We start from the raw sequence: 66,650 nt of genomic DNA, 5'->3' as shown, positions 1-66,650 counted from the left end.
GGAACTTTTATAACTAGTTCATTCTCATCAGTACTCACCAGGGAAGAGTCTGCTATTTCTGGTGCTTTGTCAGCACACAGCACAAGAGTTGCGTTAACAGTCAGTGTCCTTTTATGTTCACATTATATAAATATTATACCACATATTATATATGTTATATAATATACAACATATCTTTATAACACATTTAATATATATGCTATATGATACAATAATATATAATATATAATGTACAATATAATATACAATTATAATGTATAATGTATATAATAGACTGTATGTCATGTATACATTATTATATAACTATATATACATACTAAATATACAATGTGTTTTATATAATTATTATATATTTGTATATCTTATATAATATCATATGTAATAACTCTAATATATATAATATATAATTACACATAATTGTATACATTTATTACATGCAATATATATAAATATATTACATATATTTATATATAATGTGTATATTATAATATATACTATTTAATATAATTTAATATAACATAATTTATGCATTATATATTATATTTTTTATTTATATATGATAATCCTTTGAACTCATACTTCTCCTGCCTCAGCCTCTTGAGTTCTGGGATTCTAAGTGTGTGGCACCATACTTAAATTAGTAGATACTATATCAATGAAAGTCAATGATTGCTAGAAAGTCAAATTGCAAGACATGCATGATATATTTTTTAAAAAAATACGGTGCTTTCATGAATCTGAACATAGTTACATGTTTTGATTGTATGCAGCTAATTCTTAGGTATTTTTGAGAATTAAATTAGAACATAAATTAAATGGATAGCATACATGAACTTTAACACATTGCATGGTGCATCATAAGATCCTATCAACAACAACTAAACCAACTACTCGAATCTCCAGGCACTAAGATAACTCCACTAATATATTTTTTCCTAGCTTTTTACCCCAGCAAAGTAGCCTTTCTTTAGGTCCTTAGCTACTCCAACCCTCAGAGACACAGGTGCCCTGCCACCTGGGACCATCCTGTACCTACGTCCTGTCTCCATCTCCTCAGGGACCTCCCACATCATCAGTTCTTCCCTGGCCTTCCCTCCATCTTTGACATCTCTCCTGTGAAAGCTGTAAGCTGGGTTTCCAGCTGTGCCAGCTGTGTCTTTATTACCTTATGACCAGTTTTCTTTAGGGAGAGGTGCCCGGGTCTAGAGATAATGGGACACTTTGGATGGATGTGGGATAGGCTTAGCCTATCACTTAGCTATCACTTAGCAAATGAGAGGGGGTTCAACCCAAACAAGAGAACACAAGCCAAGGTCCTAAAGAGAACGCTGCGAAGTGAAGTCTGAGCTTACAACTGAGAGGCAGGCCAAGGGCACTGGGCCCCACGCAATTGGGATCCTAGTGGGCAAAAGCCCAGAGCTAAGAGAGAGGAACTGAGGTGCAAACAGGTACAAATCAGAGACATTTTCCCCAAACACCAAGATGCTGTCCACAGCTGTCATCCTAGATGCTGACCTTGGGGTATGTATTTGGGTCAAGGACATGTCAGGGACAAGTGCGAGACACTGCTCTCTTCAAGTTTCTGGAAAGCCTTCTGTGGTGGTTTGAAAGAAAATGGTTCCCATAGGCCCACAGGGGCGGCACCATCAGGAGTTGTGGCCTTGTTGGAGTAGGTGTGGTGGTGTTGGAGGAAGTGTGTCACTGGAGGCGGGCTTTGAAGTCTCAGATGCCCATGCTAGGCCCAATGTGTCCCACCTGCTCTTCCTGCTGCCTGCCAATGCAGTTGTAAAACCCTCAGCTACCCTTCCAGCACCATGTCTGCCTGCGTACCACCATGCCATTCCCACCATGATGATAATGGACTGAACCTCTGAACTGTCAGCCAGCCCCAATGAAAAGTTTTCCTTCAGAGGAGTTGCCTTGGTCACGGTGTCTCTTCACAGCAGTGAAACCCTCACTAAGGCACCTTCTCTATTTTCTGTCATATCAGGGACAGCTAACTTTGATCCACCACGATCCTGTCAGTGAGGGGAAAGGGGTGAGAACCTCAGCATTGTCGGGGTTCTGCTCTACCAAACTGAAGATGCACCCCATTAATGTCTCCAGAGCTGTACTGCTAGCTCCGGTCAAATCTGCCCACTGTGGTGATCTCTCTGTGATTTCCTCTGCGGCTTTCAGAGCTTTTCCTCTGTTGTTTCTGAATGATCTCCCTCAGGTTCTGGCTTCCTACGCAGAGGACTCCGGCTCCAAGAGGAAGACAGCTTTGAAGGTTTTTTTTGTGTTTGTTGTTCTTTTTTTCCTAGAAGAATTGAGTTTAAATTGCTCACGTAGACATCCATTTGGATAGGAGGATACGGTGGCTGATAAAGGCCACACCCTGGGGTTGAAAAACTGGTGGAAGGGACCGGGATCTCTCATGACAGGAAGATCTGTATCGAGTCCTCAACAACCTATTCCCTGTCCATGTCTGCTTTTCTTCTTCTTCTTCTTCTTCTTCTTCTTCTTCTTCTTCTTCTTCTTCTTCTTCTTCTTCTTCTTCTTCTTCTCCTTCTCCTTCTCCTTCTCCTTCTCCTTCTCCTTCTCCTTCTCCTTCTCCTTCTCCTTCTCCTTCTCCTTCTCCTTCTCCTCGTCCTTCTCCTTCTCCTCCTCCTCCTCCTCTTTCTCTTTCTCCTTCTTCTCCTTCTTCTTTTTGAGATAGGGTTTCCCAACGTAACTAATCCTGATTGTCCTGAACTCACTTAGTAGACCAGGCTAGCCTTGAACTCACAGAGATCCTCTTGTCTCTGTCCCCCCCCCCCCCGCAAGTGCTGGGATTAAACTGTGCACCACCACAGCCAGCTACATATCTGATTTTCAAAAGCATCTTATGTACATTTTCTTTACATACACACATGCATATATATGCTCCCCAATCTAACTAATACAAATTCCATTATTTACAGGGTAAATAAAACTAGGCAGGCCCATGATTCCCCCCCACCCCACCCCACCCTACCCCATTTCTTCCAATACAACTGCCCTTGACACTCAACTTACATTTTATTTCAGCCACTTGGAAATGGCACGGTGCTCTGAGTACGACATCTGAATGTGCTTCTTGGTTTTCAGGTAGCAGACATACTCACCCTACTTCTGCAAAGACTTCCGCTCAGACCAGATAAGTTTTAGGAACTGGGCTGACAAACAGGCATGGTGGAGCACCCCCATAATCCCAGAACTCTGGAAATAGATGCGGGAAATTTCTGTAAAGTTCAAGGCCAGCCTGATTTAGCCCTACCCTATCTCAACCAAGTGGACAAAAAAGAAAAAAAACCCAAAAAACAAAAAACGGATCCCAAATAATCTGCACAGATCCCCCAAATAAAAGGAAGTAATTTTTCAAAAGTTCCACTAGAGGGCGCCAAACTGAAAGAAACCATGGAGCCTAGTGGCAAAACCGCTTAGGAGCTTGCCTTGGTTTATTAAGAAAAAAATCTGTCATAATTGAGTCCATTCCACAGTTTTGTTTTCAGAGCTGGAGATCAAATCCAAGTCGTTGCTCATGCCATCCACGGGCTCTACCCCAAAGCTACATCGACAGGCCTTGCCTTTTTGAAACAGGGTCTCACTATGCTGCTTAAACCGGCCTTGAACTCACTGTTTCCCATGCTGATTCATAACTCAAGATCTTTCTGCCTCGGCCTCCTGAGTGCTGGGATTGTGGACTGGGCCACTGAGCCCAGGCACATTTTTTTAATTATTAAAGTGCCAGAAGCATTTCCTTGCTTTGTAGGTATCCTTTTGAGTCTGTCACGGAAGGTGCCCTTGGATAACCGGTTACACTCTTAAAGTCCTATGGTCAAAGGGAAGGCGTCGAAGACCACCGCAGCTTCTGGTGGGACCTTAGCAGTATTAAACAGGATTACTGCCTAATTGCTTCTTTTAAAATCACTGAGAGTCCTGCTAAATGACTTAGATTGCCTCATTAAGAAATCACTGCTGAACTTACAAAGACCTCATTAAACTGGGTGCGGCGGTACACGCTTGCAATGCCAACATTTGGGAAGCCGAGACAGGGGGGAATTGCTACAAGTTCTGACCAGCCTGGGCTGCAGAATGAGGCCCGGTCTACAGTGAGCCTTCTTACTACAGTTCCTTCACCAAGAAACCCATGTGTGGATTCATGACCATATTAGTAAGGATTGAGTCCTTCCTGGTGCATTGCCAAAAGTCACCCTGCAGCCGAGTGAGGGAGGTGGATTTGGTAACATTGTCCTACGGATGCAAGAGGCTGAGTAGCTACACAAATAGCTCACCTGGTACCTTAAACCTCTCACTTTCTTTCTTTCTTTCTTTCTTTCTTTCTTTCTTTCTTTCTTTCTTTCTTTCTTTTTTATTATACATAAGTACACTGTAGCTGACATCAGACGCTCTAGAAGAAGGCATCAGATCTCATTACAGATGGTTGTGAGCCACCGTGTGGTTGCTGGGATTTGAACTCAGGACCTCTGGAAGAGCAGTCAGTGCTCTTAACCGCTGAGCCATCTCACCAGCCCTCTTACCTTAAACTTCTTAACGAGGACACCAAATGCCATTTTCTGTACTCCTCATCCCTGCCTGGAACAGATGTCTTCACGGACACTCTGGATCTCAGGTTCCTGTGGCAAAGGATGTACGTAAGGATGTGTTGAAAACTGTTAGATGCGTTTTCTAGTGGCGTGGCTGTTTCGAACTGTTTGCCAAAACACACTTATCCTTTTTGACCTGGTCTGGTGGACGAAGGCTTTGTTTTGTTTTTATTTTCTCATTCTGTGGTCCAGGCTGGTCTGAACTAGTGGCAAAATTCACCTGTCTCAGCTTCCCTGATGTTGGAATTACAAGCCCACCACACCCAGTTTAATGAGGCCTTTGTGAGTTCAGGGGTGATTTCTTAGCGAGGCAATCTAAGTCATTTAGCAGGACTCTCAGTGATTTTAAAAGAAGCAATTATGTTCAGCAGTAATCCTGTTTAAGACATAAACAAAAGAACTCAGGGATTAGTAAGTGTTACAGAATGAATGCTCTTTTGCTCTTTGAATCATGCTCATTTTATTTTAGGGATCATCAGAAGGATGTATATGTATTTTTTAAAATTTATCCTACTCTTATATATTCCACCCCAACCACCATTTCCCCTGCCCCAACACCTCCCTTTGTTGTTGTTTGTTTGACCGATGGTTTGTTTTCAAGACCAACTTGCTTGTCTTGGGGCTTGCTCTGTAGACCAGGCTGGCCTCAAACTCAGGGACCCACCTGCTCATACCTCCTGAGTGCTGAGGCTAAAGGCACGCGCCACCATCGCCATCCAGCCAGTTAGTAAGTATGGTTAGCCCCAAGGCTTAGTGGGTAACATCTGAGTCTTCCCATGAGTTCATGTAGGAAGAACACTTGGTTTTGTTGTTGTTGTTGTTGTTGTTTTGTAATTTTTTCTTCTTTGTGCACGTTTCTGTGCATGGTGGTGGGGCATGTGCCTCCACGTGTGTGTGGAGATCAAAGGACAACTTTGTGGAATCAGATCTGTCCTTGAACCCGGGGAACCCAGCCAGCACCACCTTGCAGGGCTGCAAGTGTCTTTACCCGCTGAGCCACCTCTCACCCCAGAGCAACTGTTTCTAGGGACCAGCTGAGAGCTTTCAGCAGACATCTTCCTCACATGCCTTTCAAGCATGCCCAGGACCGCGTCAGATGTTCTGTTGAAGATGCTGCTGACCATGAGGAGTGACACCATTTGCTATCTCCAGTGACGAAGGGACATACCTTGAGTCACTTTCCTGGCCAACAGATGCAGAAGGAAACCTCCAATGACTTCAGTAAGGTCATAAAATGTGTGTGAACCATTCAGCTGTCCCTTCAATAGTTTGTGATCTAATTTCTTTACTGGTAAAACTCCTTGTCTCAAATGTCAGAAAGCATGTGCAATGACACACACTTTATTGTGTTTATAATCATGGGGTTTGAATTGTATGTTCATGTCTGTTTTCTCATTTAGGAAACAGCGTGAAAGGGATTCTGTCCAGTAATTTCTCCTCCCACTAGTGGTTATAAAAGGACAGCTGCCAAGCACGAAGCCACCTGCATGGCAAGAATTGGGCATCGTGTCAGCTTTTGCAGAGGGGAAAACAGGATGTTTTTTCACATTTCCAGCTTGGCGAATAGCTCTGCATCCACCCATAAGCGTTTTCCCATTTACAGAGGTTTATTTATTTGTCTGTCTGTCTATTTATTTATTTATTTATTTATTTATTTATCTAGACCATAGTCAGTTCTCTGACTCACCCAGACAAGAAAGAAGTCCCCATGGCACAGTGTGGGGCGCAACAGAGAGCTCTGTGTTCTCTCCGCCCTCCCGCTCTCTCTGTTTCCTCCAGCACACAAAGATGAATACGGGATGACACTTGTGTCTGGGCTGGTGAACAGCGTCTTCAGAAGCTATGGTGTAGGTTTAGATGAACTGCGTGGGCTTCTCTCAGTTCACATAGTCCAGCCAAAGAATCGGTGTCTTCACTGTGCCTTCTGGCTCTCCCAGCTGTGCTTCTTGGGAGTTATTAAGTGTCACAAGAACTCACTGATCTCAGACTGCCACACTGAGCAACAGCTGGCCTCAGGGGTTTGGGTCACGTTTCAGACAAACGAAAATGAAGCAAGCATTCAAAATGAAGCAAGCATTCGGCTTACCAGGTGTAGTTCCCCCACCTCCCCTCTGCCCCCCGCAAGTTCACGAGAGGAGAGCATGCTGTTGCCATTCTTTGAAAGTGTAGAACAAGGCCGTCCAGGAAAACATGAGCTGCAAGCTCACAGCATCTGTATTAAGAGAAAAAGAAAGAAAGCCATCCGTTGTTCTACAACATAATTTAACTCAATATCATTTCAATGCATGATCAACATGAATTTTCTCCTCCTCCTCTTCCTCCTTCTCTTCCTCCTCTCCCTCCTCCCCGTCTTCCTTCTCTTGTTGCATATGAAATAAAAGCCAGATCTTGGGACATGGGTTCACAGTGTATGTAGCTAATCATAAGACAAGCAGAGTCCAGTGGCAGGGCAGGAGGCAGAATTCCAGATTCCAGGTCCCTTTGACTCATACCTCTTGTTCCTCCTGCCCCTCTATCCAGGCGTTTGCTAGCCTTAGCTGGTGGAGGTCTGTCTGTGGTTTAAAGCTACTTCAATAGCAGGACGTTAGAGACCACCACAGTTCTACAATATCTAGACCTCAGATACCTGGCTTGGCTCAAGTTAATGTTAAGTTCAGAATTACCCCAGGCCCAGCCCAAACCAGGCATGGTGACACCTGTCTGTAAGCCCGGCCCTGAGACTTGGGGGCAAGAGGAGATGAGATCAAGTTCCTCCTTTGCTGGATAGTGGGTTTGAAGCCAGTCTGGGATGTCTGAGACGCTCCACTTCCTAATATTCTCAGCTCAAACTCCTTGGGCTCTCCCTGTAATTAATCCAAAAGCCTTACACCAAAACATACACTGGTGACAAGTGACAAACTTGTACAGGAGTGAAGACAAAGTGTAAAAAGAATGATAGGGCCTCTATGCAGTCAGTTTTCATGAACCTCAAGCCAAAGAAGGCTTCTTTTGTACTGCAATCAGGAAGAGGGTGGATAATGTAGAAGAATATCGTGGGCAGGCACGGGGGCACGTCCCTCTAATGCCAGCTGGACAGGCAGAGGCAGGAAGAGTTGAAATTTGAAGTCGCCCTGAGCTACACAGTGAGTTAGAAACATGTCTGCACTACAGAGTGAGATCTTGTCTCGATAAACAAACACCCAAACAAACAATGGACACACCAGGTTGTGTTTCTGAGCCCCAGAGCAATCCCTTCTTGCTCTCTCCTCAGCTGAATGCTGTTTCTGGGTAGCAAGTCTGGGAGTGTACAGGGGTGCTAAATGAGATGTACCCACTTACAGGGAAGCCATCGCCTCCCTCATTCCATACGGAAATGAGGCAGCTAGACTCTGAAGGTATTATCATCTAGCCCTAGGGCTCCCTCACTATTTTCTGCAATCCTACTTATTAGAACACCATTGAAGTGTACTATGGAGTCTACCCTAGTGCGTGACCATACTCTTTGGGAGACAGAATTTCATTTGCCTCTGCTCCGCTCGTTTTCCTAAACTGTTTAAATCTTTAGTGATCTGGCCCATTCCAGGAACAAAGCAACTGAGACTTTCATCAGAGCTTCATCTGTCAGCTTAGCTTCCTCCCAGAGGACACAATGAACTCCATTCTCGCTGTGTGAAAGGTGTTAGTATGGGATGGCTAGCCCTGCCCAGAGAGGACAGGGTCTGCTTCTCTGAGGGACTACTATGAGGGTGGGGGCTGGGGCTTGGGCTGGCCCCTCTCGGGGACACTTCCTGGGCGCCTTCTACTCTGTGACTTAAAGTTCTGAGGAGGGAGATAGTTTTCACAGTCAGACGGTTGTCTCCTAAATCCAGCCTTCTACCCTGCTATAAATGGGCATTGGCTTTGAGAAAACTGAGCAGACAATTATGTGAAATTGTAAGAAATACACACACACACACACACACACATACACACACACAGGAGACCAGATAAGGAACTGATGGGGTGTAATGAGTAGCCTGGTTGGCATGAGGGGTAGAAACGATGCTGAGGACGGGAGAGATGATTACCTGTCCAACACTGAGATCACTGAAAAGAAAGATAGCTCAGCATCTAAGAGAGGGCTTTCAGCTCTGAGCTCACAAGGGCATACTCTGTTTCCAGAGGACTGGAGTTTGGTTCCCAACACCAGGTCAGGTGGCTATCCCCACTGTAACTCTAGCTCCAGGGAATCCGGCACTGTCTTCTGACCTGGGAGGGTGGCCTCTCTTCTTCACAGTGGACGCTAAGAGCGGAACTCTTTCCAGTATCGGTAGCAGGTAGACAGAGCGTCCAAGGCCAACAGGATCTACAAAGCTCCTGAAAAAGAAGAAGGAGACTCTGAAGGGTGTTCCTGGGTTTGGATTCCTGCTGCAGCACTTGGTCTTGCATAGCCTAGCATAACCTAGCTGCTTGGTCTTGCATAACCTAGGATCTCTGTGCCTCGGTTTCTTCATCTACAGAATGAGGATAATAAGAGCACCGAGCCCACAGAGCTACTTGGAGAATTAACTGAGACAGCACATTTACCTGACAAGCAGTATTTAGCAATCCACATTTCCTGTTTCTTGATCCTAAAACCCTACCTCCACCACTTGTCAAAATAGCTTACTGCTCGTGATGCATTGGCTCCTCAGTCATTCTCACTGAGCTCAGGCCACGTTTCATCCAAGGCAGCTGGGATGATGGGCGTGGGTCCCGGAACTGATGAACAAAAATGGACAGAGAAGGATGGGACAGTGACAGGAGTCTAGAGGAGTGGGTAGCCCCACAAAAGGGAGGAGCACAGATGAGGAGGAGGGTGCTGGAGGCTCGGCAGGCATTGACCCACATGTCCAGAGTTCTGAGGAGAAATGCCACAGTACCCGGAAAGCCAGAGCACCTACTTATGCGACATAGATACACACACAGACACACATGCACACACACACACACACGTACACAGACAAGCACACACATACATTCACACACATGCACACACAGACACACATGCACACACACACAGATATATACATACACAACACAGACACATACATACATACACAGATAAACACGCACACACAGACATACACACACAGACACATGCACAGACACACATGCACAGATGCACACAGACACAGACACACACACACACACACACACACACACACACACGACCAGGCAGCAGGAGTTCAACCACTCTTGTTCTCACTGGCTAAAAGAGAATGAGAGAGATCACCAGAGTCGCTGTGGGCAGCATCGGTGGTAGCTCAGGCAGCCAGCCTTCTGCCATCTCTCTCTGCCAAGAGAGAACAGGCACAGAAGAGCAACTCACAAGCCACAGCCCATTGCTTGGCTTCCCAAGGAACTTCTGAGGACAAGGCTCTGGTCACAGACTTCGTCTACACATATTCAGAATGGAGCTTTCCCAGAGAGGGGCTGACCCAGGGCCCTGTGGACAGATGAGACAACAGAACCCCTCTGGAGGCAATTATGTCCAGTTTGTCACGGTTTTGTTCCTGGTAATTCTGAGGCAGGCAGGTCTCAGGATGAGTTCCAAGACAGCCAGATCTACATAGTGAGACTGTTTCAAGCACCCTTAGGTAGGTTGTCTGTTTATTTAACGCCCATAAAGACAAAATCTGTCTCCTCAAATGTGGTTTGTTGTCATTCAGAAGCCCTTACAGCGAATGCTCAGAATTAACATTAAATATGTAAAGTCAGAAGTTCCATCTCCTATTTGGTGGTGTTGTCCTCACAAACACCACAGAACCAAACCAAAACTCATCTCTTTAAGGCTAGAGAGGAGGCTCAGTAGTAAAGACACTTGTTATGGGAGCCTGGTCACCTGAGCTTCATCCCCAGACCACGTACAAAGGTGGGAGAGAGCTGACCCCACAGACCTGTATCTTAACTTACACACACACACACACGCACACGCACACGCACACGCACACGCACACGCACACGCACACATACACACACACACACACACACGCACACACACACACACACACACACACACACACATACACACACACACACACACATACACACACGCACCATAGCATGTACACCCATACATACATACACCCCACTTTCTCTCTTTCACTGATGTTTTTTTGAGACAGGGTTTCTCTGTGTAGCCCTGGCTGTCTGGAACTTGCTCTGTAGACCAGGCTGGCCTCAAACTTACAGAGATCTATCTGCCTCTGTTTTCTGAGTGGTGGAATTTAAAACCTGGCTTAAATAATAGTATTTAACACCGTGAACATTTTTATTACTCCAACATTGTAGCTGTTGGAATACTTAGAATTTAAATGATTTACAATAATATATGCTATAGTAGCGAAAAAATACCTGGGATTTTTTCTTTTCTCTTCTTTCTTTCTTTCTTTTTAGGTTTATTTATTTATTTTATGTATATGAGTACACTGTAGCTGAACAGATGGTTGTGAGCCTTCATGTGTTTGTTGGGAATTGAATTTTTAGAACCTCTGCTCACTCCAGTCAATCAATTCTGCTCGCTTCAGCCCAAAGATTTATTAATGATTATATATAAGTACATTGTAGCTGTCAGAAGAGGGCATCAGATCTCATTACGGGTGGTTGTGAGCTACCGTGTGGTTGCTGGGATTTGAACTCAGGACCTTTGGAAGAGCAGTCAGTGTTCTTACCCACTGAGCCATCTTGCCAGCCCTTTTCTCTTCTTTCTTTTTGTGTGTTCATTTGTGTTTTTTGCTTTTGAAACAGAGATTCACTATGTAGATCTGGCTGTCTTGGAACTCATCCTGAGACCAGGCTGGCCTCAAACTCACAGAGACCTGCCTGCCTCTGCCTCCAGAGTTATGGGATTAAAGGCATGAACCATCACACCTGACCCGTGGTTTCTTTTCTTTAACAGTATTTTTTAAACTTTGTACATATGTGTGTGCATGCACAGGCTCATGTGGGTACCCACAGATGTCAGAAAAGAGCTGAATCCCCTGAACCTGGAGTCACAAGAGGTTGAAAACCATATGTCACCAAAGCTAGAAACCCAACTCTGGCTCTCTTAGCCACTGAGCCAGCTCTCCAGCCCTGCCAGACTTGGGTTTCAATTCATGCCTTTCTACACGATCTGTCCGATCTTGGGGAAGACACTGGCTCCCCTCCCCTTCCATCTCCTCATCTGTAAGCAGGGTAACAGCAATCCCCCACGGGGTTGTGGGTGCACAGCGGGTTAGTGAACATAACCGCCTTTTAACCGCTGTAAGAGGTCTGCAGTACTTGGGTTTCTGTTGCACAGCCTTTTGTGACATAATTTTGGCTTACTTCTGTCTCCACTCTTTTAGTAGCAGGTCTGAGATTTGCCTCCAATGGCTCTGTTTCCGGTGCCAATAGAGGTTCAAATGTGTCAGTGTGGCTCGCTTTCTAGGATGAGGTCAAAGAGAACTGGCTCCTGGGACAAGGGTCCTGCATGATGATTGGCCCAAGAGTAAGAAGGCACGCAGACCCACCCTGCCTTGCTTGCTTTGACCTCTGCTTCTGGCATATGTTCTCACTTGATTGGTCAGTGCAAGTCGTTAGACCAAACCCAAACCAGTGGGGCAGGATCGTGCATTCCTGCCAAAATGGAGAGGGAAGTAATTGGCTATTTGCTGAATAGAACACAACCCCTGATTTTTAACAAAAAGATTTATTATGTATATATGAGTACGCCTGTGTGCCAGAAAAGGGCCTCAGATCCCATTACAGGTGGTTGTGAGGTACCACGGGTTGATGGGATTGAACCTAGAACTTCTGGAAGAGCAGCCAGGGCTCTTAACCACTGAGTCATCTCTCCAGCTCCACAACCCCAGATTTTAATTTGTTGGGGTCCAGGAGTCACCTCGTAAACCACATGAACACTGATCTCAGTCAGACAGGGATGGCTTACTGAGCATACAACCCAGGTCTGTTGGGGACCAGAGCTATGGTCCAGATTCGGGAACTGAACCATGACCCCGAGTTAAGGTCCTGTTTCACCAATCAGAATTTAGGGATGGGGGATTTCCTTAGGAACATGTCTTAGTTGTACACTTATCCTGTTTCCATTGGTTGGGCTATTCAACCTTGGCAAGGGGACTTGCCTTGTCTAATATTCATGTGCTAACTTGTCTACTAGGATGGGACTTGTCTATCATTCATGTCTTAACTTGCCGACCAGGATGTCAGTCACCCACATACATGTCTCTTTCTGCCACGTAGAAAGTGGGATGGGATCCCCGGGTGGGATGCCCAGGGAGGTCTCGGGAACTTAAACTTTATTAGACCACTACTCAAAATGGAAGTCTTATTCCAAGTAGTTTCTTATACTGGTGCAGGTGTCTCTTATGTTAGGATCCACCCGGGGGCAGATTATAAAGACAAATGCCACAAAAGCTCATACACAGGTGTAGGAAGTGCGTCTGGTGGTTGATTCTGGCCCACGCTTGTTGTGGGCAACTATACAAAGCAGTTCTACTGACTGCTATGGTGACTGGTTTTCAGAATATAACAGAATATGTGACCAATCTTAGCATTAGAAAGTTTCCTAGTAACAGCAGAAACATATGAGAAAGGTTCCATATAATGGCAGGCTGGCCAGATAACAGTTACGTAGACCTTAACATTCCATGTAGGCCTTAATATTTTACCTAGATCCTAACAATTCTCATCAGTTTCTGAACCATATGCCAACGGATTAGGGACATTTAAAAAAAAATCTGTGTCAGGTCAATTAAGAATACAAGGACGTATTTTGTAATTTAGAAAGGCTTATAGATACAGAGGGGGGTATTTTTCTGTTTTATCTCACGACAGTTATTCGAGACTATGGGTTCTGTATTTGTACACACAGCTTTCAATGCCTAGACTCAGCTCCTCCTCCATCCCCCCCTCTCTAAGGCAGGCCTCACTGTTTTCCCTCAAGCGGCCCTCCTGCTTCAGCCTCTGAGTAGCTAGAACTCATGAGCCGTGCTTGAACCGACCATAAAATCATGATTCTCCAAAAGAAATACAAGCCAGGCAGGGCAACTCACACCGTGAGTCAAGAGACTGAGGCAGGAGGATCACTACAAACTCAAGGCCACCTCAGATGAATTACATGGTGAGTCTCAAGCCAGCTTTGGCTACAGACTGAGACCTTCTCAAAAAATAAGAGAATAAAAAAGACATACATGGGGGCTGCAGAGATGGCTCAGCAGTTAAGGGCACTGACTGTTCTTCCAGAGGTCCTGAGTTCAATTCCCAGCAACTACACGGTGGCTCACAACCATCTGTAATGGGATCTGATACCCTCTTCTGGTGTGTCTGAAGACAGCTACAGTGTACTCATCTACATAAAATATTAATAAAATCTTTTTAAAAAGACATACAATGTTATTTATTGGGCCTGCTATGTTACTTTGTATGCCTTTCTTTTTTTTTTAAACAAGATTTATTTATTTATTATATGGAAGTACATTGTAGCTGTCTTCAGACACTCCAGAAGAGGGAGTCAGATCTCCTTATGGATGGTTGTGAGCCACCATGTGGTTGCTGGGATTTGAACTCTGGACCTTCGGAAGAGCAGTCGGGTGCTCTTACCCACTGAGCCATCTCACCAGCCCTTGTATGTCTTTCTAATGCATACATTTGTTTGTGTCTTATTTTATTCTAAGCCATGTTCTTTGTAACTATTTCTTAAATGTTCACTGGGAGCCAACACAGAAATAAAGCAGGCACAATGTATTACAGACACTCACGTGCTCAGGTTCTGTCCGAACCTCCAACAGGCCCCGACTGCCTAGTTTTCTTTGGGGGAGGTAAAAGGGAAGGAAGAAATCTCTCTATCTACAGCTCTTACTTCTAGAAAAGGAAATGGTCCCATCTTAGAGAAGAAAGAAGAAATATTGAAACGTCACTGCGTATCCTGTCCTATCGATGTCACAGCTGAGCACAGAGAAGATTGCCCATGGAAGATGCTCAGGTCCACAGAAGCCTGGAGCGGTCTTTGAGCCTGTGTACCTAGGGAGCCCCTCTGAGGTCTGCGTTATGATGCCAACCTGCTGAAGGGCAGGGATGAAGTGAGCTCAGTGTGAGAAGTAACTGGGATGCTGCAGATAGGCGGGAAAAGCTAGCAATGTGCTTTTCACTCCTAACGTGTGAAATTTGGTTTATTGTTTTTATTCCTAAAAAAAGAAAGGAAGGAAGAAAGAGAGAGAGAGAGGGAGAGAGAGGGAGAGAGAGAGAGAGAGAGAGGGAGAGAGAGAGAGAGAGAGAGAGAATGAACGAACGAAAGCAAGCACTGAAGGTGCTGGAGAGATGGCTCAGCAGTTAAGAGCACTCGTTGCTCTTGCAGAAGACCTGGGCTCCGTTCCAAGCACCTACATGGTGGTTTGTGACTGCCTGGAACTCTAGTTCCAGGGATCCAATGTCATCTTCTGAACTCCATAGGCACTCAACCATGTGCACATTGGTAGGTACATACATACATACATACATACAGGCAGTCAAAACATTTATACTTAGAAAAATAATTTTATTAAACTTTCTAAATAAATTTTAACTTTTATAGACCCTTTTTACTTAATAGACAACGACTGTTATCTAGTCAGAAAGGAATTCTGACTCTATTATCTTAGAAGTAATTTAATCATTAGCTTTGCTGCAGCCTTTAAATTATGTGGTTAATAACCAGTCTATTTAAGAAAATGCAATTACCTCAGCCTCTTCGGGCCGCTGCACCCCATTTGGATTGCATTCTTGCTCTCCCCTCCCTTAGGATTAAGAGCAGACAATCAAGAACCCGGCCACCCTCTACTCACGTGCTCCTTCAGTAACTCTTCAGTGCTCTCACCGACCGTCATATTAAAGGCGTAGAAGGTGCCCCCTAAGCAACTGCTGACTATTTGTTATTATTACGAATCTTATTAGACCTGCAGTGCTGTTTTCATAATTTCCATTTTACACTTTACTCGATAGTTTGAGATGAAACAGTGAAGACGTCGGATCTCCCCACCACAGTGTGAAGGGTGCCTTTCGTCACTGTCTTTTTTTTTTTTTTAGATTTATTTATATGAGTACACTACAGCTGTCGATGGTTGTGAGCCACCATGTGGTTTCTGGGAATTGAACTCAGGACCTCTGGAAGAGCAGTCAGTGCTCTTAACCACTGAGCCATCTCGCCAGCCCTCGACACTGTCTTAATGGAACAAAGCACTGTCTTTGTAATTTTCTATGAGAATTATGCTTCCTCTCATAAAAGCAAAACAGAATCAAGCCTTGACGCTCATGAACTCCCGTTGGACCTCCGTGTTTTCCTTACTGTCAAAGGCCCACCCTTTCCATCCACACCTGCCTGCAACTACAGGGATTCACCAGCATCCTGTGTGCTGCACATGTAAATGGTGAGGGTGTCGGAACTGGAACCAAGGGGGTTCAGAGAGGCCATGAGGTGGCTGCAGGCCAAGCCACAGCTGCCCAGGTCTCAAAGACTGTGACTAAGGCATGCACTCCACTATTTGATTTCTTTCTTTTCCTTCCTTCCTTCCTTCCTTCTTTCCTTCCTTCCTTCCTTCCTTTCTTCACCAGTTTTTGTTTTGTTTTGAAAATGTGTTTATTACATACACAGCATTCTGCTTGCATGCATGCCTGCAGGCCAGAAAGAGGACACCAGATATCATTATAGATGGCTATGAACCCGCTGTGGTTGCTGGGAATTGAACTCAGGACCTCTAGAAGAGCAGCCTGTGCTCTGAACCGCTAAACCATCTCTTCAGCCCTGCTATTTGGTTTCAGAACACAGTGCTATCTTTTCCTCAAAATAAAGTCAAAATGCTTCATTTAGAAACAGTTATCAACAAAGTGCTATCTCTCCTCCTATCTAACAAGCTAAGTTGGGTCTCCACTGGATGCCACTGGATGCCAAAAGCAAATGGTAAAAGAAATGGAGAAGAAAAGGGGATATTGATTCGTTGTGACCCCGTTGTGACATGCCCAGCTCTGTCTCAGGAGGGTGCTGCTGTGACTTTCAGGTTAAGTAGGGAAAGAGTTGGAGCAGGGAGGAAGAGCCATGGTTAACCAGTCTTGGCCAAACCCTGGTATTTGAGTTCTATCTCAGGCTGGCTCTGTGTGGCTCCAGGGAACCCTTATCACTTAAACAGGCAATTTGGTACCCATCCTGAGACCACTGCTCCCTTCTTTAGGCATGCAGCATGTTTCTTCCATGAACCAACAGGTCTTGCTGAAGGGGCCGGTCTTATCATGGGTTAATCTGCCTGTGAGGCTCCACTATTCCTGGAACCCAAATCGACTGCAGGAATGCTGCCATTTGGTGGCCTGGAACAAGATGTTGTAAAAGCCGGCTCCATAATTATGATGTCCTTGCAAGTCCTGAAAATACCTGGATTCTTCTTATCTTGTGTCTCTATCCTTGAAGGTGCAGATTCCTGGCTTTCGGCGCTCATTCCTCCTTAAATGACTGCCATGCCTATGGGCAGAGCCTAGGAGCAACCTGACCCAGTTTCAAGGTAGGGCAGCAGACAGAAAATGAAGACAGAGAAAACAAGCTGTCTTGTGCTTTAAATTACTCACGGGTCATCTGTAGACGGAAGTGAAAGAGCCTTCACTCAAAAAGGATTTAAAGAAAGTGGAGTAACCCTTTACCAATAAGTCATGAGAAATCTTTACAGAGTTTTAATACGGCATCCAGAAAGCCCCCCAGCTCCGTCCTCCCTTATGCTTTCTTTATTACTATCGTCCTAAGAATGCTTTCTTCTGGGGAAATGAAGGAGTGTTGAGACAGGGTGTGGCTATGTATATCTGGCAGGCCAGGAAGATCTGGGGAGCACAGTTAAGTGTGTGCTGACCTTGAACTTGAACAAGCTACAGCCAACTCTCCTGCCTGTGCCTCTTCCAGATCGAATCACAGGCCAGTGCCTAGCCAAGCATGCTTCCTGTAAGACATTATTTCTGCTTAGGAGTTTTCTGCCTATTATCTACTTGTGCATTAATGAAGTGATAAATGACCCCGATTATATAAAGTCTCTTTGAACACTATAACGCTTATACATCACCTAGCTTCCTTTCCCCAGAGTGCTTCAATTAAACACACTGTAGGCGCGCCCTGTTGCCTAACTCGTCCATCATGGCGGGACTGACAGCTGTAACATGCTTCTCCAGTTTCAGAACTCACTCTACTACCAGATCTTGGTTCCCACCCAGCGTTTAGGAGCTTCTATAATCCCAAGGCAAATATCCCCAGATTCCAAAATGGAGGAGGGACATACAGCATTTCCTCTGTGATTAAAACCGGCCTTCTGTGAGCAGATTCCTCACTTGCCTTAGTTTTGAGAGCGCTCATCAATGACACATCGGTTCTCATTGCCAGCAGTTAATTATTCGTATTATGTTCTAGGAAGTTCTGATGAACTGCCCGATCCTTGAGCGATGGTGTTCAGGACTGTTGAAGCATACAGTCAGCCATGGCAGATGGTTGGAGCACGGAAGCAGGAGGTAGAAAGATGGAGGGTGGACTCTGATAAAGGAGGGGTTCAGACAGCAGCCAGAAGAGCTCCTGCTTGATGCTGTCAACAGGGAGAAACTAAACGATTCTGAGTAAGGAAACTCCAGAGAATGAGTTAGAATAAATCTCTGGAGCTGTACGGCTCTGGTTAGAAAGATCCTGGGCAAGCAGGACGGCCAATTCAAGCATTGCTAGGATGGTTTAGTTGGGAGGCAGGGGTCCAGGGCTTCACCAGCAACATCAAAGTATGAGCATTTTGAAAGCAAACCAGACAGGACTTGGTGACTCCGTTGATATGGAGATCACAGGGAGGTTATTCAGTGATGACGTCATGGTTTGAGCACGTCTGATGGAGCGGCAGTACCACCGGCAATGTGGAAGTCAGAGCTGGACTTCATGTTCGGAAGATGCTGAATCTGGCTTCAGGGATGCTGGATTTGAGCCCCAAAGTTAAAGGGATACATTGAAGATAAATAGTCAGGGCACAAGCAAGCAGACGGGATTATAAATAGTGCACCCAAAGTGAGCAACCCTCATCTGAAAATCCAAATTCTGAAATTCTTTGAAACTTTTAACCTGACATGATGTCATAAATGGACAATTTCATACTTGACCTCACGTGATGAGTCTCAGTCAACAGAGCAGTCTGAAAATGTACAAAAACTACCTCGAGCCACTCGAGGTATGAGTGAAACGCAAATGAATTGGTATTCCAACGTGGGTCTCATCCTCAAGACAGCATTATGTATGTGTAAATATTCAAAATCCAAAACAACTGAAAACCCTTCAGGTAAGGGCCACCCCAGCAGTATAGAAGTTTCAAATATGTCCAATGCACCCCGAATTCAACAGCCTTCTCTATAACCAGCATCTAGCAGCAGGGAGGAGCCCTTCTTGGCTGATCTCTTTTATCTATATTTTATACCCCAAGAATTCTAAGGTAGGTTTGAGATATGGAAATAGGAATTGGAAAACATGAACCGCAGAAAATAGAGATTTGCAAAGACCTCTGAGAACCAAGATCAAGATCAGGATAGTAGTTAATTTATGCTAATTGAAAAAAATTGGCGAAGCTCTATAATTGGAACCTAATTATCCGCAAGCAATTTTACCAAGTTTTTTTTTCCCTGAGATGCAAAGAGAAAAATAAAGATAGGTGAACCTTTTGTAAACTCAAAATTCATTTTAAAGGTCACTCTGGTCTCACGTCCTCTTTGTGATCTGGTCCAATAATACCACAAATCCTGCGTATTATAAAATAACTCCTGGCACCAGCAGCCGAACCAGAGAAGTGTGTTTACTTTACTAACTACCTTTGGCTGGTTTCCGCACTGTGGACCTTGGGCCTCCGGGGTCATTGTGAGCAAGGCAGGGAGACGACAAAGAGTCCTATCTCTGTGGAGTCAGTTTACTTCAAGCTGCCAGGAAAGTCACCTGGAGTGACTTGTCCCCTCAAGCCCCACACCCACGTTAACAGAGGGAATTCTGTGTTGTCTGCGGAAAAGAGAAATGGGGTCTAAGAGGCGCTAATATGAATCCCAGAGCAGAGCATATCCCAGTAGCACTCACCCACCACCAGACAACAATGAGGCCCCGTCAGAGCATGAGTTAGGAAGTTTGGCTTAATTTCTTAAATTATGCTGATAGTGGTATGTGGCAGTGTTCTCTGTTAAGATGTTATGAAACCATAACCAGACACACCCTTTGACTTTCTGAAAAAAAATCTGACTTATAGAATGTGTTTAGTATTAGAAATTCTAAAAGAAAGTCACTAAAAGTATCTTATAAACTGGGCACCTGAGTAATTCAAAGTCTACAGGCCCCTACATGTAATTAAGATGTTGGCTACAGAAAAGCTGTTTGCTTCAATTCTGCAAAAACAAAACAAAACAAAATAACCAAGAAATCAATTCAACACCTTTGTCATGTAATTACTGGAAAAGAAACGACTGTATATATTTTAGTTACTTCAGCTAATTCATAGTTTGAACTGTGCACTATTTTTTTTACATAACTATTAAAATGTTTATAATATAGTCCATTCCTGCTGTTTCTTAGCAAGATCTGGCCCTGTACACGCTTCCTTCTTGTTTTGCTTGGCATGGTCTTTCTTGTATGGAATAAGGATAGTAGATGGTAACTTTAAAAATATCCACTCTAGGGCTGAAGAGATGGCTCAGCAGTTAAGGACACTGACTGCTCTTCCGAAGGTCCTGAGTTCAAATCCCAGCAACCACATGGTGTCTCACAACCATCCGTAATTAGATCAACACTCTCTTCTGGTGTATTTAAAGACAGCTACAATGTACTTACATATAATAATAAATAAATCTTATAAACAAAAGTATATCTGCTCTGCCCTGCCCTGGCTACTGACGGTTTCTGGAAGAAGTGTATGTGTGTGTGGGTGGTTGGGTCATTGTCTTCAGCTGTGTCCCACTGATGGACTACAGAGGGAATTTTCAAACCTATGGTCTCACAGATGGCCCTGGTTAAACTCAGTGGGTCACAAAACAAAACAGAATGTGAGGAGGAGACCAGAAGGCAGAAAGGGGCTTGGCAGGGGGTTAGGGGGAGAGTAACCAGAAAGCATCATATCATTATATTTGTGTGTGTAACTGTCAAAGAACAAATTTAATTACAAGTCTATCTTTAATCGGGGAACATACTACCAACACTCTGGCCAGTTTAACGTTCTGATCTATCAAACAAAGAACCACAGCACTGCAGCACCTCAAGATGGTGGAGTGGAAACTAGCGTAGATGTGGAAGAAAAGGACATAGACGCTGCCAACATTTGAGATTCAGAGCAGGAAGAGCCTGAAGGTCTCACACCAACAGTGGGGTCTCTCCCTGAGGGGGTGCAAGCAGTCAGCTCGGTTCTCACTCACCTACGTCCTGCAAACCCAACGCAATTGAGTATTGATCTTAAAGCGGGGTCAGCAGGACCTGGTTCTATGAGGTCAGCAGGCAGCTGAGAGGCCGTTTTGAGCACAGCAATGATGGTTCAGAAGCCAACTGAGCCTAGGTGACCAGTGAGGTTGCATTACCGCTTCGTGGTACTCACTTTTGTTTAAATACATTCTCATCATTTGCTGTTGCTTTCTTTGGTTTTTGAGAGTCTTACTTTGTAGGCCAAGTTGGCCTCACACTGGCTGTCATCCTCCTGTCTGTGGCTGCTAAGTGCTGGGATTACAGGCATGAATGAGCCACTACACCTAACTCTCCTGGAATGGTTGATCTGTAAAGCCAACTTTTTACTGGCTACCCTATTTTCACTTATGAAACAACTTTGAATCTAGTTTAAAACAATCAAACGGTCCTGCTGTCCGGAACCGACAGCACTTGGTCCACATTCTGTGCAGTGCCCTGAGTTCAGCTTTGCAGTGTTTTTTGCTGCAGCACTTGGCCTCCCTTGTTCCCTTCACATCATAGGCATGTACACGTGCACACAAAGGTCACTAGTTAGTGACCTCTCCCTAGCCTCAGGGACGACGCCTTGGCTCTCAAGCTAAGTGTCAATATTTGTCTGACATACAACTAAATCTTCCTAATAAATGTACCAATTTCTCTCTCTCTCTCTCTCTCTCTCTCTCTCTCTCTCTCTTTCTCTCTCTCTCTCTCTTTTCGAGACAGGGTTTCTCTGTGTAGCCTTGGCTGTCCTGGAACTCACTCTGTAGACCAGACTGGCCTTGAACTCAGAAATCCGCCTGCCTCTGCCTCCCAAGTGCTAGAATTAAAGGCGTGTGCCATCACTGCCCGGCAATGTACCAGTTTTTAATGGGACTGAGGTACAGATGTACAGAAGTTGGTGTCTAGCCTCCTTCTGCAGTTTAAAATGACGATGGCCCACAGAGGCTCACATATTTGGAAGTGGAACTGATTGGAAAGTATATTTAAAAGCTGCTAACCAAGCCAAAGGGAAAACAACCGGGAACACAGCTAAACATGTTGTGCTTCTTTTCAACACGCTTCGGAGCATTTTTCACGATCGCAACCATTCACTTTCTTCCTAAGCATTCAACAACAACTCTGATGCGGATGAGCTGCCGGGACTGGGAGCCACTGGATGGAGTGAGACCCTGCTGGGCAAGCCCTGACTCTGCAGCCCAGCTCTGGAAACTGCGATTTAAATAATGGAAAGTGATGGCCAGAGGAGACTGTAGCACTGTTAGCAACTCACCTTCTGATTTTGTTTTTAAAATACAAGGACTGAAATAAATAACGATATTGCTGTATAAATTTTATTAAATTTAAAAAGATCTTATAGAGTCTTCTGTCCTTGTCCAAGTTTATTGACTAGGTCATACAGTATTATTAGAAATTTTGGTGATAACGCATAACAAGCCCATGGGAAATGACAGACCAGGTCATTTCTGTGAACTGCTCTTTTCGTGTTTCCTAATAATGTCCATGAGGTTGGCCCCCGTGACCAGGCTGTTCTGTGTCTGTCTGTCTTTCTGCTGTTCCTTTCTCTTCTGCTCATGAAGGTAAGGGGAATTTAATAGCTGTGGCGGGAGAATGGATCCCGTGGGCTTCACTCTTTTGGCAACATCCCAGAAGAGTCTTTTAGAGTTGTTATTGATGAATGTGATTGCAGTTCCATTTTGACCGAGTCTCCCAACTCTGCCAACCTGGGAAAACAAACACACGCACACACACAAAAAGACATTTCCAAGTCTCATTCATTTCAAGAGAAATGAAGATTGTCATTAGAGTTATTAATGCAGAGGTATTTATACAGCTTAATATTTATTCAGATAGGGTTTCTTTCCTTTTTTCTTTTGTCAGCATGTATGTGTGTGTGTGTGTGTTTGTATGTGTACATGCATGTGTGCATGTATATGTGTGTGGGTGTGCAATCCTAATGGTGTTCTGTGGATTGTGTGTTGGATATATTAGTATGTTAGTGAGATCAATTAGAGGACCAATGCTAACATATACATTTCTTGCTAACTTATTTTTAATGAAACAGCATAAGAGCACTGTTTAGCCTTTGTACCTTGAAATGTTAGATTTAAGTCATTTTACAGAGTCCTCACTTTGACAGAATTAAATGAACACAAATTTGTGATTCAAATATGGAAACCCACAGCAAGCACCAACTCTGCTTGTTTCTAAATACAAAATGAAACTATTCTGAGAAAGTTCTCGGGAGAAAGGAAACAGAGCCATGGCTAACTCCTGCTCATCAGTGGACACGGCTAACTCTTGCTCATCAGTGGACACGGCTAACTCCTGCTCATCAGTGGACATGTAAAATCAAAAGTCTAAACTTAGAAATATTTAAGTGAGCCAGGTGTGGTGCTGCACTTTTAATCCCAGCACTCAGGAGGCAGAGGCAGGTGGATTTCTGTGAGTTTGAGACCAGCCTGGTCTACATAGGGAGTTCCAGGACAGCCAGAGCTATACAGAGAGAACTTGTTATTTAAAAAAAAAAAAGGAGGACAATAGTGAAGTGACCTGATGGTCCCTAATGATATATAAGTGAGTTTTAAGGTTGCAGAAGACAAACTCTAAACACATACAAGGGCTGAAGGCCTCTAGGGAATGGGCTGGCAAGCGAGGAAGCAAATGCTGTGGTTTGTTTCAACTTCCAGCTTTATTTGATTTGCTTAATTATATTGCTGGATTGTTCCAATAAAATAATTAATATAAAAATAGCTGCAATTCATGAAAGAAGAGAAACTATTCACAAATCATATATTTGATAAAATACATTCTCCTAGAATATGAATAAAATATTTAAGGCTTAATAATAAAGAAAATCTAATTTAAAAACTGGACAAAGGATGCAAACCTTACCAAAGAGGACACACACACAGCCAGGAAGTACATGAAAGGCTGTTCCTATTCACCACCAAGGAGAGGCAAGGCAAAGCCAGACGAAATACCATTCCTTCTTACTAAGGAGGCCAGAATCCAGGGATGCCTGAGACTGCAGCTGAGTGCTTGCCGGGCAAGGAGGAGGCCCTGGGCTAGATCCCCAGCGGGGCATAAACCAAGTGCAGAGATGCGTGCCTGTAATTCCAGCAAAAGAACTGGAAGTTCAAGGCTATCCTCAGCTATACTGAGAGATTAGGGTCAGCATGGAATACACGAACTCAAGAAACCTCAACTTCAATCAGTCAGCCAGTCAGCCAGTCAGCCAGTCAGCCAGCCAGTCAGTCAGAGAGTAAGACCAGCTGGCAGATGAAGAGAAACTGGAACTCATATATTGCTGAAGAAAATGTAAACAATACTTTGGAGAACAGTCTGGCAGGTCCTGACAATGTTAAACAGAGTTACTGTGGAAATGAACAACTCTGATCCTAGGTACGAGCCGCCAGGAATAAAAATATGTGGACAGAAGCATCTGTACCCGAGTACGCACAGTAGGGCCACTGATATTAACAGTAGCCAAAAGGTAAAACGTACAATTCGTGAGTAGGTACATAAAGGGGGTATGCCATAAACATTTTAGACAATAAAAGAACTAAACAAAATATAAATATACATGCTATAAAATGAGTAAATATTAAAAACATGCTAAGAAAAGAAAGTTATAGAAGGCCACACACGGCATGATTTCTTTTATTAGAAATGACCACAAGAGCCGACTCTACAGAGGCAGAAGCAGAATGTGAGCAGTCCCGGGATGAGGGAAACAGTTCGAGTGGTCGCTCAGTCACGTGGTTACACGGATGAGGGGTTTGTCTTTCATCTGGATGGGGAATGACTGCTGATGATACGGGCCATCTTTTTTAGGGTGGTAAAAATTTCCTAAAACTGCCTGTAGTTATGTTTGTACAACTTCATCAATATATTAAAACATTTAATTGTTTGAATCCACTTTAAATGAGTGAGTTACAGTGGAGCGGTGGTGGCGCATTCCTTTAATTCCAGCATTCGAGTGGCAGAGGCAGACAGATCTCTGAGTTCGAGGCCAGTCTGGTCTACAAAGTGAGTTCCAGGACAACCAGGGATACACAGAGAAACCCCATCATGAAAAAACAAACAAACAAAAATAACCCCAAACAACAACAGCAACAAGAGCGTGAGTTGTACAATATGCGACCTGTAGCTATTGATAATTTATGATGAGATAGAGCTGTAGCTGGCAGTAGGCACTCGTACCTGCAATCCCAAGGACTTGGGACGCTGAGGCACCACAAGTTAGAGATGAGCCTGCTCAACTTGGAAAGGTATAATCTCAAAAGTTAAAACAGTGAGAGGGTGTGGCTTAGTAGCTCAGAGTCTGTCCAGCAGGCACACAGCCTTGGGGTTAATACCCCGTATAAAATGAAAACAACCTCCAATATTTTCTGAATTCTAAGGTAGCTGAAGTTGATGCTATCTAATATCAAATTTCCTTTCCCAGGAACTTTCTACCTTTGAAAATAGAAACCAGACACACGGAGATTTCTACCAAACTATCTTTGACTTAGCAGTTCCACTGGATTTTTTTTTTTTTTTCAAGACAGGGTTTCTCTGTGTAGCCCTGGCTGTCCTGGAACTCACTCTGTAGACCAGGCTGGCCTTGAACTCAGAAATCCGCCTGCCTCTGCCTCCCGAGTGCTGGGATTAAAGGTGTGCGCCACCACGCCCGGCTTCCACTGGATTTTTTTAAACACAGGGTCTTGCTATGTATCTCAGGCTATCCACAGAGTCCTAGGTTCAAACAATCCTCTGATTCAGCCTCTCCCGGAGCTGTAACTCCTGGTTGGACCACCATGCTCAGGGCCAGAGCAACTTACTGTATAGTAACACTCATAAAAAGATAAGTACTCGACAGTTACTGCAGCATTCTTTAATAATAAAACATTAGAGACGAACAGCCAATAGAGGATTTGCTAACTCATAGTACATTCATACAACGTATCATCTTATAGCAGTTTAAACAGGACAAGCCAGGTGAGTTAGGGAAGACACTGAAGAGCCTGGCCACAGAGTAAGCGCTCTCTACTATGAACAGTTACTAAATGATACCAATTATGCATGCTGATGAGAAAAGACATCTGAGATATATTTAATAAAGCAAGGCACAGAAGAGTAGATATGATATCTCATTTACATGTACTGATATACAAATATGTGTACCTAAGTGCATGTGTATTTACAATTTTTAAACTATTATCTGCCAAAACTCAAAGGGAGAGCCAAATGGTAAAGAAGGCTCACTGCTAGGTGCCAGGTGGCACAGGCCTTTAGTCCCAGCACTTGGGAGGCAGAGGCAGGCAGATCTCTGAGTTCTGAGATAGGCAGGACCACCCACAGAGACCCTATCTCAAAACAAAAGAAGGCTTACTTCTCATTTTATGCCTTTCCTTACTGTGACACTTGTTCCCTTGGATAAGTAGTTCAAGAATTGAAACAATCTAAGACATAGGCACAGAACAAGAAAACCAGCTAGCTTCAGCATCATCTGAACAGAGTCAAGAGCCCAGAGGTCCTCACCATATTTGGTGATGAAAGCCACAGTCAGCCTTGGGATGGGAGGTTAAATGACTGTAATCAGCATATCAGAGGCAGAGAAGCGTCTCAATATCGAAACATCTCAGAAAAATGTCTACCCAAAATTATGAGATGCTCGCAAGGAAACATTTCATTTGTTCTAACAATTATCTCCTGCAGGATATTTAATTCTCGATTAAGTCTAAGTAAGTCACAGTGCAGACACCGAAAGTCACTGAAAGACACTGTAAGTCACCGTGGCATTGGGAGGCGAGCCCAAGAGCATCAGAGAAAGGCTGCACTTGAGGTGTGTAAGCGATGCCTGAGAAGGAAGACAGGGAGCAGGCTGTGAGATAACAGTGCACCAAGCAGGGCTCTGTCTCTGCCAGAAAGAGGGGCATTGTCACTCTTGGCAGCAAAGCAGGGAAATGAAACTTTAAAAGGTGAAAGCTAGGACAAGCAAGGATGTGAAGAGAAGACACGACTCCTAAGATAACAAGCATTTAAAGGATCACCTTTACTCTGGCCACATATTCAACGCCACCTTTGAAAACAGCTTCCTTTTATAAACATAAAAAACTACCAGTGGGCTCACTGAAAGAAAGAAAAGAAAAAGAAGCAAAACCCAACCAATAATTTAGTGCCTGAAACGGTTTTTAAATATTTAATTTATGTCTAATTTATGTGTGTGGCTATTTTGCCTCTATCTGTGCACCCTGTGCAGGCCTAGTGCCAGCAGAGCCAGAGGAGGGTACGTGGTCCTCTGAAACTGAAGCTGCAGATGCTTGTAAGCAGCTCTGTGGGTGCAGGGAACTGAACCAACTCTCCTGCACAGCACCAAGTACTCTTAGCCACTGAGCCATCTCTTCTACATCCTAACATTAAAAAAACCCAACAGTTTAGGTTGCTCATTTCCAGTTTTTAATACAGTTTAGGTATATGTTTTTAGAAGCAAAAATTTTGTTTCTAGGCATATATATCAATTTTTTAAAAGTTTTTAAAAATTATTTTATGTGTATGAGTGAATGTTTTATCTGCATGTATGTATGTATTCTACGTGTATGCCTGGTACCTGAGGAAGTAAAAAAAGGGTATCAGAGACCCTGGGACTAGAGTTATAGATGGCTGTGAGCCACCATATATGTGTGTGTGTGTGTGTGTTTGTGTGTACACAAGTGTATATGTGTATATATGTATATATTTTTAAGACTAAAAATATATAAAGTTTTATGTTCTGCTTTTTAAAAATGTCTTCTCACCCAGACAACAGAGTATTTAATCAGATCAACAATGACCTGGCAGGACAGAGCCCCCCGTACCTGGTGCACATACTCATCCATGCTTGAAGGCATATCAAAATTCACAACCAGCTTGACGTTGACCAAGTCTAGGCCCCGACCCAGGACCCCCGTGCTCACCACGACCTCATAGTCTCCTTCCAGTAATCCCTTTCCAATAAAGAAAAAAAAATGTTCATTATTCAGGCCAGGAGTGGTGGTGCACACCTATAATCCCAGCACTTGGGAGAAAGAGGCCAGCCTGGTCTAGACAGAGTTCTAGGCCAGCTCCATAGATGGCCTAGACAGGTGCATAATGAAACCTGTCTAAAAAACTATAAGCAATAAAAAAAATCATTATCTAGAACTCATTTTATATGGCGTTGTGTAATTCTGGCTTTTTCTTCTTCTTCTTCTTTAATCTTAGTATTTTGCTGCAATTTCCTTTCAATAAATAGAAGTCTTACTCTTGAAACATGAATGCAGCTTAGGGTTCCTAACCACCAGGGGATTTATTTTACTAATTTACTCAAGCTCTTCCCCAGACCAAACTGACCCGATTTCCAAAAGGGTAGACTGTAAACAGCTATCCGTTTAGCACACACCCTCTAGAGAGCAGGCTTGTTGCTCCCACAGACAGAAGCCTAAACAGGAGGAGTAATGAGATTTATGGTCACTGTTAGCTTTGGGTTCTCTGGCACTGAAAAGGTTTGTTTTATATATATATGTATGTATGTATGTATGTATGTATAGAATGAGCTGGTGGCTGATCTTACAGGAAGGCAGAGAGCACAGAACACTGAGAACCCACCTTCAGGATGTCCCTCCTTTCCACCTGAGACTTCTCTGAGTGGATGGATGTGCTGTTCAGACCTGTGATCTTCTGAACCGCCTCGCTCAACAGATCTGCGCCTAGTTTGCAGTCCACGAATACTAACACTGGAGGCTTAAAGAGCTTCTGATCCTGAAAAATGAAACAAGAAATTAAATTATTCATAGAGCATAATTTATGTGGGAAACATCTCTGAAACCATTAGCATGAGCTAATTATTGAACAGTTTACAAATACTGATAAAAGGAAATTATATTTTGCTTGTTTGTTTGTTTTTTCAAGACAGGGTTTCTCTGTGTAGCCCTGGCTATCCTGGAACTCACTTTGTAGACCAGGCTGGCCTCGAACTCAGAAATCCGCCTGCCTCTGCCTCCCAAGTGCTGGGATTAAAGGCATGTGCCACCACCGCCCGGCCCATTACATAATTCTTAACCCTGCTCCCTAGTCTCTAACTTAGTACCATATTTGTAAGTAACTGCTGGCATATATTGGCCACTCTAACAAGTTTGCTTAAATTAGTTCAAAGAGTCTCAGGACAGAACACCCAAGAAACACTTTGAAAAAAAAAAGTATATAATTTTTGAAAGTTAAAATATTGAGGAATTGAGTACATGAGTGCATGCATGCATGTGGGGGTATGAGAGAGAGGGGGGGATCATATAGTTCAGGCTCGCTGGAGTTCATTAGTAGCCCTAGCTAGTTCCAAATACAAGGCTATTATTCTTCTGCCTCAGCCTCCCTAATACTGGGATTATAGGCATGAGTCACTCTGCCCAACTCATGAGAAATAATCTTCATATCTACATATATTTGCATAATAAGGAAAAGGAAACAGATTCTAAGCCAGAATGTATGGCACAAACACTCATACCTAGCACACCATGAGCTGAAGGAGGGTTCCAGGCCAGCTTGAGAGACCTCAAAAGGAAAACAAAATGTATCCCCCCAAACAACTAGGCATCTATACTGCATATTTTCAGAGATAAAACTTTGAGTTGGGTTGGTAGCAAATACCTTTAACCCCAGTATCAAGGAGATGGAGGCAGGAGTGTCATGAGCTATATGGTTTCAGGCAAGCCAGGGATACACAGCAAAATCCTGCTTTAAGCAAACATCAGAAGCAAAATTTGATTTGGTCTTAGAGGATTCTGATGTGGTAAAGGGATTTACCACTAAATAATGGCACCAGACTTCCACCCAAGTCCCCTTAAATGTCACTCTCCCTGGAGCTGTGGGAAGGCAAACATGCGACAAAACATGGCTGACAGCTTGAACACTCACATTTAGGATTTCAAATAATTTCTTCTTTTTAGCTGGGTCTTCTACCCACAGGATGATCTGCCGCACACTGGCGCAGGGCAGGTTCTTGTCCCCAGTGATGATCCTCACAGGATTATGCAGAAGCTGGTCTGTGAGCTGTTCTATGCTATCTGGAATGGTGGCAGAAACCAAGATGGTCTGACAGTCACCAGGAGTGTGTTCCAAAACGTCAAGCACTTGCTGCTGAAAGCCCATCTTCAACATGGTGTCAGCCTGAAACGAAGGCAGTCGGCAGTCAGCAGTCAGGCTTACTCAGCCCTGAAACCCAGAACTTCTCAGGATAAGGCTGGGTGATTAAGGACAGAAAAATTAAATCACAGAAAAATACATTACAACGTCAAAAGACCAGCAGGGAAATGTGTAAAATTATAGACTGTATAACTTAATGATCTGGATTATTATTATTAATAGCTATGAAGATAGATACACCACATATTTACCAATAAAGCACTTTTTAATTATGGCAACATATATTACTGTGCTGTTATGAGAAATGACCAGAAAGCTCTTTACTGGGTAATAAATGATTGCTTGGAGAAAATTATCAAACATTGTACGACACAATACTATTTATACTACAAAACAATGTAAGCAGTGTAGTCAGGAAATGAATTAAGCTGGAGACCAGTTTACACTGTGATTCTAGCACTCAGGAAGCCAAGGCAGGCGGACTGAGTTCAAGGTCAGAGTACAGAGCTACAGAGTAAAGCCCTGAAACGTTACACTGCTGCCGTGGAGAAGACCAGGGAGTTGTGTGTATTGGGCCTGGGGGTTCAATTTTGCTTTCAATGCTGAGAATCTAACCCAGAATCTGTACATGCTAGTGTCCCACTATTGAACTACATCTGTTGGCCTTAGATCTTGGAGACAAGATTTTGATATGCAGGCTGGGCTGGCCTTGAATTCTTGATCTTCTTGCCTTAGCTTTCAAGTGCTAGGTTTACAGGCATGATCCACCATGGCTGTTAGGGATCACTTTTGGATTTTCAGAGTTTTATTTCCTTCTAGCCATGGATGTCCTATATAACTAACTTACTTTAAATTTAAAAAAAATTAATGTTGGGGATACTTATGGTTTTAATTCTTCAAATTTCATGCCGAGACTTTACCACTAATGTGGGTTGGTGTCCTCTGTTACAATCTGTCTGCCAGAAGTATTTTCATCCACATCTCAGCATAAACGTCACAGACAGCCTGTGGTTACCAATCTAAGGAAGCCCACGGGTTGTCCCTGCCATACTGCATGGATAGGTACACTTGCCACAGCTCCATGGGCAGAGCTCATAAGCATCCCTTTCCACTCTATCCACTACACCAACGACAACTAGCATGCCAAAAGCCCTTTATAAACACTCGGCAACTTTAACTCTAAGCACTAAATAAGACCCAATTATGTAACAAACAGTGTATCAGTGTCCCAAACCTCTCAAATCTAGGAATCACCTGGAGTGAGGTTTTCAAGATCCCTGGGCTGCTGAATCAGACTATCCCAGTGAGAAAGGCAGACGAGATAACACTCGCCGGGCACACTGGGCAGTAGTTCTATGGTTCTGTTCACTGGTTTGTTGTTTCCATTTATTTGGAGAGACAGCTTCCCAGGCAGCCCAGGCTGGTTTGAATTTGTTTATTTTATGTGTATGAGTATTCTGCCTGCATGAAAGTCTGTGCTCCATGTACTTGCCTGGTATCTGTGGACGTAAGAAAAGGTGTTGGATCCCTTAGTACTGGAAATGAGAATGGTTGTGAGCCAACAAGTGCTCTTAACTACTGAGCCATCTTTCCAGTGCCCTCAGACTGGCTTTGAACTCACCCTCCAGCACCAGCCTACTGTTACACTAGGCCAAGCTGGGCAGACCTGTGCTCGGTTTACTGTGATATAGCCAGCTTCACAGTACAGAGAGCATGCACAGTCTGCAGCCTGTCCAACAGAACAGAAAGAAGGAAGGCTGTGTCCCCATGCAGAGGGATGGGGACAGTTTCAAAGTCCCTCATCTGAAGCAGAGAGGAAAGAGCAGGATGGGGTTGTGGGACTATTCTAGGGCAAAGGGAAGGCCTGACAAGAGACACAGATGGTGACAGGAGCAGAGGTTTCAAACTGCAAGGGATTATGAGTCCTGGCCCTCCTCTCGCAGCAGTCATCACCCCTCCTTACAGTCTCACTCTCAGTTCCTGTCCCTCTGCTGACTGACTCAGCAGCAGCTTCACACGCCAGGCTCTCAGCTCTGTCTTCTCGGCTCACTTCCCTCCAGCCTTCTCTTGGAGGACCAGATGTCACAGACTCCAGTAGACATCACAGACTCCAGTGCACTCCCTGTGCAGGAGAAAAGCATTCCCCGTCGTCTGCTGTTCACAGCAAGGCCAAGCTCAGACAATATTACCAGGACCCACATTTACTCGGTTACCCTTTCTAAAATTAAAGGCACAGCTATAATTTCTGGAGTCACCTCTCCAGCTGCCTTCTTTCCCCATATGCCATATGTCATCAGAAGCCTCATAAATGATTACTTTACAGGGACTCTCAGATTTAACCCTTCAGTCCCGGGGCCTCCACCCTGCCCTTGACCCCCTCACTCCTTGGCTGGTTCGCTGGATGCCTGGTCTCTGGGTCCTTCCTCTTTAAATCTCATGTACCGAGAGCAGGGAGATCGCCTCCCTAAAACACCACTTTTACCATGCTATGCCCAACGAGTAATTTAGAAGGCCTCACTGTCTCCCACATCAGATCCACAAGCTCCTGCCTCCCGTCAGGGCCTCTATAATTTGACCCCACCCTGGCTACCCAACTCCACTTCCTGCTGCTGCTCAGGAAGAATTCCTCCAGCTCCTTCCTCCTCCTCGACAAGTCACTTGGGCTTTCTGACTGTTCATCTCACTGGAATATTTCACCTGTCCTCCGGCTTTTAAATTTTTTTCTCATCTTCTAAGGAGCAGTTCAAATCCCATTACTATTTTTTAATAGTGTGAAAAACACTCACTCTCTTAATTCTATACCTGATCTTAACTGTCCTGGACAATTAGCATATCATATGCATAATACAGTAGTTTATGTTACAGTAGTTTTCCCTTCTAGTTGACAAGCTATGGCTATCAGACACTTTCCAACCTTTACCTGTTGTGTGGAAACCAGTCACATCCAGCCACCGTTCTCCTCTTCTAATATATTTTTTAAATGGTGTAATAGATAGAACCCAACATCTTGCAAATGCTAGGCAAGTACTTTACAATCCATTATACTCACAATCCTTTTTTAAAAAAGATTTATTTTTAGCCTATGTGTACTGTGCTTGTCGGCATGCATGAATGAGTACCTACTTGTGCCTGGTACGCACAGGAACTAGAAGGTGTCAGATCCCCTGAGACTCAGTCATAGACAGCTAAGAGCTCCTTTGTGGGTACTGGGAATCAAACCTGGGTCCTCTACGAGAGCAGCAGATCCTCTTAATCTATAGAGTCACTCACATCTCCTTCCCCCAGTCCTTGATGTTTTGAATCAGAGTCGCTTTCTAACTCATGCTGCTCCTGAACCTGAGGTCCTTCTGCCTCTGCTTCTCTAGGTGAGGGCTGGGTTTATAGGCGTGTGTACTCGTGTCTGCGTGTGTGTGGTGTTCCTGGAGATGGACCTGTATACATACAGACATGTATGCCTGTGTGATGGCCACCGGTCCACCTCGGGTGCCATTCTCCCTGGTTTTCGTTGTGGTATCTCCCAGTGGCCTGAAGCTTGCCAAGCAGGGTAGACTGGCTGGCCCTTCTGCCTGTCTCCACTCCCCAGCTCTAGGACTACACTGAGTGTGCACTACCACACTTAGTATGGTAGGATCTCGGGTATCGCGCTGACTAGGGCATCTTCACTGACTGAGATCTCTCCTCAGCCCCACATCTGGGTTTTTGTTTCTGTTTTATCCTCTTGGTTTTCTTGAGGCCCAGTGTTGCTATCTGTGAAGTCTAGATTGGTCTTGACTTTATGATCCTCCTGCCTTTGGCACTTCAGTAAGGCATAGGTAGAGGTATATGCCACCATCCCACTCTGGTGATTTTCATACTGCTACAGTTGTACAGGTTAGTTTCAAAAGATCATACTGGCCCCAAAGCCAGAAAGGTCATCAGCTCCCTTGAAACTGGGATTACAGACTGTTGTGAGCAGCAATGTAGGTGCTGGGAATTGAACCTGGGTCCCCTGGGAGAGTAGTCAGTGCTCTTCACCACTACTGCTGTTTTAGAGAAAATATTTGCCAATCATTGGACTATACTGTTTATCTAAGTACTTTTTTTTTTTTTTTTAGTAAAAATGTTGTTTATTTATTTATTTGTGGTGTGTGTGTGTTGTCTGTAGGTTACAGAACAACTTGTTGGAGTTTGTTCTCTCCTTCTACCATGCAGGTTCTGGAGACTGAACTCAGGTCATCTGGCTTGGGGCTTGGCAGGAAGTACCTTCACCTGCTGAGCCACCTTACCAGTCCCTATTTGAGTATTTCTGTGTCTCGGTAGACAGTATAATGTTTTTGCCTTTATTTCAAGTGTATGCCTTTCTTCTCAAAATTTCAGTATTACGTAGGTTTGAATCACAATGAAAATATTTCTGCAATTCTATGTAAAACGCCTGGAGTTGGTTAATCGGTACATTGACAGCATTCCTGTGCTAACTTCTGCAGCACCAACAACTGATAAGGCTGTTTCCCTCTGAGCTACAAAGAAACCACACCCCTTAATACTGAGGCACTGGGGCAGGAGCTTCAGACACTCCACACACAACCAGATACTTCCTTTGCATCATAATGGTCCAGGATGGCTGACAGGCCCTAGAACCCCTCCCTACCTGCCGCACAAAAGTTAAAGTGCCCTGAAGAGGTAGAGTGCGGCCACCCTGACTTCTACCCACAGCCATCCAGGGGGCGCTGACTCAGCACACCTTTCAAAGGTTTCCGTTACATTATTTTTCATTTCCTTTGGACATCTTAGTCTACCAGACACTGTCCAACATTGCTCATCCTCACTCCTGCTCTGTAAGATTAAAGAGCTTGCCCAAGTTCTCTCAGCAGCTGACTCAGACAGAGGCAGACACCCGCAGCCAAATAGTGGACGGAGCTTGGGGTTCTATGGAAGAATAGGGGGAAGGACTGCGGACCCAGGAGGGAATAGGGACTCCACCAGAAGACTGACAGTCAACTAACCTGGACCCTTGGGGGGCCTCAGAGTCTGAACCACCAACTAAAGAACATCCACAGGCTGGACCTAGGCCTCCTCCTCCCCACACATATGCAGCAGCTGTGCAGCTTGACCTTCATGTGGGTCCTGAACGACTGGAGTGGGGGCTGTCCTAAAAGCTGTTCCCTGTACTGGGATACGTTCTACTAGCTGGGCTGCCTTGTCTGGCCTCAGTGGGAGAGGAAGCTCCTAGCCCTGCAGAGGCTTGAAGTGCCAGGGTGAGGGGATACCCAGGGGGATCCGTGCACTCAGAGGAAAAGGGTGGAATGGGAGAAGGTTTGTGGGAGGGGGTGATCGGGAATGGGGCAGTGAGTGGGATGAAAAGTGAATAAGTTAAAAAAAAATTAATTAATAAATTAAATTTTAAAAAAGTTCAAAACCTGACTTTGAGAGTCTGGGCTCCATCATCTATCTCTACATGCCTGAAGGTGTCCCCTGCTGTCTGCTGGGACAAGGGCACACCAGGTGACCACTGGTCAGAGCCTGCCTCACACCTTTACCACCAAACCTCGGCTGTCACTGCTGGTGGGGAACATGAAGGAAAATGTGCCCTGGATGCAAGCATGGTATCTGCCCAGTTCTCATGCTTGTCTGCGTGATATTAAGTGGTATAGTCCATCCGGTGGTGGTGATGATGATGGTGGTGGTGGTGGTGGTGGTGATGATGGTGGTGATGGTGATGATAATGGTGATAATGATGATGATGATGGTGGTGGTGGTGATGATGATGGTGGTGGTGGTGGTGGTGGTGATGATAATGGTGATGATGAGGAAGATATAAGCCTGGCAGGGATGGCTCAGGGTACAGGCACTTGTACCAAAGCCTGGTGACCTGAGTTCAATCCCTGGACCCCATGACAGAAGAAAGGAAGCAGCTTCTAAAAGTTGTCCTCTGACTTCCACACAGGTGTCATGGAATGCATGATCCTGTGCACATACTCATGCATGTACACACATGCGCATATACAACAGTAATAATAATAATAAAATTAAATTAAAAACCATAGGGTAGTCAAGATGGATCAGTGGTAAAGGTGCTTGCTGTCAATCTTAAAAACCTGAGTTTTATCTCTGGAACCCACATGCAGAGGACAGAACCAGCTTCCACAAGTTGTCCTCTAACCTTGACACTCATGGCAAGTACATGAGCACATACACACAGTAAGTAAAATAATACGCATACACACACACAGACCTATATTATTATTATTATCATCATCATCATCATCATTATTACATGGACTATATCATCATACCACATAACATCATGCAGACCAGCTTGAGAACTGGGCAAATGCCATCCCTGTACCCAGGGCACATATACATAGTAAGTAAAATAATAAACACACACATATACATACATGTGTGTGTGTGTATGTGTGTGTACATATATAATAAAACAATGCACTTACTTTATTTTATACTTCAGAGATATAAAATGCCTCTCTGATATATTAACGATAACAACAAAAGTTTCTCAACCACTATACCAATGCCCATTAGAAAAGAACTATCTCTCAAATACCATTCAAATAACTACTATTAGCTACTGATATAGTTCCTATAAGTAGTTATTATTATTATTATTGACTATTTTAAACATCAGGAAGCATAAAGCATTTTGATACTGGAGAGACAGCTCAGTGGCTGCATGCTTGCTTATTATGCAGAAGGCCCAAGGGTCAATTCCTAGGACGACGGCAAAACCAAACAAAATGCACCAAGGCCCACCACCTTGTCTTGGAGATTACAGCACCCAGGGAATTTGGGTGTTCTTCACTAGGGAAAGATAGCTTTGGTTTAAACGAATGATTCAAGCCTTAGCTTAACCGCAGTGTACATAGATGCCAGCTTAAGACCCGGAAGGGTAAATTTTCACAAGTCCCTGAACCTTTTTTTTTTTCATTCAGAGAAAATGTTCTGAATAAACAATAATATTACATGGCTATGATATAATTTCAAATAAATGATATAAACCAACTGGTTTTTAATGTGTGTAGTGTATGTGTGCTTACAAGTAAGTGCACATACAAGTACGTCTACATGCATGTGAAGGCCAGAGGTCGACAGTGACCATCTTTCTCAGTCACTTTCCACTTCATTTTACATTTCTATGTATGTGCATGGCTGTGTGTAAGGACGCATGTGTGGAGGTCAGAGGATAGCCTCGGTGCTAGGCCCTCACCCTCCACCATTGAGGAGTGTCTCTCTCACTGTCTGTTTTTGCTGCTAGTGCTGGCTGTGTGTAAGGACGCATGTGTGAAGGTGTGACTGGCTGTACCCATTGGCCAGTGCGCTGCAGGGGTCTTGCTGCCCTCCTAGCACTGCGGTTTCAGATGTGCACATCCATGCCCAGACTTGGTGTGAGCTCAGGTCACGCTTGTACAGCCAACGTCCCACCTCCTGACTAATGTTCTTTAAACATTACTACTTACTTCGTCTACTACGACAATTTTTATGCCACTGAGTGATACGGAGCTCTGTTTAATTATATCCAGAAGTCGTCCAGGGGTTGCTATGATAACCTAAATAAAAAGGCAAAGATGAATTTAAAGTTAGATAATATTCATTCATTTATTCAATCTTTGTCGTTCCCCCCCCCTTTTTTTTTCTTTTTCTTTTTTTTTTTTTCTTTTTTTTTTTTTTTGGTTTTTCGAGACAGTTTCTCTGAATAGCCCTGGCTGTCCTGGAACTCACTTTTTAGACCAGGCTGGCCTCGAACTCAGAAATCCACCTGCCTCTACCTCCCAAGTGCTGGGATTAAAGGCGTGGGCCAACACGCCCGGCTCCCATTTTTCTTTTAAGCAGGGATCTTACTATGTATCCCAGGCTTGCTTTGAACTTGTCATCCTCCTGCCTCTACCTCTGCATGCTGGGATTGTAGGTGTGCACCACCATACCTGGCCTTTTATTCTATTTTTACTGAGTACCTACTGTATTCTATATACTATGTCAAGTACCCCTATGGCTAAGTCATACACAGTTTCTGCTCTCAGACAATCTGTAGTCTACAGGAAGAAACAGATAATGTAAGTGTCATTGTGATACATCTGATGTACAATAAGTGGAGATGTCTGCCTAGAACATAAAGATGAGTCTAGAGGATCAATAAGAGGAAGGTGAGTGGTTCAAAAGCAACAACACAGGCAGGAGAGATGGCTCATCGGTTAAGAGCACTGACTGCTCTTCCAGAGGTCCTGAATTCAAATCCCAGCAACCACATGGTGGCTCCCAACCATCTGTAACGGGATCTGATGCCTTCTTCTGGTATGTCTGAAGACCATGACAGTATACTCACATATATATAAAATAAATAAATCTTTTAAAAAAGTAAAAACAACGACAACAAAAAGTGCACCCCTGTAGTCCCTGACGTAGGTCTCTCTGCTAAAGGCTTCCTTGAGAAAGGCAGAAATCCAGTGCTGACAGGGGAAATATAAGGCAAACAGGAACCTCCTTTAGTAGAGAGTAAGTACTCAGAGATAATAGAGATTTTATCTAAAGCCAAGAAAACCAGCTCAAGGTTCTTCCACTGATCAAATCAGGGTTAAACCAAATCACAACACAAGGCTACAGTCTTAAATAAAACAGGAAACCTAATTCCACACTATGAACACAAGACATTTGTGTATCTCAAAGTACTTCTCCCAAAATAGTTGCTAAACACAAAAGGGAAAAAATAAACTTTATAGTTAAAAGACAGGTTAGCATTCAGCAAGGCAGTGGTAGAGCTGGCTGGTGGAGAACTTCTCCAGCATGCAGGAGACAGGAGCTCCACCCCAGCACCTCAAGGAAGGAAATAGTAAAAGTTAGCCACCAAACAGGACGCAATGAAAAGGACAAGGCGGTATTTCTCTTTAAAATGGTTTGAAATCTGGGCATGGGAGAGCACACGGGAAACCGCAGCGCTTCAGTGCTGAGTCAGGAGTATTGCCATAAGTCTGAGACCAAGAGGGAGGGAGAGGCGGGGTTGGGGCAGGAGCTGGGGAGGCTGGCTCTGCAGGTAAGAGCACTGGCTGTACACGGATGAGGACCTGAGCTCCCGTCTTCAGCACCCACAGAAGTTGGCTATGGCTGCCTCTGTGCCTGTGACCTCAGCACCATGGACCTCTAGCTTCAGTAAGAAAGCCTGTCTAAGGGAAGAACCCAGAGTGTGACAGAGCAGGACACCTGGTGCTCTCCTCCAGCCTCTGCAAGTGCACAGGAGTACACACCTGCACACACATGTGCACATACATCGAACACACGCACTATGTACATACAGAAGTTAAGAAAAAGAACAGAATGAAAGGATTGCTCAGTGGTTAGGAGCACTTGCTGTCCACAGCACACACATGCTGGCTCACAACTCCAGATCCTCTGCACCAGGCACGCTCACATGCATATACGTATAGGCAGGCAAAACACTTTTCTAGAAAAGTCTGGAAGAACAAAAATCATAGCAACAACAAAAAGAAGAGACCTGTGATTCTTAGAAGTGTCAAAATCATGAAAAAGAAAATGCAAAGACTGAAGAGCCACCAGACTGAAGAAGACAGAGATGTGATGTCTTACTTTCTTTTCCCGTTGCTGTAATAAAATACCCCTGTAAAACAGTTTAAGGGATAAAGAGTCAGTTCTGGGTCTCAATTGGTGAGAACTTGGGCCAAGCTCTTAGCGATGAGGAGACCTAAGATTTATCTGCTCTGTGGAGGACAGCAGACAGTGTAGACTTCCCCAACCTATCCTCAGGTCTCTGAATAGTGTTCTAACAGCAGCAGCAGCAGCAACAGCAACAAAGGACTTGGAGCAGCGGCTCATATCATACCCACAATCAGAAAGCTAATGCTTTTTAGATTTTACATGATCCAGAATCCCTGCCCTGGGAATGGTCAAACTGCAATTAAGATGGGTCTTCCATAGTAATTAATATAATCAAGATAATCCCCTGGAGGCATCCCTAAAGACCCATCTGTCAGGTGACCCAAGATCTTGTCAGGTTGACTACACTAACAATCACAGACAATATCCAAATACAATAAAGGATCCTGGTGCACCTATTTATTTTTTCAATGCCTACTTTTTGAAATATGTTTATACTGTAGGACCCCTGATATGGGGACCCCCACTCTAGTCCAGGGATAGGGTGCACCCACGAACACGCAAGAATCCTTCTTGTTGCAATATACACGAGGCTTTATTGGCAGAGCTCTGGGCCGACACGTACCTCACACAGGAGGCAGGGGAGTCGACCCCAAGTCTCCAGAGCTAGGGGTTTTTATGGAAGAAAAAGGGATAGGGGTGCGAGGAATTTCAACAAAGGTATGGGATTGGCTCATTCAAACATTAACAGTAAGATTACATGTCAGCCAAAGGGCATCAGGACTTTGTTCCTGTGGGCTGGGGGCTTATCTTTGTTCACATAGCAACCAGTTGATGTATGACTTTATCCATCGCCAAGGGGCAGTAGACAGAGGGGAGGTTCCGGCCAGATGGTGTAGACCCAGACAAGATAGCCCTGCCTGTGTCCTTGCATTCTTTTTCATCTTTACAGTCAAGAGCCCTGCCCTGGCATCCGGGCTCATAGACAACTCTTTTACATGAATCACAAGTTACAAAATCTCATTTTCCTTCAATACTCTTGGCCAGGATGGCCTTAGCTTTCAATCTTCAAGCCTCAGAAGTCATAGTGCTAGAATTAGAGGTGTTGCCACTACATGGAACTTCAACTGGATTCTTGTGCTAGGGGGGCAGAGTGTGTACAGGGAGGTGGAGAATTATTGAAATGTGAGTGGGCCCCAAAGTGCAGATGACATGATAATTTCTGATCTATACTAATATGTCAGTGTTAACTTCCTGAATCCAGAATTGCTGCATTCTGGATATGCAGAATAATATCCGTGGTTGTAGGATTCACATTCTCAGGTGTACAGGAGTGACGGCAGATCAAGTCAGAAACTTACTTCCATGAAACCCAGGAGAAAAGTTTCTTATACTGTACTGGCTTCTTCTGTTCAAGTTGAAGATTTTTTTTTTTAAGTATGAAAATACTGTATCCAGTCATCTAAATATCTGAATACTGAAATCTGAAGATTATCATCAATGTATTAACTATTTTCTTCTAAAAACAAAAATGGAGCCAGCTAGATGGACCAAGCTTAGCCCTCAGAGGCCTGAGGAGGATGGCCTGAAGTTGGAGGCCAGCAAACATACACGGAAGGCTGACCTCCAAGACTAGCTATTTAAAGGTGCTTAAAACTGTACCTACATGTCTACATGCATCATGCATAATGTTCTGGTGCGCTGCAGTAAAAATAGGTCAAACGTTTATATGAGACTCTAGGAAGCTCTACTAACCCAATTCAATGTTCATAAAGCATTTTAATGGTTTACCTTATAAATATATACTGCTGAACTTATAATTTTTCACTAGCAAAATATTACTTTTTTCTGTTTTATTAGTGGAGGTCTACAATGAATATCAATGATCCAATTCCCCACTTATTATCAATAGGCAGTATCTTACAAGTGTATTATACATGTTTTTGTTTTGTTTTTTTCGAGACAGGGTTTCTCTGTATAGCCCTGGCTGTCCTGGAACTCACTTTGTAGATCAGGCTGGCTTCTCGAACTCAGAAATCCACCTGCCTCTACCTCCCAAGTGCTGGGATAAAGGCGTGCGCCACCACCACCTGGCCATATTTTACATGTTTTAAATCTGCCAAACACATCTGATAAGACGTATTGTGATGTGATAGGTGTTAGCAGAGGTTTTTAAATACTGCAGCGTTCTCATTCCCATTGGTGAGCACCTGTTGTCTCCTCTTCACATAGTGCTCCCTGGCATCTCAGCTCCTCCCTTGGAACTTTATAACCTGCCTGCCATCTCAGAAACTAAAAAAGGTAATAGCAGGGGACCCCGGGACCAATGGCAGCACTTGGGCTACCATCCACTTTTCCTGGTCGGCCCCTGTGCCAACCTTCTCTTAAGCTGAAGTGACAAGCATGTACCACCATTCTAACTCAAGAAAACCGGGGCTACCAAGCAAAGTGTCGACAACACTGTTAGCAAGTGAGAAGGCCACAATTAGACACACTGCTTTCATGTATCAGAAAACACAGAGTACCCACAGTACAGCAAAGGGTAGCAGGGCAGGGTAAAGGAGGGTTCTAGCTGGGGCAATTATTATTTACTAGTTATGAACACTTATGTAAACCCCAGCTTCTGAGATCTGCCTTCTCATCCATGGAAGACAGGATATGGAAACCTACGACCAGGGCAAATATGGTTACGTGAAATGTGCAGGAGAATGCCCAACAGAGCTTAGTATAAAACAGGCATGCAGTGAATTCTATTCTATTCTTTTTCTACATAAAATGAACCCTTTGCTTTAGGGTTTTTTGTTTGTTTGTTTGTTTGCTTGTTTGTTTTTTGAGACAAACTCTCCCTCTATAGCACATACTGGCCTAGAACTCACTCTGTAGCTCAGGCTGATTATAATAAGCTCTCAGCAATGCTCCTGCTTCAGCCTCCAGCACTGGGACTGCAGACATGAATTACTAGACCTGGCTATAAAATTAACTTTGAGGGGGGAAAAAAAGACTTTGTAGGCAAAAAACTAAAAGCTAACTAAGATGACACCTTCAAGAACATGTGTGTGCACGTGCACGCATACATGAACACACACACACAAAACACACATGCACTGGTTCCTCTGCTGCTTCCAAAGCCTTCCTAGGCCTTCTCTCAAGCAGGTGCTTACCTTAACATGCTGCCGTAAGCGATAGAGCTGTGGGGGCAGAGGTAAGCCCCCTACGAGAAGCACTGTCTTCATGCGAGGCAGACCACTCATCAGTTCCTTGGCCTGCCTCTCTATCTGAATGGCCAGTTCTCTTGTCGGTGTGAGAATGAGTGCGGATGGAGTTTTATCCTGAGAAGAGGGGAAAAGTAACTTAGAAACCCGGCAATTAACTTCTGCTGACACAAACTGTGCCCTTCACCGAGACACCATCAGCCCCAGTGAGGAGCCTTTTGCTCACGCCATGCAGATTTTTCCTCCAAAAATGAGAACATGGCCCATTTCTTACACAACTTGGATGTATAGCTAAAGACCTGAGAGGGAGGAGGGCTACAGAGCGCACAAGGTGAGAAGGGTATGCTCACATCTCTAGTCATCTTCTTGCAAGGCGGAATCTCCTGGTCACCCTGAAGACCCACCAAAGCCTGGCACTTTGGTACCTCAATTCTTCCCTCTCTGCTCTCACACATTTACATCTTTCTTTGGCCAAAGGACTGAAGTTCATGTGTAGAGACGTGAGAGGCGTCCACATCCTACTTTCTGCCTTAGCTCTGTTTAACCATCTTGTGTTTGAGCTGTGCCTTTAAAGTACTTTCCCTCACTGTTTCCTCTACTGTTCCTTCTTTCCTTCCTCTCTCCCTACACTCCTCACTCTGCTTGCCACTCGCATAGCCCACAGGCTCACCAGGACAGGTTGGATATCCTCAATCCAGAAGTCTGAAACCAGAATGCCCTTTTAAATACCAAGACTTTTGAGCACCAACGCAGCTTACAAAAGTTTCAGATCTTGGGGGGTATAGGGAAGAGCACTGGCTTTTCTTGCAGAGGACCCAGGTTTCATTCGCAGCACCCACATAACAGCTCACCACCTCCTACAGCTCCAGTTACAAGAGATCCAGGATCCTGTTCTAGCCTCCAAGGACACAGGCACATATGGGGCACGCTGACATATGGTCAGGAAAACACCCGTACACGTAACTGAAATTATCATTTTTGTTTCTAGAGATTCAGAGTCTGGAACACTTTGTATTTTGAATTTCTGAACCAGGGATGCTCAGCCAGTGAAGTCTATGCAAATGTTCTATAATTAGAAAAACTCCCAAATCTGAAATCCTTCTGGTTCCAAACCATTTCAGACGATGACACTTGGCATGTACGAGGAAAATAAACATTCAGTATTTGTGAAATTGTGTGTGAAAATGCTTTATTCACTATTTCTCATTTTGTTTTGCTTAAGACGGGGGTCTTACTATGTATAGCCTAGGCTGTCTACAACCCTACAACCATCAGGCCCAGCAGTACTATTTAAAGATGAACTGCGGGTTACACTTAAGAATATACTGCCAGGCAGTGGTGGCTCATGCCTTTAATCCCAGCACTTGGGAGGCAGAGGCAGGTGGATTTCTGAGTTCAAGGCCAGCCTGGTCTACAGAGTGAGTTCCAGGACAGCCAGGGCTACACAGAGAAACCCTGTCTCAAAAAGCCAAAAATAAAATTATATATATATATATATTAAAAAATAAGAATATACTTTAGGGGCTGGAGAGATGGCTCAGCAGTTAAGAGCACTGGCTGCTCTTCCAAAGGTCCTGAGATCAAGTCGTAGCAACCACACAGGTGGCTCACAATCATCTATAAGAGGATGTGATGCCCTCTTCTGTCATGCAGGCATACATGCAAATAGAGCATTCAACTCATATAACTAAATAACTAAATCAATACTTTAAAAAAAAGAATATACCGTGACATGCTGCAACTGCATTATAACTTTAATATGCTATGCCCGTTCCTCCAAACCCCGAGAGGCTTAGCTGACATAAGCTACGGCTCATCCATCTGGTAAGCAGGGTTTTGCCTGCAGATCAAAACTTTGTTCTTTTATAGAAAAGCTGCTAAAAATAAAATGTCTTGTAAGGAAATTAATTTTTAGACCTGCCAGGAAGAGAGATCTTTGGTTCAGCAATAAAAGGAATATTCTTTGAAGTGATGTTTTCACACACGAAACAAAGCAAAGTCACCGGCACCTTGGTGACTTAATTCGCAAATGCTAAGCAGCAGCGTGCAAGTTTATCAGTTACACACAATGAAACTCGGTAAATCCCGCGTCTGTTTCAGAGAGGAAGACATGTCAGATTGGTAAATTACCTCAGAGAAAGCTCGGATAATAACAGGCAGGAGAAAAGCAGCTGTTTTCCCTGAGCCAGTGTCAGCGCTGGCCAGAATGTCCCTTCCCAGGAGCCCCACAGGAATCATCTGCATCTGGATGGGGGTTGGCACTTCGTAGCCTGATTTCTTCAAGTTCTGATTTAAGGTCTCAGGGAAGCCACAGTGCTCGAAGTCGATAATGGGCCTGGCAACGTCTTGTCCTTGAACTGAGATTCCTAGCTGCTGTTTAAGGGTTTCAATCTGGTCCTCCTTGAGGGTCACAATAAAGGGGTGCTCTTTGTAGACATAAAAGGCATCCAGTGGGGACTCTGGCTCGGCAGCCACTCTCTGTGGGCTGCTGGGTCTTAATGATCCTTCCCCTTCCTTAACTTGTAGCAGATGCTTCGCTTTGCACTCCAAGCTACACACGTCTTCGTCCGTCTTGTCACAGATATACTCTCCATAACGACCGCAGACGACACATACAGGCTCCCCAGGCTCTGGCCACCGCTGGGTTTTAGAAAACGACTTTACAGGCTCTTCAGATGGGTGGCTGTCCTTCACACCCTCATCAGGTCCTGTGGAAGAAACCTCAGCCAACTGGCAAGAAGGACTGTTGGTGCTTGATGCATGGCCGGGCTTGTCTGCTGTGACAGCTTCCTCAGTGACTGATGTGTGGACCGGAGTATCTCTGTCTCCCTCCACCTGAAGGCCTCCTGCTTCTGGCTTGCTTTTTTTAGCTTCACCGCTTTTGAGGTCATCATTAGAACTCCTCTTGATTTTCAAAGATCTTGGAACAAACATTCTTCAACATTCTGTTGAGGAAATTGCACCATGAGATATATTTTACCCTCAATTAAGCTCCCATGTTAGCCCATACGATGTTGTGTCAGAGAATTTTACTCAGGGCAATAGTGAAGCCGTCATGTCCCTACTTAAGCCAACTTCCACTTATCAATTTCCTCTGGGGGAAGGGATACAGTCTTTTTCCTCAGACACTGCCCTATGAAACACTGCCTACGGTTCCCCACAACCTTGCTGTGCACGCCACCTGTTTCTGTTGACCCATCACTTGTACTATTATGGAGCAGGTATTATAGAAATTCTACAGCATATCCTTCAATTGCATTTTCACACAAGAAGATACTTCACAATTAAGAATCTTAAAAAAATCAAAACAACAGTTCAAAAGGGGAAAATGCAATTATATTTATATACATAAGAGTGCTCATTCTCCGTCGTTTTTTGCTAATCTTCACAACCTGGGAAAGTAGGTCACTGCAACCCTAAGTTCATATATGTATATATTTACATGATATACATATCAGGTAGCATAATCGATACATGTATATTGAATGATTGGGAATGTACTTCAGTGGTAGAGTGCTTTGCTAGCAAGTGAGAGTCTGAGTTCCACATTCCAAAGAAAAACACTGATATATACACACACACAGAAGCAGATGAAAACTCCAGCCACCTAGGAATTAAGTTTATTTATTCAAATAACAATTCCTAAGTGTTAGAAACCAAGTATTCCTGCTCTGGAGAACAAATTAGTGATTGGGGAAAGAATGTTTAACATTTTGGGACCATGAAATAAACTTAATTTTCTCAAAAACAAAACAAAACTTAAGAAATCGCTAGTACCCATTTTCTATTAAAAAAAAAAAAAACCAACAAAAAACATGGCACCCAAACCGCCTGAAGCTTCTGAGGAGCGGGAATGGGTGGGGCGCTCGGGGCGGCAGAGCCGACAACCTCCTCCTCCGGCTCCAGGCAACGCCCGCATCCCGCGCATTCCCGCCCTCCCCACCCGCCCGCGGGCCCGCGCTCCAGGCACGCGCACGTCACGAGGACCCCGGCGAGCGGCGTGACTTAGTCCGCAGCCGCCGTCCAGCACGCAGGTTACGCCGGAGCACAGGAGCGGGAGCCGGAGGCCCGAGGCCCGAGCTGCCAGGGCGGCGCACGCTCACCCGCGCGGACCGGGCCGCGTCCGTTCCCGCTCGGGCCGCTCCGGTCCAGGCGCAGGGCCGAGTTTCCGGCCGAGTAGCCGGGAAGCTCCGCAATCCCAGCCAGGGTTTGAGGGCCCCGCGCCTGCGCACAGCGGGAGGCGGAGCTTCATCTGGCCACGCCCTCGCGGTGACGCGCTGCGGAGGGCGGTGCACAGGGTAGCGGGCAGATGTGGGAATCCTTTTGGAAGGCTCTAGCATGGAGTAGGCTGGTGAGAAAGGATTGCCAGGAAGGGCGGGGCCCTCCACGCTTAGAAAGTGGGAAGTTTGAGTGGGCCAGGAAAACCTCCTGTCAGATACTGAGAATAACTCGAGAATCCGAGCAACTTGATATGGCGTAGTTAATATGCCAAATATTCATAGATGCAGCACTCCGCCCCGCGCTGTGTAAACCAAAACTAAAACCAACCTTCAAAGTCTCCCTAGTTCCAACGGGTGGCCTTCACTTTGCCAACTTCTGGAACAGCCTGACAGGTCCCAGGACTTGCACTTCTGTTGGGGTGGGGAGGAAGTTGGACAGGAGAAGCAGGGAAATAGAGGTGAGGTTTTGGGTGTTATTTTTTTTTGAAAGATACATTTCGACCCAATATTTGATGCATACAAAATTAATTTACCAGCTACGTTAAGTGTGAAAATACTAATAAAACAAAACTCTGACTTTTATGTTGGCATTAGTAAATTAATAAACGCTAAAGCATTTCTGTATCGGATTCTACTTGCTTCGTTATGGTGTGTGGGTGTGTGTTCAGCTTGCCATTTTTGGTAGATACATTTGGCTGACAATGTTTTGTTTACCTTTTGAGCGTTATAAAAATAATGCATACCATATATATTTATGTATGTGTAGCCTTCCAGTATTTGCTTTAAAAAAAAGATTTATTTTATTTATATGAGTGCACTGTAGCAGTCTTCAGACACACCAGAAGAGGGCGTCAGATCTCATTACAGATGGTTGTGAGACACCATGTGGTTGCTGGGATTTGGACTCAGGACCTCTGGAAGAGCAGTCAGTGCTCCTAACCGCTGAGCCACCTCTCCAGCCCCAGTATTTCCTCTATTAACTTTTTTTTCTATGATTCACTGAAATGTACTATAGAAATTAACTTTACTGGTCAGATAAATGGGATACTGTTCCTGTCAAGACTGTACTTAGTTTCATAACACATGTGAATATGGGATCACGTTACATCCTTTGTCTATAGGACATACAGTAAATGTGTGCATTTTTCTGAGTTTGAAGGTTATAAACTTGCACTCTTACCTGAGTTTGCTGACATGTAATTTGCCTATTCCCAATATAAATAAATACTTTTGAACTTAATGTATATTCATAACTTTATTATTTTTTCTTATTTTGGTCTTCTAAGAAAGGGTCTCATGTCTGGCGTTAGACTCATTATGTACCAGAGTATGGCCCTGAACTTCTGATCTTCCGCTTCCACCTTCCAAGTGCTGGAGTTAACTGGCATGTGCCACATGGCCAGATTGTATCTTTTTATTTAAGTCTCTTCCAATCATATAAACTCCTGCCCCTACAAAGCCAGGCCACACCCCTGGTAATTGTAAACAAGGCCCCCAGATCACTGTCGTTGCCTCCAATAGAGAATCCCCTTTGTCCCTCGGAGGTGCACTGTAAGGTCAGAGGATTTAGAGGTGTTCAGCTTTGACTTTCTCTCTAAAATTTTTTAAAATTGTATTTGTTACTTGCAGATGAAGGTCAGAGCACAACGTTGGGAAGCCAGTTCTCTCTGCCTCGGTGAGGCAGCATCTCTTGTTCCTGCTATGTTGTGCATTCCACATAGATCAGTGCCTCATTCTGCCATCATCAGATAAAGTTTTCTCCAGAGAGAGCGAGACAGAGACAGAGACTCAATCTCCATCAAACCCCTCTTCTCAGGGTTCAGAGAGCCAGGGAGAAGAGACAGAAAGATTGTAAGAACCAGAGATGACCCTAGGAAAACAGTGTCTTCCAGACACAACAGCACTGACACACATATATGAACTCCTAGAAATAGGATGCTCAGGGCCTGAATAGGTTCAAGACAGATGGAGTCCTAGAACAGAGAAGCAAGAAGACATGAGCTCCTATTCCTAAGAAGCTGTCTCCAACTGATACCTGCTTGCAAAGAAAAAAATAACTTTCTCCACTGGAGTCTCACAGGGTGTACAAGCCAGCCACCCTTAACAGCCATCCCATGCCCAGCAGTGGATGACCAGATCAATGGTATTTTTGTAGACATTTTGTCTCATATTACTTTGTTTCTGCATTTTATGTCTAACTAGTCTTTTGCTTATATATTACAGTTTCTAGTTTTGTGTTATTATAGGTTTTGGGTTTTGTGTGTCTGTGTTCCCTTTTTTCTTTCTTTTTTAAAAATTCTGGTTTGTTTGCCTATTTGTTTCTGAAAAGAAAGAGAGAAAGAAAGGGATATGGTTGGTGGGTGGGGAGTTGGGAAGGATCTGGGAGGATCTGAGAGAGGGGAGACCAAGATCACAGTATATGGTATGAAAAATTATTTTCAATAAAAATAATAATTCTTATTTTATGTTTTGTTTATAGGTATTTTATTTGCGTGTATGTCTGTAAACCATATGTATACAGTGCCCACAGAGGCCAGAAGAGGATGTTAGAACCCCTACAACTGGAGTTACAGAAGGTTGTGAGCTACCATGTGGGTGCTGGGAATGGAACGTGGGCCTTGAAGAGGAGCCAGTGTTCTTAATCACTGAAACATCTTCTCCAGCCCCTATGTTTTCAGTTTTAAAGTTGACTTTGAAAAGAATCAGACTCTGAAAAGTTTTGACGAATGAAGCATCCATGTTCCTCACATGGGCTCAGTTCGTATGCTTGGAACAGGATTTGTGTTGTTGAACAGTGTGAGAATACATTATAGCATCCAAAGGCAAAGCTGTTCTTTCACGTATCCACAGAACAATGCTCAAATTTAGGTAATTTAACATTGAAGCAATACTATGGCTGTGATTCAGTCTCTATTTAAAATTTGCCAGTTGTAGTCCAAGGCAGACTCTCCCTCCCCAGCCCAGGCTGGATTGAAACTCTAAACACTGGGATGCCAGGCCTGTTTCTCCACTCTGGGTTCTCTTCCTGCTTCCTTTATGGAGTCTTTTGATGAGTAAAACTTAACAAGTTTAATGTACTTAGGTTTGTCTGTCTCTTCTTCTGTAGCTAGCAACTTTGATGTCCAAAAAGCCTTGCATATCCTAAAATGAAGATTTCTTTTCTTAGGATTTTTGGGAAGTTTTGGTTTTCTTGTTTATAGTTAAATCATGGCTCCACGTTGGAATTAGTTTGTGTTTGCTATGAAGTAAGGATCGACTTCTTGATTAGAATGGAGAGGATTTGGACTTCAGTTGGCAAGAAGGTAGTTGTCTGAATAGTAGTTATTAACTAGGATCTTTTTTCAAATGACTGTCAATGTTACATCTGGGATGTATCAATGTTTCAAAATGCACTAGAATGTTTCAGGGCTCATTATTCTCCTCTAGGTCATCTCTCCCGATGCCATTACCACCCTGTCTTATTACTATAGCATTATTACAGGTTTTGCTAGCTGGAAGAACATGTTCCCCCACTTTGACTTTCTCTAGGAGTTTCTTAATTATCTTTAATTAATCTTCAGTACAGCTCTTAGAATCAGTTTGTCCTTTTTCAGTGCCTCAATGTGATGATGGTGTTTGGAAACACAGTATTTCTATAGAATGGTGAATGTTGAAAAATGATGGCTAGGTCTGACAGCACACCACCATGATCCCAGCACTCAGGAGGGTAAAGCGCAGGGCAGGGGTCAAGAATTTGAGGCCAAGCTGTGGAGGAGGAAGAAGAGGAGGAGGAATTTAATAGGGCAAACCTCTTTTTTAATATTGATCTTCAGATCTGTTCATCTGTTTGCCTCAAGTCCATCAATGGTTAAAAATAGATCAGCCGCTTTCCATAAAGATGGTAGGTCTGTTCTAGCCCTTTACTTTTATAAACTTGAAGATCAGTATTAGAAAAGCAACTTAAACGTTAATGTATATATATTTTAGGATTTTAGATTTGAATGCATTCTCAAGAGTGCAGTCACCCGCTCCTGCCATGCTCCATACCCAAGCAGGAGAAATAATTTTATATCACTCTACTGCATGTTCAACCGACTTTAAAACAGGAGCTCATTTTCCAGGGCTGTCCAGGTCTTCACTGAAGAACTCTCTCTACCTAGGCATCATCAAGAAATTTAACGTACATTGTCATGTTTAATTTTCAGTATAATACTATAAAGTAGAAATTTTATCCCCAACGTACTAATGAAGAAACGGGTTCTAGTATGTACACAACTTTCCATGGTCACACAATCCAAGGTCTGTGTCCTACATTCATTAGACTACAATGCTGTGCTGGTTGCTTTTATTACCTCATGACGAACTAGAGTTGCTAGGGATGAGGAACCTCTATTGAGGAATGGCCTACATCAGACTGGCTTGTAGGCTGCCGGTTAGGGCATCATCTTGAGTAATGATTGATGTGAGATGGCCCAGCCCACTGTGGGTGGCACAAGAAAGTGAATGAAATAATTTTAGCCTGGAAGCAAGCCGGTAAGCAACATTCCTCTATGATTCTTTTTAAGTCCCTTCCCCCTCCTCCCCTACCCCTCTCCCGTTTCTGCTTGATTTCTTCCCTCAGTGATGACTTCCTTCAGTGATGGACTAGACCCAGAAGTGTAAGTCAAACAAACCCTTTCCTCCCGAGATGGTTTGGTCATCATTTCATCACTGCAACAGAAGATCAAACTAAGGCAACCACCTGCAGGTCTCTTTAATGTCAACCAAGGCACACGGTTCTAGCCACCATTTTCAATGTTCCCAGCATTTCTCAATCCTTTTGAAAGCTTTGGGAACATTAAAACCCAACCCTAGAAACATTCATGCCTACGTGTTCCCCAGCCCTGCCCAACTTCCTTTGGTTTTCCCAGAGATGCTTTGAACCTGTGCCCTGAAGTGCTCATATTTCTTAGTGTTATCATGGAAGCAAGGGTGGGGTGACTTACTCATCACTACCTGGGGAGCGCAACTCACTTCTATGTGGGTCTTGGGTAAAGCCAGCTTAACATTTAAGATAAAAATCCGCCTTATAGGATAATAAGCCAAACCTCAGGACCATTCCAGTCTTAGGCTTTCCCTTGAATAGGAAGCTCCCGTTTGGGATGTCTTCAGATATCTCACCAGAGAACAGTCTGATCCATCTAAGCTTCTATTTTTGTTTTCTCCACAAAAGGTTCTTTATGGAAATGGATTCCTGGTGGTCTTTCGGTTGCCAGGTTGTGGGAAACATTGCTTGTAATAGACCACATGGAAATCACAGACAGCATTACTATTGCTGTCTTATTATGCATTCTGCTTTATGTCAAGGAGGGACAGGAAAATACCCAAGAATGACTCAATTAGACAAGAGTTGTGGAATGCATGCATCCTCTGAATCCATCCTGAGAGTTTGCCTTAAGCTCAATATTAGACCAGGCAATGTTGCAATCATCTGGGCTGACCTGCGTGTTGCTCTCGTGTTCTGTTGAGACATGTACAGAAATAACAATGCTGAGCATTCTTTCATGTCAGGGACCTTTATCCTCATACCTATTAATTTATAGCTACTCCTTACTCTTACTCTACAAGCTTGGAAAGCCTGAATACATGTACAACAAGGCAGGCAGGAAAGTGTGATTGGCAGCACTACATTTGTCTTAAGTTTCCCCCCATTTGTGTCACCATTGCGAGGATGTGGTGGCCTCTACTGCTTATAGTCTTTAAGACCTTTTCCTGACACTTAGCTTTCACATGCTATAAGTTGAATTCTTTACTCATTCAGTAGATCCATGAAGTCTGCCATGAATCAGACCTGGGGATATATTGATGGAAAAGCAAGTCATGATCGTTTCTGCCCTCATCACCCTGTGAGCAGACAAGAGGAGATACAGTCAGAACCCAACAAAGCGGGTGCTGTGGGAAGTACAGGATGTCATGGAATATGCAGGATGGTACATACAATGGACATGGGAGACCATGGAATGCTATCCAGAGAAAATGGCATCTAAAGACTGAATGGATGTAAATGTAAACAATTAAAATAGGAAAGTGAAGAGGAGGAGGAAGAGGAGGGGGAAGGGGAGAGAGAGGAGGAAGAAGAGGAGGGAGAGGAGGAGGAGGATTAGGAGGAGGAAGGAGAGAAAGCCCAAAGTGCTGCTATGGCACATGCAAGGAACTAACAGAAGTGGGTTTTGGTCTGCTTAGTTCAAGTTATGTTTCACTAACAAGTAACTGGAAATGCCCGTGACATGTAACAGTAAAAACATATTTCCCACTCATGTCAATGGAGAACAGAGTATTGGGGGGGGGGGTGTGTGGAACGTGAGAAATTGCTGAGAAGAAAGTCTGAGGTAGGGAACCGGGTAAGAAACCAGTCTAGACAAGATGGATTGAGTTCAAGCAGTACAAGTCAGAGCCTGGAGGAGTGCGCAGAGTCAGGAGACACACAGAAAGCAGGACTAAGCTCAGTCTATGCTTGTCCTTAGGAGAACCATAGAGCACAACATGATGACAGGCAAAAGCTCTTTTTTGTTGTTTTTGAGAAAGTATCCTTCAATGTAACTGGCTGTCTTGGAACTCACTATATAAGCCAGACTGGTCTTGAAGTGAGAGCCCTGCCAAGCTCTGACTCTTGAGTGCTGGGATTAAAAGTGTGCAACACTATGCCCAGTTTGATAAAAACTCTTACGTAGATGAATTTAATACTTACAGTAGCATGACTGATACTCATATATAATAACATGGGTCGCCTTCATATGAATCCAGGTGGTCTTTCTGGTCATTCTTTTTCTTTACTATCTCGACTTTACACCCACAGATCCGAGGGTTAATCCCCCAACATCCTCCAGGTTACAGGTCTATTCACAAAAGTATGTACCTTGACAATGAAACTTCTGAGATGACAGATCAGGAAATGACTAAGTGTACGTCTATTTTATAGCTCCACAGCCAGTAACATCATAAATTTTGCAAAGATGTCATTTGAGGATTAGGAGAAATAGACTGGTAATGAACTACAAAGTACACTTTATCAAATGGGAGGCCACATACAGGATTCACTGGATTTTACACAGCAAGGCCATTGAAGCCTGAAGACTCCATGGCCACCATAGCCACCATGGCCACCATGGCCATTGCCACACTGGGAACCCTGCTCCTGCTAAAGTGCATTGATTTGTCAGACATAAAAGCCCTGCGTTGGATTTTTTACTTTCAAAATTAAGAATGTGGCTGGGGCACTAAAGCCTTTAAAAGTTCAAAGAGCTATTTAACACTTAAAAGGGTTGATCTTAGATCCCTATGATGGCTCTACATTTCTCAGCAGTGGATAGAGAGAACCAACTCGTATTCTCCGTGAAGCGCTGGGGATTGTTCTATGGCCCTACACGTGCCAGGCAAGCAGTCTACCACCAAGCCACATCTCCAGCACCCAAGTATTCTTTTATTTGGAAACAACTTTTTCCATCCAACTTTACTTGTCCAACTGGAGCATTCTGGTGGGGGGGCTAGCATTCACTCATTTACTCAAAAATTCCCCAACACTGCACAGACAGCTGCTCATGGCAAGAGGAAGACTGAAGAGTCCCCGAAGGTAGCCTGAGGGCTTTTATTTTCTTCAAGGTCATGAATTCAAGAATTTTTAAAACATATTTATACATTTCAGTTTATACTATTGTGAAATGTCAGTTGTCCCCAAAGCTTTCAGAGTCTCTTCAAGACAGTCTCAAAAGTCTTTGATAGTTTCCTTGTTTCATACTAAACACACACACACACACACACACACACACACACACACACACTCACACATGCACATGTACTCACACATGTACACATATGCATAGACTAAGTGGATCTGCAAGCTACATTCCTACCTCTGACTCCCATAATCACCCTAGAACTCAGGTTGTGAGGTTTGCATGGCAAGCCAAGCACTTTCGTCTGCTGAGTCAGCTCTCAGATGCATCTTACTGATTTTTCTGTCTGGAGTTTAGGTTCCTGGTTTCCTTTACCTGAAGACAGGATTTATACATCACAACCTAGGCATGGGAGATGTTAATTGCTATTAATTTTGTTAGCAATTCTAATCCCTTTTAAGGGAAAGACCTAAAATCTCCCTGCCCCCATGTCTTCCCTGTCTCAAAACTCCTGAGTTCATTCAATTCAAATATAGAAATGCAAAGTTTTCATTTAACTTTGATTTTTTTATATCATTTCTGTTACATTGATAGTTCTGGTTTCTGAGACTATCAATATACTTACTTTCCTTATGTAAAAAAAACTAGAATAACAATGTCAAATTGTGCATACCTATGCAATGCAGAATTATGGATACTTATGGTATCAAAAGCAGTTTAAATGCATCTGTTGGTATGCTCCTAATTCCAGCTATATCCTAGTGAGCATATAGAGTCAAATTAGTGCATTTTACGAGGCAATATAAACTCCCTGTGTATGATTGAGTCATATATTTACAGACATATATGAAATCAGTCACTTCCTATAGTTTTAAAAAATTTTAGATTCACCTTTTTCCATTTTAATTTGGCAAGATTTGAAATAAAATCCACTAAAACAATGTATATTCTGAAAAGTCTACTTTTTATTCTCTATCCTTTTACTTTTATTCCTTCCCTTTCTATAGATTACTTACAATCTTTTTAAGACAATTAAAACATTTTGTCTCTCATTTTAGTTTCAAATACATAAGCAAAGACTTACATGTATATATAAATATGCACACACCCATCTTGCATATAAACAGGAGTGTCCTACTGACACTTTCCCTCCACCCTTTCTCACTTAGCAGCATGTTCTGGTTATCACAGCAGGGTATAGAATTAGTTTTAGTTCTCTGCATTCCACTGGATGTCTGCACCACAGCTCCATTCTTTTCTCCAGAAATAGCAGAGCTGATTCTTGGCTACTGTAGATGTGCAGTGTAAAGTCCTTCAGCAAGCTTCTATATCTCCAGCACAATTCACTAAATCCACTGCCTAGCGTAAGCCATCACTCTTTGAGACACCAAAACACAAAATCATCCTGGCAGTCAATTAGCATACCACTGACTCATCTCAGTTTCAGAGGCTGAAAATGTATTTTCCTAAGTGAACATTTAAAAATTTAAGATATTAGAATCTCTTATAAAACTCCTAAGAACCTAAGAGAAAGGTGCAACCATGAAGCTTTCTCTTGTTTAGGCCCTGTCCCCAGCCCCTGGCACATACTTGGCACTTAAATATTTGTTAAGTAAAGAAGTTAAAAGCCGGGCGTGGTGGCGCACGCCTTTAATCCCAGCACTCGGGAGGCAGAGGCAGGTGGATTTCTGAGTTCGAGGCCAGCCTGGTCTACAAAGTGAGTGCCAGGACAGCCAAGGCTACACAGAGAAACCTTGTCTCGAAAAACCAAAAAAAAAAAAAAAAAAAAAGTTAAAGTTTGAAGTTTAACAACCTTACCCAAGGTTAGACAATCACTACTGGCAGAGCCTGGGTTTGAACCAGGAAGTGACTCATTGCTGCTGCCCTCCCCACTGCACATTCAGAAGCACCCACTGTAAACACCCTCAACAATCCTATTGCGGTTTTCAGGACACCTTGTATTTCCAGTTGCCTTAGCTACATCCTCCTGCACTTTGAGCCTCAGGGGTTTCTCCCCAACTCCCTCACTCCTCAGAGAAGCTAGCCTGGCCTCAGCAGGACACCATCACACACCTCAGCTTCTTAGCCACATGCAGATCTTCCTGTGTCTCTGATCTCCCCACCAGTACCACCACCACTCTCCAGCCGGCACCACAGGGACTTGGGATTCAGCTCCAATTACTTTTCCAAACCCTCACAGTAGTACTGAGCCACTCTGTCCTGTAGTCTCACACTGCCCATCTCCCTCAGGTAGGATTAAGCTTGACATCACATAAGGAAGAATCCCAACCTACTGCGTGCGGTCTTTTCACTCAGGTAGGATTATTTAAGTTTCAATTTGTCAGTGTATCAAAGTGAAAAGGAACAGCCCGTTCTCCTTGGCTCATACTTCTGCCTTGTCTTCCCCCCCCCCCCACCCGCACTTTTAGGCCTTCAGGGGTGGTTCACTTATGCATTTGAATAGTATTGGAACTATTAAAGGCATGGGAACTTACAGGGCTGGAGAGTCGGCTCAGCAGGTAAGAGCTCTCACTGCTATTGTGACTTGAATTTGAATCCTGGCCCTCATTCTGGGTGGCCCACAACTACCTGTTATTCTAGCTCCGGGGCAATCCAACATCTTTTCTGGCCTCTTTGGGACCCTTTACAAGGATGCCATACACTTACATAGACACATATACACGCACATTTGAAAAACAAATCTTAAAAAAAAAAAAAGGACTACAGAACTGAGTTGAGAGGGTGTACAATGAGAAGAGGGAACCTGGGGTGATGGGGTGGGGACAGGGCAGACTCTGCACTCTTAACATTAGAGGCAGACAGGAACAAAAATCCACAAAGGACTTGAGAAAAGGCTTTATGGAACATGAAAAACCCAGCGATGAATTTTCCCAGTGAGCCAGGGGAAGAAGCACTTGAAAAAGGGACAAGGTCTGGTCTGTGGAAGACAGTCTCTTTTAATTTTTGTTCTATAAGAATGTTTAAAGAGTGTGTGCATTTATTTATTTACTGTGTGTGTGTGTGTGTGTGTGTGTATTGGTGCACGTGCACACACACATGAGTGTCTGTGCCCTAGAATGCTAGAGGGGTCAGATATAGTCTGTGTAGTCCTCTCTAAGTGAGTTCTAGGAACCTCACTCAAAGTCCTCTGTAAAAGTAGTACACACTCTTAAGTTGTAAGCCATCTCTCCAGAGGGTCCTTACTGTATTATTTCATTTGATATTTATGTATGTGTGTGGGGTGAGTTTATGTGTGCATGTCATATGTGTGAGGGCACTGGAGTTACAGGATGTTCTGAGTCACTCAGAGTAAGTACTTACAACTCAACTCCCAACTCTTGTGGAAGAACAGCACGTATTCCAGCCATCTCTCCAACCCTGGACAGACATCCTTGACACACAGTCAGGAACTGATGGAACGGGAGTTCTGGAGAAGGGTAACCAGGGGCTGGGGCAGTGCTCAGAGTGGGGGCTAGGAAATTACATCGGAACTTCAGAGGTATGCAGAGACTATCAGGGCAAAGTCAAGAAGACGCCCATGAGGTTCCAAGTGTTACATTACTAGAGGCCATGAGAGGTGAGACTCTGAGAGGTCAAATGTCAGATAGACATCTCCATGAATGAGGAAGGGAAGGAGGAGGGACGAAGAGCGGGAGGAGGGGAGGGAGGAAGAGCTAGTTAGGGAAAGGGAAGCATTGTGTCAGAAGCATTGTGCCTGAGGGCGGAATGCACCTCCCCTTAAAGCAAGCCTGAGTTCTACACTACTTGATTCCTGTGGGAAGAGTATTTCAGAGAGAGAGGGAGGAAGAGAGAGAGAGAGAGAGAGAGAGAGAGAGAGAGAGAGAGAGAGAGAGAGAGAGAGAGAGAGAGAGAGAGAGAGAGCAGAGAGACAAAGCCCAGACAAAGCCCAAGAGAAGGGAAAGCCCAGAAGGTTTCCAGCAGGCAGTCCTCAGCATGGTGGTTTGACCACGATCTCTGAGCACATTCTGCTTGTAACCCAGAAACACTGGGGTCCGAGCACTTTTCCTCTAGAAGGTAGAAACTTAAGGGTCTACAGAGAGCAGGGGCAGTTCTTAGTCTGTCAGAGTCTCCATATGTATCAGACAAACCAACCAACCAACCAACAAACAAAAAGACCAAACCCTTTTCCTACCAAGAGTGTCTATAGATTAGATTAGTGCACAGTAGGCAAGCACTGTACCAACTGAGCCACATCCTTATCCCTTCAGGCAATTGTTAACAGTAGTTAAACAAGAATAGACAAAGATGAGAAGGATAGAATTTGAAGTCTAGAAACAAACTCATATTCATAGTCAACTGATTTTCTACAAGGGCGGAAACAGTTGGTGAGGTAAGTAATGGTCTTTCAAAAGCACCTAATACTGGGGTGACTGGGTCCTCACCTGCACCACAATGACACTTAATCCCCAATGTCCAAAATTAATTCAAAATGGATCACAAACTGTAAGGCAAGAGCTTAATGTCAGGAGACTCCTAGAAGAAAAGATGGGATTAATCTTTGCTCTCTTGGGTTAGGCAAAACCTTCTCAAAGACCACATCGAAAACACGGAGCAACAGACTGCAACAAATTAGAGACACTTGTGCTGTGAATTCCACCACCCGAGTGAGCAATGACTCAGGGTGAGAGAAATAATTTGCAACTCATATTTATGTAAAGGGTTTGTACCCAGAATACAAAACCCTTAAAATACGTTACAATAAAAAGAAAATACGACCTAAATTTCAAAAGGGCAAAGAATTTGAGTAGACATTTCTCCACAGGAGACTTACAGATAACTAGTGAGCACATGAAAAAGCTGTTCGCCATGTCTAGTCACTAGTGAGATGCAGATCAAAACCAAACCGAGATGCCACTTCGCTGGGGCAGAATACACTCTCCCCTATACCTCCTCTCTCTAGGCAATAACAAATGTTAGCAAGTTTCAGAGAACTGGAGTTGACATACATTGCTGCTTGGGCTGCAAAATGAGACACCCAGTTTTGCAAAACAAACTAGCAATTTCTCAAACTGGCAAACAATGTTACTACCACGAAACTCAGATCCCAGAAGATATCTGGATGTCACATCTGTTATTATCCTAGCATCTCACAGATGGAGGCTGGAGGGTCAGTGGTTCAAAGCTAGTCTCAGTTGTATAGCAAGTTCGAGACTAGCCCAGGTTATATGAGACTGTTCAAATGTCAAATAAAATAACTTCTATGTAAATAATCACAACAGCCCCATTTCATGGCCTAGAAAGTAGCCACAAGCCAACATTCACAACAACAGAAAAATCAAACTGTGTTAAATGAATACAGTGAAGCACTCAGTAAGGAAAAAAAGATATCAAATACTGATTTATACAGCAATGCGGATAAGTCTTAAAACCACTAAGCTGAGTTAGAGAAATCTGCTAACAATCAAATATTGTGTTCACATTTGTATGAGATGCTCAGAATAGAAGACAGAAAGATTAGTGTTTGTTTAAGGCTAAGTAAGAAGGAATGTGGGTTAGGAAAATGAGAATGATTACAAATGGGCTTCTTTTGGGGTGGCAGAGTGGCCTAAAATTAGATGCAATGATTATACAACTCAGAAAAACAGCAAGATGTATTGAAATTGTGCCTTTTAGATACATAGCTCACATCATGGGTCTCAATGATGTCAACAGAACAAAACTTCTGAATAATGGACATATGGTGGCTTTTCTTTTCCTTATCTTCCACAGTAGAAATGTATCTAATTTGCAGAAAAAGAAACAAAAGTATTGGTTTCCGTACTTAATCTCCACAAAATAATCTCTTAGACTTTCCTGCAAAGGTTCCTGGGTTTAAGGGCTTCTTTAGCTAAATTACTATCCTTTCAGGACCTTGCTACTGGGGGCTTGAAAGGTGGCTCAGCAGTCAGACAGCATTGGCTGCTCTTCCAGAGGACTCCAGACTGATTCCCAGACCCCAGGTGGCATACCGCAGTCTGTGACTGCAGCTCCAGGGATCTAACACTGGCTCCTGGCCTCTGTGGGCACTGTGTATCTGTGGGGTACAGATGTACATGCAGGCAAACCACTTACACAAAACTAAACTGATTTTTTCTAAAACGAGCATTCGCCTCCCCTCTCCCACACCATCCCTCGATACTGTAAAAGCAAGGGAGCTTTTTTTCTTTTTTTTCTTTCTTAAACTGAAGAGCCTGTGGGTGCTCTGCCGCTTCTCTGCTGTGGTGACTCACTCCGGCTGAGTCTCCGGCTCTGACTTCTCATTGTTAGCTGCCTCCCAGAGCCTCCTGCAATGTGCAGCTTTCACTTGGATGGTAACATATTTAGTGTCTTTCTGAAACAGAGATGGTAGCTTCACTCCGCTTTAGCGCTGACATTCTCACACCTTTCATTACCTGGACAAGTCAATCATTTGGTTATAATCTCCTAACGGTTGATTGTACAATGAAACAGTAAGTTCAGGTTGTAAAGAAAAAAAATCATTTTTCATAATATTTTATTGATTCTTTGGGAATGTCACATCATGAACCCCGAGCACCCTCATTTTCCAGTCCTTCCAGGTCTGCCTCCCCTCCCCCCAAACTCCCACACAGAAAAAAAGGGGGAGAAGAGGGAGAAGAAGAGGAGAAGGAGGAGGAGGAGGAGGAGGAGGAGGAGGAGGAGGAGGAGGAGGAGCCCAGTTTGTGGTACTCATATATTCACTGGAGCATGACCAAACTCCCCATGGCCAGCCCCTTAAAGAAAACCAAGCCCTTCCCCACCTGCATCCCTGCCAGAAGCCATCAACTGTGGAAAGCTATGCTTCAGCATCCTTATTGCAATTTTTAGGACTTCTCTTTAGGGGCTTTCTGTCTAGACTGTTACTTTGGTAGGGGATAGGTTATGTCACAGAAGGCTCCTAGCCCTCTCTTTCTCAACTGTGAGTCTGCAGTCATTAACACCATGGCCAACGTAGCTTCCTTGTCCTTTACAGTCAGCAGGAACATGGATCACAGACTTACACAAGTTTTCTGGCAACAGTGTGAACCACAGACATCCACAAGGTCTCCAGCATCAGCGTATGCATGCAGTGTGGTCTCAGGTGGCAGTACAGACCACAGGGATCAACACAGCCCTCTGCCGCTGCACTGGCCATGGATACTATCATAACTCTTGGGGGTAGCACAGGCTAAAGACATCAGATGATTCAGGGTGCAGCACGGAGCATGGACATCTCATTGACCTTCAGTGGGAACATGGGGCATGGACATCAACACAGACTCTAGCTGCAATAGGACCACAGATCTGGACATGGTCCTCATTGGCAGCACAGGCCACTCACATCAACATGGCCCTTTTGGGAAGCTTGGTCCGTGAATATCTGGGTGACCTCAAGCAACAGCCCAGACCAAGGACATCAAGGACATGTGGCCTTTGGTAACTTGGGCCAGGGTCTTCAACACCTCTCCCAGCTGCTATAGGACCATGGTCATCCATATGAACCTCTGGCTTCAACATGGCTTCAGGCAGCACATATTGGGGTTTTAAGGACCATAGAAGTCTTTTGAGGAGATCCAATTATGAACCATTTTTCATCTGGGACATCCTGTGGTTGCTCAGAACCAGGTTGATCATGGACTGGGTAGCATGTTTGAGGGCTGAGTCAGAGTGCAAGCTCCAGGCTACATCAGCCTGTTAGCCCTAGCTGTCCCCTGTCCTCCTGGGCCCTCTCATACCTATTACTGCCATTGTGTCTCTAGTCTTGCCTCTTTGCACTGCTTACTCATCGCTCCACTCCTTTAGATTCCCCATCTCTCCATCAAATATTCGTTTGTAGTAGTGGCATTGGAAATAGCAGTGTGTCAATATATATATATTTGCCCAGATAGCTTTGCATGCAAATATTCATCCCTGGTCTGGTTCAAGGTTTCTTGTTTCTGAAGCACCATAAATACTGGACCATTGCAGAGACTTGATTTAGATATCCTGCTATTGTCCAGAGTCAGAGTGATATTGCAGCTAGGCAGGGCATGGGGGAGGGGGTGGGGCAGCTTCTATATGAGCTCCTGGCTGCTGCACACCTCCCTGCGCTTGATATCCCCAGGGTCCCCAGGCCTGATCTTCCTGCCTGTAGCCTGCAGGCTGCCCTCTCCGACTCCCAGCAGGGCAAGCAGCTGCACTTGTGCTGGTTGCATGTAGGTCTAGGGCAAGCCCTTTTCAGCAGTGACTTGTTTCTTCTGGAGCTCCAGGGAGCCACACATCTCCCTGTTGTTGGTGCCAGTAGCCCCATGATTCATCAGGGATGGCCTGTGCTTGCAGCCTCCTGGCTGAGCCCAGTCAACAAGAGGTGTCAATTCTTCATCATTCGCCATGTGTGGCTTTGGTTTTGTTCTGCCATCTTTCCTTCCAATTGCATGAGTCCACATTTTAAAAGCATCTTCCCATAAAACTTGCCTTCACTACTGTATTTTATTTTACTTTATTTTATTTTAATTTTAGTTGTTCTGGAGCTATTTCAGTCCCTGCAGACTCCTTTTCCACCATCATGTCACTCCTCAGAGCCTCCAAGGGTCTCTCAGACTCTTCAAAATCAGGGGCTGGTGGCTGCCACCATCATCGTTTTCTCTGAAAAAAAAAAAAAACCTTAAATGTCCATTTGAGAGTATAATATGCTATGAGAATTATCATGATTGCATTGAGATAGTTTATATACAGGGTGAGAGGTGGCTCAATGGTTAAGAGCACCAGCTGCTCTTCCAGAAGGTCTAGGTTAGACCCAGCACCCACATAGTAGATCACATCTGCAACTCCAGATCCTATGTCCCCTTCTGACATCTATGGACACCAGGCAAGCATATAGCACTTAGACATAATGCAGACAAAATTCCCATACACATAAATTTTTTAATGAAAAATATAAGATAGATTATATGCAGTCAGAAAAATTACATAGAAATATGCCAAATTAGGAATTTTCTCGTTATTATAAGATACATAAATATATCTGGGGTGATTTGAGTGAAGATGATGCCCGTGGGCTCTTATGTTTTCATACTTGGGCCCGGATGGTAGAACTGTTTGGGAAGGACTAGGAAGTGTGTGGCCTTGTGGGAAGAAATGTGTCACTAGGGGTAGGCTTTTAGGTTTCAAAAGTTCACAATGATTCCCAGTTACCTTGCATATGTGCTCTCTCTCGCCCCCTCCCCCTCCCCTCCCCCTCCCCGTCCCTCTCTCTGTGTCTCTGTCTCTCTGTCTCTCCCCCTAGTGCTTCTGTCTCAATATGTAAGTTCTCAGCTACTGTCCCAGTGCCATGCCATCCTGCTTGCTGCCGTACTTCCTGCCGTAATGACTCTAACACCCTGAAAACACCAAGTTTACCCCAAGTAAACTCTTCCTTCTGTAAGTTTCTGTGGTCACAGTGTCTCTTCACAGCAATAGGAAAGTAACGAAGACAGTATCAGTTGATTATGTCATTGAAGGAGGTTAGATCAATCAGTATCTGATAACTACTCACTCGCACCTGCTCAAAAGGCAGAGCGACTTAAACAGAGGGACAGGCAACCCACACGCACAACACCGGATATCAAAATATCTTAGATACATACTAAACTAAAACTGCAGAAGACACAGCCCACTAGACTCTGAGATAGTCAATGGGAAAATGCTCCAAAGAAATGGAAAGCATTAGAAAGACTCTTGTCATCCTCACGTAAAGCAAGAAGGGGTGTTCTTAAAGACTATGAGCATAGCTCCCTCCAGAAAGGGGTTTTGTTGGTTATTTTTGTCCTTGGAGTCAGTGTCTGGACAAATGGCTGGAATTCTGTAGAAGTACATGGGGAAAGGGGGGGGGAAGCCACCTTCAGTTTTACACCAATGGCTGGTTTCATTTGAAACATGATCTGGGCTGAAAAGGAAAAGTTTAGAAACATCAGCAACAGCTTAGGTCCATAAAAGTTCTGCAGTTGTGACCTGCCCCCGAGTTTTACAGTGAAGAAGGGGGGCCTTATATGGCAAGGTAGGCAGATCTAGACCTACATCTGGGCTGTCAACTGCTGTCCGTCAGAAGCTATGTGATTCATCCCCTCTTATTCATGAGGAATGTGTTTTGATACCCACACCGGATGCCCCACACCAGAGTAGTGAACCTGTATATATCAGGTTTCCCCTACACACACACACACACACACACACACACACACACACACACATATACATACATACATATATATATATATATATATACATATATATATATATATACCTGCAGTAAAGCTTAATTTATAAAGTGAGCCCAGTAAAAGATACCAACAAGCAATTAAAACAGCATAGTCTAATGTATAGTTTATGTAAACTTTCTCTCCTCTGTCTCTGTCTCTGTCCCTGTCTCTGTCTCTTGTAATTTGCCCAGTTAAAACTCATTGAGTCACCAGGGCAGAAAAAAAAAAAAAAAAAGAAAGAAAGAAAGAAAGGAAATGAGGAGGAACTAGTTGGGAAAAGGAGGCAATTAGAAAGAGTGGGGGAGGATGGGGGAACAAGAGGGTATTAGAGGAGACTATGATCAAAGTATGTCATATATATGTATGAAAATGTCATGATGAAACCCATTATTGTATATAATTAATAATGTCAATAAGCATACGTGTCAAAATAAGTATATAAGATTTACTTTATTAAAACTGAAAATAAAACAAGATGTATTTGAACATAGAAATAATCTGAATTGGATGGCACATGTCTGTAATCCCAGCATTTGGGAGGAGGAGGCAGAAGTATCAGATGTTTAAGGTCACCTCAGCTACATAGGGAGTCTAAGACCACCAGCCCTAGCTAAGTCCGAAGTCCCTAAGTCCCAGATCTAAGTCCCCTGGCTCAACAAACTAAAACAAAAAATATATTTTACAAGTATCTTAAACTATGTGGCCATGTGAGCGCTGACGCCCACAGAGGCCAAAAGCTTCAGCTCTTCCTGGAGTTGGAGTGATGCAGGTATGAGCCACCTGACATGGGTTCCAGGAAGTAAACTCAGTTCCTCTGCAAGAGCAGTACTAGCCTCTGACCTCTAAGTCACCTCTCTAGGTTCTAGGCAAAATTATCTTAGTTCTTCATTGCACCATAGTTACATTTTTAGACTGTACCTGACTTCAAGGAACTCCAACTATGAAATCGAACAAAACCAGGCGTTGCTGACTAGTGACCCAGGCTAGTTTCCGCTGTCAGTGTGTGCTCCCTTCATTTTCTTGGAGAGCATTTTAAAGCAAAAGTTTTTGGGTTAGCCTTGTAGTGGAGCTCTTCTGTGAAAACACAAGCTGCACAACCTATCTCCCCTGGGTTAGGATGTAACAGTTACTCTGGGAGAACATCAATCCTTTGTGGCTTTATACAGTCCGTCACTAACGCTGCCTGCCCTTTACCCTGAGTATGTCACCTGTTCTGACATGAAGTCTCTGAGGGCGGATTTGAATTTCTATTTATTTCTTTGCTTTCGGGTCACCAGCACTTTGGCAACAACTGGCACATTAAACCGCTTAAATCACTTACAAGGATTTAAGCATCTAGCCATCTACCAACACAACGATGGATATTTGTTTTTAAGTCAAGGCAAGTGGTAGATCTTAAGCCATTTTTCTACACCATTTTCAGATTCTCTTGAGACAGGAACATAAGCAGGAGGAGTTCCTGGCCTTCATTACTCTCTCTCCTAAGCAATCTTGTTCCTATGCCCAGTGTTAAGTACTTTTATGAACTGGGTCATACATAAGCTGATATCGCAAGTCTGGTTAGCCTATTTCTCTAGAAGCTTCTAGATAGGTGTTCTATTCAGATTATTCCTAAAGCAGTGTCCAAAGGTGTGTGTG

The 66,650-nt window shown here is 43.9% G+C and overlaps 1 protein-coding gene and 1 long non-coding RNA gene across 5 annotated transcripts; one reads left to right on the top strand and one right to left on the bottom strand.

Annotated features, from left to right (window-relative positions):
* Positions 1-6,302: 6,302 nt before the first annotated feature.
* Ddx59 (DEAD box helicase 59) lies at positions 6,303-47,224 on the bottom strand. 4 transcript variants are annotated; one of them, XM_006529844.4, is made up of 9 exons: positions 47,072-47,201; positions 45,099-45,913; positions 42,918-43,085; positions 37,611-37,700; positions 29,932-30,183; positions 28,630-28,782; positions 27,861-27,989; positions 8,835-8,942; positions 6,303-6,819 (listed from the first exon to the last, which is right to left on the bottom strand). In XM_006529844.4, exons 2-9 carry the CDS (start codon positions 45,900-45,902, stop codon positions 6,811-6,813), a joined length of 1,713 nt encoding a protein of 570 aa, XP_006529907.1. In that variant the 5' UTR covers positions 45,903-45,913; positions 47,072-47,201; the 3' UTR covers positions 6,303-6,810. The 4 variants fall into 4 exon arrangements, with proteins under 4 accessions (XP_006529907.1, XP_006529905.1, NP_080776.1 ...); XM_006529842.4 differs by lacking the exon at positions 6,303-6,819 and having other exon boundaries at positions 8,627-8,942; NM_026500.3 differs by lacking the exons at positions 6,303-6,819; positions 8,835-8,942 and adding an exon at positions 22,275-22,742 and having other exon boundaries at positions 47,072-47,224.
* On the top strand, positions 46,976-50,579 carry 9230116N13Rik (RIKEN cDNA 9230116N13 gene). Its single transcript, NR_024328.1, has 3 exons — positions 46,976-47,646; positions 48,818-49,331; positions 49,668-50,579. It is a non-coding gene; the product is annotated as an RIKEN cDNA 9230116N13 gene (long non-coding RNA).
* The last annotated feature ends 16,071 nt before the right edge of the window (positions 50,580-66,650 follow it).

This window comes from Mus musculus, chromosome 1 (genome assembly GCF_000001635.26).
Source record: "Mus musculus strain C57BL/6J chromosome 1, GRCm38.p6 C57BL/6J".
Taxonomy (NCBI): domain Eukaryota; kingdom Metazoa; phylum Chordata; class Mammalia; order Rodentia; family Muridae; genus Mus; species Mus musculus.
Note: the sequence above shows the minus strand (reverse complement) of the source record. Positions and strands in the feature narration are given on the sequence as shown.

Bases quoted from the DNA above. Each gene is read 5' to 3' on its own strand.
- Ddx59 (NM_026500.3), bottom strand. From the start codon at position 45,902: ATGTTTGTTCCAAGATCTTTGAAAATCAAGAGGAGTTCTAATGATGAC. The intron at 37,701-42,917 runs GTAAGCACCTGC...CTTTTTATTTAG, and splicing joins GCTTACGGCAGCATGTTAAG to GTTATCATAGCAACCCCTGG. The intron at 28,783-29,931 runs GTGAGTGTTCAA...TTCATTTTTCAG, and splicing joins AATTATTTGAAATCCTAAAT to GATCAGAAGCTCTTTAAGCC.